The following is a 72,089-nucleotide window of genomic DNA, read 5'->3' on the forward strand; positions in this document are numbered from 1 at the left end:
CCTCCGGACAGCGGATGCAGTCCCCTGACCATCGGGATCTCCTTCCCCCGGCGGGGCGGTCTGTTACGTTTCGCCTACAACGCGCGGTATAGCCGGCGCGGATGCAACGGACGCCGGAGCTTCGTTCAAAGCGGCGGACATTTTGGCCCGTTCGGAGCTCCCGCAGTCTCCCCGCCAAGCGCGTCCAGGCGTGTTTCAGTGCCACGTGTCTTCGTGTGTGCGTGTGTGTGTGTGTGCCCACGCTTGTCAAAGCGCGGCAGCCGGGGAGCGGAGCTCCCCAAGTGAGGGTTGGCGATGCGTCACTACACTCGGTTCAGCAGGTCTCTCGGCTCGACCGTGCGCGCCGTCGTGGGCTCATGCTCCGCCGTCCCGTGACCTTCATCCCGTGACCTTCATCCCGTGACCTTCCCTTTTGGACCGCGACGCCGAGAGTATAAGAGCAGCTGCCCCCGGACGCCAGGAGAGAGGCTCCGATTTGTACTGTTGAGTTACGTCTCTCCACTTCGGTCGACCTGACCGGCCGCTCTTTTGCTATGTTAGAATAAACAAGTTGTTCTGTTACCAGTCTTCTCTTGCTTTGCCGGGACCTTCGGATGCTTCCAGTGCCCCAGGCCGCCAGGCCAACGCTACCCTTGGGGCTTGCGACCCATTGGCAATAACGGGCGTCAGCACCGAGACCCCAACAACTCGTGCCAGCGGTGCGATTCCAACACTCTTCTAACCGGATGATGTCCGTATCTTACGGGCCGTATCTTATGCTTGCCGGTGGTTGTCGAAACCATAAACCAATTACTCTACTACAGAAAAGGAATGCCTTGCCATGGGCTTCTGTGAAATCTTTGCCCTTACCTATACAACAGTCTCTTCAAAGTCGTAAACGACCATCATGCACTGTGTTGCCAGCAAATATAAATCACCGTTGAGGACGCCCAGCACGGCGCAGCCTCAGAGTGTAAGAATCATAGGTCGGCGTCATTTACAGGTCAGGGCGAAAAGTCTGCTATCGATTCCATGTCGGCCAGCCAAGCAATTTATTGAAAACCACTGCAAAAACCATTTTAAAGAATGATACATATACGTCTTGTGTGCGTGTTGCGTTCTTCCCAACAGACGAAAACGCTCTGCTTCGTTGCCTGATAGGCAACTCTACGTTGGAGCACTGGACCCAACGAGACAGGCGACACAGGCGGTTCCATAAGTGAAACCCAGAGAAGAAACAAGCATTGTGCTCCAGATTCGCCTTGGTGTCTCATTCACAAGGCGTTCAACACACCGCATAGATTGCGTTGATACTACTCTAAACTGTAAACGTAGTCAAGTGTCAGAAACACTCGCCCACATATTTTGCATGTGCTCTGAGTACACCCAAGAACGACAAGAACAAGACTTGCGCGTCGTACGCGTCGATCAGAGACGACTATCAGGCGAGGTTCTCTTGGGTCATTGGCCTGATGCAAACAGCGCAGCTTTTATTACAAGTGCAGCTATAGACTTCCTAAGACGCACGACATTAAAGGTGCTCGAAATTTGAGGAGTTGTATAAACGTAATTCTTTCTTTCACCAAATTCGTCATTCATCAATCCTTTTCCTCCCATCGTTTTCTCGAGCGTAGCGGGCCAGAGCAAGTTTTAGCTCAGGCCGAATTCTCACCCATTCTCTGAATAAAATCATGTCTCTCTCTGCCACTATTTGCTAGCACGCCGATAGATACGTAGTGGTGATAATTACTGTACGTAAAGGTCCACTTATCGAAATCCGAATACATGTGGTTTATCGATTTGATGGAGGCGGTGTTCTGGGCGGAAATACTGTAGAAAGACTTTGTACCTACGTATCGGTAGGTAGCGTGTGTGTGACACGGCTATTCAACTTCAGAGATTTAACTTAGGTCAGTTACTCACGCCCCTCACCTGTGTCATCTCCGAAGATTGCGCCAACATGAGAGAAGAATGATAATATCGACAGGCCCGCATTGAAGAGCATCAAAGGGAAATGTGACCTAAGAACGATGAGAAGGTATGGCCGGTTACCGAAAACAATTTGCAAAAACAATGAGTATGTATATATGTTTTAGGTAATACGTATCATAAATGAACATATGGCCTTTACTACATAACTTATATTTTGAGCGATGCCTGCAAACGGATAGCTTAAGTAAATGTCTACCCACGATTTCTTCTGCGGCCATTCTTTTTATATCACTCAAGTACGCGGAACCATCATCCGGCAAGATAGGTTCGTTACTAATCTCAGGCATATTGGTCTCCTGGCCTCAAATACTCGATGAATTGTTCAAGTCATGACGTTGACCTTGGGTCCTATAGCGTAACACTATTCGAAACAATCTTTAAACTACATAAGGACGAAATAGAGACACATACACACAGGACTCGCGCTGATGGTGAACGCTGATCTTGTTTTCATGCGTCTCTATTTCGTGCTTGTCTAGCTTGCGCTGCAAAGTTACGTTTACCACGAACCGACCACCTATTTCAAGATTCCTCAGCCCAATGGCATTTGTCAACATTGACAGGTTTTCTTCTTATTTGAGTGGCTGATAAGTGGAGCTTATCCAGCTTTCCTGGACGCGTACCAACTAGCGCCCAAAGCGGCTCCGGCACGAAGGTAGCGCGTTTTCAGTGGAACGAGCTGGTTTTCCGAAAATATCAAAAGGTGCAGGTCGATTTTTGAAAAAGGCAGGCGAAACACATGTTCCTGAAAACAATCCACACGAGCTAAATGTAGCGATCACACTATGGCAAGCTAGAATCTCTTTCCCAGAGCGGTAAAAGATTCATCAACGGAAGCCTATGGAAACGACGAAAATTTGTACTTGATTTTCGGGACGCAAACGACAGTTGTGAATAAACTACGACGTTTATCGTAATAGCCGCTGCAGCGTATATAGTCAGGACATTCAGTTTTCAGTTGATTGTAATTTCGACTCTCTACACTTGGCGTAACACTGTTCCCACAAGCAATTTATTTAAACACACTCGCGCAAGTTCACGTGGTATTTATAAAAACCCGAGCGTATTACTAGAGGGAACGTTGGAAGCTGTGGCCGAGCCGTTTAATCGCTCGCACCTATCGTTTCACGTCATGTTGGCAGCGGCTCGATACCATGCTGCGCGGCGCCTTTTTTTAACGCCACGTATGACTGAGTTCGTCACTGTCCCAGCAGATGGCCGAAACACAAAACCCAGGAGTTGGTTTCAGTTTTGGTTTGTTCAGGAGGGCTCTTCAAATATCTAGCAGTGGGTTGCTTATTTGTTAAGTCATCGCTTTCATTATCAAATTTTATTCCTTGGACAACATAACAAGCATACGCATGTCTTTGTGATACCTAAAAAAAATAGTGCATATAGCGTGCCTTGTAGCACGGACTTCCCGAAATTCTGGAAATTCCACCCTCATCACTCTAACTTCACGGCAATGCACATGCGCAACTGGATGGGCAAATTCTAAACAATTTTATTTCTATATAATGGCCGAGTATAAAAAAAGTTTCAACTGTCTGCGCGAAGAGCGAAGTCCCTTGTAACAACATATGCCTTTATGGCACTTAGTCGGATCATTGGTGGTGCGTTAAAGCAGTGTTTTTTTTTATTTATTTGTTTCTACAAGCAAGGAGGTACATGTTCGAGGCGAAAAAAAAGGGAAAAAGCTGCAGAGAAAGTAGCTTCACTGGCCCCAGGTTCCTTTTATAATGACAGCAGCAGGGCAGGTGTGAAATCTGTTAAGGAAAAAAAAAGAGTAGAAAAAAGAAAAAAGAGCAAAAACACCAAGAGCAATATTCACAAAGTATAACCGCACACTGTGGAGATCGTACAAACACTTCACGCAGATTTTTTGCGGAACAAGTGAGCACATCGATATTGCATCTGGTGAGATCATTGAGTAAACTGGGCAGCCAGTGGCATGTAACATTTGCTGGCCATAATTAGTACGAAGTTGAGGAACACACCAGTCTCAGGAGCTCGAGTTGTGTAAGGGGTTTCTCGTTTCGTGAGATTAGCGAGAGAGCTGAGGGCGCCAATATTTTTCTCATATCTTCTGTAAGTTGACAACAAGCGCAGGTTTATTAGGACAGGCAATTTAAGGGTTCTAAGCGCGCTGAACAGAGGAGCGGAATGAAAATCACGAGGCTTATTACAAATGACACGAAGAAATTTATTTTGGATAACAAACAGCTTCTGAATATTTGTGGCTGAAGTTGTCCCCCACACGAGGCAGCAGTAATTTAGGTGACTGAAAAAAAGTGATTTTTAAAACAGCAATTTAATGGATTGCGGCTGGTATCTAAAGGAATGGACAACACCCAACACCTGTGACAGTTTGCCGGTGAGGAAATCTACATGAGAGCGCCGTGTCATATCATGATCAAAGTGCACACCTAGGGGTGCTATGCAGGATGCGCCAAGTTTCTCGTTCACCCGAGGTTTACCCGAGTTTGCTCGACGGCAGTCAGTGAACGGAGATAGCGTGAAACGCGCAAAGGCTGCAGGGCAAAAAAATATGTAGACAAAAAGCCGCGTATGACAACATGAGCGCACCCTGCGCGGCACGCTGCTTCCACGTTTCAAGCGCAGACGGCTGCACAACGAAACGCGCCAGCGCCGCGTATTGTTATCAACGGATTATCGCAACTTAGCAATACCGTGACTGGCCCGCTGTCTGTCTGCAGACTTGCCGTGAGCCGCTTGCCACGCCTTTCCCGGGCGCTTCAAGGGCGTGCCTCCTCTTTCGGCAACTATCTTTATATCCTCGATCGAATGCGAACAGCATAGAGTTTCTCACTACATTACCTAGAGGGAAATCTGACGCTGCTGCGCTGTGGTATGCATGGGAATGCCGGTATATTGTGGATTCGGATTGGCATCGTTCTCGTAGAGACAGGACACCTTGAAGACGCGCCTGGCAAGTACCGTTCCGTCTGTCACAATGATTCATTTTCTAGTAGAACAACACGTGAAAAGCTGTTTCAGCTTTATTATTACGCGAAAACATGTTTTGTTTAACTATGAGAATTTGTTATTGTGTGCACGACTACATGTTACGTAAAAAGTATCAGCGGGCCGCTAAAGTTGGAGGACAGACAACAAGGTTCGCGCTCGCTTTGAAACAGTTGGTCGTCTGTTCTTGCTTTTCTTCGCTTGGTCATGCATCGCGGGTGAGTAAAGATGTAATATGCGTGAATGGAATCATTTTCTGAACATTTTACTTTGAGAACGCGTTATTTGCGTAGCCATATCCACGTTTTAGACGAAGCCTCTTACAACACCAGCCAACACGAGCCTCGAAGACACATATACCGTCATTCCCATGACGGCACGGTGCCCCCTTAAGAAACTCCCATAGACGGTGGCGCCAGATTACCCTCTAGGTGTTATAGTGAGAAACTCTATGGCGAACAGGCCATGCGGCGCATTCTTGCACCTAAGCTTTCGCTCAAACGAATACGTTAAAATTCCACAAACAAAATAACGAACATTTTTATTTCTTTAAGTGTCTGTTTTTCGTTTTGAATGTTAGAAATTTCTGATGACAAATGGAGATCGAGCAAATTATTAAATTTTGCACTTCTTGCCGCGAGTGGCGACAGTGAGGCGAAAGCTTAGAAGCGGATACAATGAAACCGGTCGCACGCACGAAGCAGTTCATAAGGTGAGAAGTCGCCTAGGGGCGCTACAGTGCTATTCTCAATAATGTCAGTGATCACCACTCCTTCTCTATTAGGGGAATAGAAACGCAGCGCCGTGATACGGCTGTTCATCGCAGGCGCCTTAAGGCCCCCGCTTTACCAACTAAAAACGAGACACTAGTCATAAATACGGGAGCAACGGCTGTCGCTGCAAAATGGTGGTCCGTAGTGCCCGTAGTGACGCAGTTTAGTGAAAATGTACCGGTTTATCTTTGTGCGCGAAGCCTCGGCGATGCATTGCGAAGAAGTGCGTGCTTCCCATCGACACAATTCATCGCATGTCATCGCTTGCCCAGTGAAAGTGCCTCTGAGCGCATGTACGCAGTATTTGAGTGTTTTGTGCGCACCAAGGTGCTTGCGGATTACTTATGCTGGAGCCAGCAGCGATCGCAGAAGGATATCGTAACGACACCGCAGCAATCGCATTTTGGCAGGTGAGGGCTCTTGTGTGCGGTTATGAAATGAGACTTCGACCTGAGGAAGGTGTTGGAACTGTTGAGTGCGCAGTGCTTGTGATGAAGAAATGCCATTGCACTGGGTCTAGAAGAATAAGCGATTCTCGGACGCTGATCGTGTTTATGACGTTGTGGCTCCGATACATCACCGATGACAGAGCAGCCATCTCAAACGACTGCTGCGATACGCACTCCTCAGCATCGTCGTCACCCTCGGCGCATCGACGCCTTGCAAGCAGCTACAGTGACGTGCCGATAATTATTTACTGTGCGCTACGTCGCCACAGTGCAGGCAATGAAACCATGCTGTGGGGCCATCTCAGCCCGAGAAGCCAGCGACAGTCAACGCTTTGTTTTTGATAGTAGTGCGCAGTACATCACCGATGACAGTGTGTTGTGCGTGTTTTATGTCGGTGGTGAATGTTGTTGATGCCTCTCAGCTCGGCACCGCGTCGCTGTTGCCGAAAGATAAGTTGGGCGTGGCCCAACCGTGGTGGGTGCGCGCACAAGAGTTACATGCCTCGCGCGGGGCGTGACCTCTGGCTTTGATTGACAGGCGAACTCGTGCTAAACTCGTACATCGCGAAACCCCCTCCGAGTTCAACTCGGGAACATGGCGGCGGCAGCAGAAGCCTGTGTTATTGCAGCCAGCGGCAGCAAGCGTCAGTATGACCGTCTGGACCCGTTCGCGTACATGACCGCCGTGGAGTTTCAGCGTCATTTTGGCCTGTCGAAGACATCAGTGCGCTGGCTGTGTGGCGAGCTAGGCGAAGACTCGTCTGTGGAGACAGCGTGGCGGGCTTCATTCGCTCACCGTTGAAGAGCAAGTCCTCTGCGCCCTCAGTTTCTACGGGTCTGGGAGTTTTCAGGGAAGCGTCGGCGCCGAGCGTTACATTGGACGTCATCAAACTATTGTGAGTCTGTGTCAGAGTGTTATTGATGCGGCAGTGCGGAAGGGGTGGCTGGCTTTCCCGAAGACTGCGGCTGAGCGGGCATTTATAAAAAAACGCTTCTTACTTCACGGAAACATTACGAACGTAGTCGGGTGTGTCGACGCAACGTACGTAGGAATTAAGGTGCCTTCAATGTCAGCGTTACAGTGATTAGCATTGAAGCAATGTCTAGACGCACCATATTGCCAAATGTGTCACTTCTCTGTAGCCGACTTAAATTTTGTGTTTCCGACGTCACACATGCGGCGTCCTATGATACTGACTTTTTCGCTGGTTGCTGACTTTTTACCGATTGTTCTACTTGTCTATCAGGGTGCCTTCCAAATGGCTGACTTTTTTGGGGAAAGAGGTTAATGAAGTATAAATAGATAAATGGATATCACAAATTGTGTGAAGTACCCTGTGAATGCTAATCTCATCAAGAACTTGGTTTTTTTATGAGATTACTTAGTACTTAGTACAAGTTACTTAGTATGCATAATGCTGAATTTTGGTCATGCGTCATCTATCGGCCACACTATGAACCAGCAAGGCATTGCACAATAGAGAGTTTTAGAATTGGGGGCGCAAGGCACTGGGCCCCGAAGCCGCGTTGCGCCGGTTGCTCTTGGGTTTAGATGAGCAGCAGAGTTTGAGGATTGGGTCGAACGCAGACAGTGTTGGGTTGAGCGCTCGGGACGCCGCAGTGTGGAAAATAGAAAGGTGCTTGAAAAAAAAATGAACCTCTTTTCATACAAGGGAAAACGAACAGAATGCATTTTTGAGCAAAAAGAGAGAACAATAAAATGTAAGAAACGTAATCACTGAGTTAGTACCGGTTAGTGTTACGACTTAGGTGTGAAATTATAAGCCAAGCAAAGCCAATTGAAGCCAAGTGCTTTTAGTTGGTGTTTTCTTGAGACGCATTGCGAAGCTGCGAGTTCACCCGCGTAAAATGGCAAAAATCAGTCGACGTACAGCAAGTTTGCTCTGCGACCATCTTCTGTACGCTGATTTGAGTTGGGCTGACATCGAAGACCTCTTTCTACCGTTGCCAGAAGCGACTTACCGACGACATGGCCGGCGGCAGTATACGTCTCGCAAAGGATGGCTCGACGTCGGAAGTATTGAAGATGACGTCTTTCGGAGAATGTTCCGTTTTGAGAAGGCAAACATTGATGAATTGTCATCTGCTCTCTTAATTCCCGATACGATTGAGAACATTCAGGGAGTACAAGCATCCGGTAAAGAAGCTCTCCTGATTGCCCTCCGGCGACTCGCATATCCTAATAGGTGGAGCGATTTAGAAGACGTTTTCGGACGACATACCTCCGTGATGTCCAGCATAGTTGCCTCTGTCTTCGGCCACATTGAGACGACCTTCGGTCACCTCCTGTCCTTGACAAATCATCGTTGGCTGAACCTCGCCAACATCGCTCTGTTTTCCCAGGTACGTACACGCTGTTGCATTAAGGTTAAAACACGTACGTTATTACGATTAGGTTAGCGACTGTAGCCGTCGTTGGATACTGTAAAAACAATGTTTCTAACCTTAGCTTTTTGGTAAATTCACTATGAAAGATTTTGACAGACTGCCGTTAAAATGGAAGTGTACAGACGGCTTTTTACCTCGTTTCCTCTGTCAAATATGTCATACGAGATAGGAAAGTCACCTATGGTGTATGTACTTTCTTATGCATTTTCCAGTACAAGCAATTGTGACGCGCCTGTTGCCCTAGTTGTTGAAATCTTTTTAGTAGAGCAATATTGCAATAAATACTGCTGCAACAATAATCTACATTCTGAATTGCAGGCTGTGCATGATCGAGGTGCGCCTTTGACTAATTGCTGGGGTTTCGTCGATGGAACTGCCCGACCGATCTGCCGACCAAGGTACAACCAGCGAATGTACTTCTCCGGGCACAAACGGGAGCACGTTGTCAAATATCAGGCCATTATGTGTGCCAACGGCATCGTCTGCGACCTTGCCGGCCCATATTTAGTCCACAGACATGATGCAGGTAAATCAAAGGCCCCTCATTTCTTCGTTCCCAGCTGCATTGTTGACACTTTTGCGATATGATCGCCCAGAAAAATAATTACACACGTGTATTGAGTGCAGTTTCTGCGAAGCACATTTTAAGCATAACTGTTTTTGACATGCGACTCCATAAATAATACTTCGACTTTCATATTAAGGCGGTGCCTCAGTAAGAACACATTACTAACAAATGCACTGCTCCTAAATCTATCCTTCGCTTTGAAACAGCAAGGTGCAACATTCTGTGGCTCATTATGTTAATTCCTAATTGGTTCTCTTTTGCAGGAATACTTCGGGAAAGCGGGCTGTATGAGAAGCTTCTCCAGTTGATGCAGGGCAATACATTCACTATATACGGTGATCCTGCGTACCCCCTCCGCCCTCTGCTCATGCGGCCATATGCTGGTGCACGTCTGAATGAACAGCAGCAAGAATTTAATATTGCCATGAGCACTGTAAGGCAGCCAGTAGAATGGGGATTCGGCAAGACGATCAGTCTGTTTGCCTTCTTGGACTACAAAAAAAGTCAAAAAGTCTTTCTCCAGAATGTGCTACAAATGTACAAAGTAGCAACGATTTTAACCAACTGCCACACTTGCCTTTATGGCAACCAAGTGGCAATGTTCTATCACCTTCGTCCTCCTCCTCTGAAAGAATACCTTGTGTTACGTAAGAGCTGAGAGAGGAAAGCTAGTATGAATATTGTTTATTTGTCCTATTGAAGCAATAAATGAACTTTGTCTCATGTGGACTACACAGTTTGAAGTTGTAGTGTAACCAAAATGGAATTAAGTTGCTGGAGCAGGAAGGTTTCCAAATGTACAATAATCACAAATAAACATCTTTTCTGTGAAGAACCAAAACATTTAATTTCCTCTATTACCCAGCACTTCTTTCAAAACATCAAGCAGAGCATTTTGTTGTGCCATAAGCATATTTCTTTCTGCTTCGCGTTGCCTTTGTAATGCAGCACGTTCTTCTTTTTGAATCCTCATTTCTTCAGCGCGGTCTTCTACTTCCGTTCTCCATTCAGCAATATGTTGCTGTAGTTTTGCCTGCTCGTGAAGCAGTTTCCTCTTTTCCAGCTCCAGGCGCCGCTCTTCTAATGTGGCATCTCTTGCTGTCGTTGATTGTTCATACCGCAGCCTTCGCTCAATAAACGCAAGATTGCCTTCGGAAGGAGGATTGGCAGCTGTAATTGAAAGCACACAATTGTTACATATCCCTCTTCGAACAGCTCATAACAAGTATAAGACGCCCTAAGTGTGTTAACGTAAGAATTCAACTTCCCTTTAACGTTCACCCTTTGACATTGAAAGTTTACCTGCACAATATCGTGGAGCGCAATATCCCGCATGGAGTCATAAAAATGGAACTGTTCTATAAGTGCACTCATGGACTACTTTTCAAGATATGTATGGGCCAATTATGAACACATGACGAAATGACTGTTTGCTGCAGCATCAAATTATTCTGAATAACATCATAAAGGTGACCTGTCAGGCATTAAATTATGAGGGAAAAGGCTAACACTGATTTGCATAAGGCAGCACAGATATTCACTGCAGAATGCTCCACACAGAGGAAAAAATTGAGTCGCCTGCCTCTTTTCCTTTGCTGGGTGCTGCTCCTGGCGTGCATATGATTGCTTGCCTGGGTGTTCAATGGTGGGACTGTAATCCTCATTCCTCCTCGTGTCAAACTGCCTGTGTCTGGATTGGACTGTGGCCCAGGCGATTCGGTGCCATTTGGGAGGCTGACAGCTGGAGGTTGCGGCTCGCTGTCCTGGGTTAGTGGAGAGGTGGCATCTCCTTGTGGGCTGCTTGGGTTAGTGTATATTACTACACTTGGAGTACTTGGAGGCGTCACATCTACATAATTGCCACTATATATGCTATTTAGAATTTGTGACGCCTCCGTGGGCTGAAAATCTTTCATGCCTGCAAGGAGAGCGAAAGCATGATTAGCATTTCACATTGGTTTATTATTCATGTAGTCATAACTCCATAACCTTTGAATCGTTTAAGGTAAATCGTACTGGATGCAGTAGCTAAACAAACATTATATACAAACTGATAATTTGCAGGATACATGCTGCTGCTTAACAAGATTGCACAAGATGCGATTAGGTACAAGCATATTACAGCATCACACTTCTCATTCCATCTTCATTATTTGATTGAAAAACATGCATTACCGTCCTCTTCTGCAACTTGGGTATAATTAGCTGCTGCTGCCGTATTCCTTGTTTGGGCTGCAGCCAATCGCTCAAAATTCGCAGCTCTGTGGTCAGTTGGAGTCCCAGGTGGTACGTTAGGTTGCGCTCGAGCAACTACCTTTTTCAAGGCGGTTCCTCTAATAACATATCCAAATTCCTTTGCGAGGGCTAAAATTTCTGTCAGAAGCTGCTCTTTTACGGCATATTGCTCCTTGGTTTCAGACCTGCAATAACAGATAGTTAGCTTCCTATGTTTTCTGTACGTCACATAGTTTCTTTAGACTTGTTTCACTATTGTGTTAACCCTTTGGGAGTCACTGACGTAATATACGGCGCTGCGAACAAGTCTCAAATGGTCGATGCCGTTATTTACGGCAGTATCTGGATGTTTCAAATACGTGCCAATCTTTCAACTCTTTTTCTAACCCTTGGTAGTACCCTGTAGGGACGCAATAAATATTTTTCTGACGCCGTCGGCCTTGTGTTTCATTTCCCGGCGCGTCGACTACCGCTCATGTATCCGGCGTACGCGGGCGCGCGGCGATTAGTGTCGAATTCGTCTCACGGGCGGTTTCCCTTTGTTGCGCTGGCAAAAGCTGATATCTTACTGGTTTCTAATCCGTTAGAAACCATAGTGCCGTGATTACAGCTGTTCAGAGGTGGGCGCCAGCATATACAAGTTCCCTCGCCGCGGGTAGCTACACGTGGCAGGGGAAGCGGATTCGCGTTTACTCGCGCAAGATTACGGAGGCAGCATATCGAAGGCAAATAAACATTACATAAGGGCAAGCAAAGCACACAGCTAACCTGCGCCTACTGCAAGCGGAAGAAGTTGTGCAGTAAAAATGTACTTACTTTTTCAGACTTGCAGTATCTTTGTGCAAGAACTGTGCCATAAGCAACTCGCAGCGGTTGCGTATCGACCGCAGCGAAAACGTCTTGCGTGTGGCCTCTACAAGATTTTTCGCAACCTGCGGCCACAGCCTGGCGTCTTGAAACGGATTGGTTCCCAGTACTTCTCGCAATATGCAGAGGTCATCGTCTGTAGTAAAGTGCGAGCGCGCGTACGACGTCCTCGGAGCAGTCATGCTTGGCGCCTGAGAGACAACTGCTTTGGATGGCTGCGGCTCGTTCGGCTCTTTTGGCTATCTCGCGATATCTCGTCACCCGCGAGCGTGGCCCAAGACGGCTTGGGGGCCCACGCTAGCTTTCGATTTTTGGGTCTTGGGTTAACGCGAACGCAAGAACCCAAGACTGGCTTGGGTTCTGCGCATGCGCACTGGAGGCCCGCAATTTTCTTGGGTCCCCAAGCCGCTTGGGCCCCCAATTCTAAAACTCTCTAATTTGTTGCAGTGCGAGATGCGGATGTCGCGCCAAGCCGGTTGTGCCTATGCATTTATGGCAAAATGAAAATGCATTGAGAATCTTAGTGTGCTGGCTTGCATGAAGAAAATACTTCAGAGTGTTTGCTGTGTTCACTGTTGGTGCATGTGCCAGTGGTTCAGTGTATTTCTTTTGGGGGGGGGGGCAGCGTTATTCTGTATGGACAAATCGTATATTTTCGTCTCATAATAGGGCTCTAATTCTTCAGCAGTAGAACAATGAAGATCCAATGCGCTGCAGAACTCGGTGTGCGTGAAGATGTCGTGAACGACCTAGGCAACATTACATATCGGGAGAAATGTGGTGCAGATGCCAATGAAAAGTGGGTCCTTAACCCGCCATGATAAAAATAAAGATTGCAGAGCGAATAGACCTTTTGTACAACTTTAGAGCAATGATTACACAAACTGTGACATGCTCAAACGTGTAAAAGCTTGCCGCAATGCCAAAGTAGGATGAGCGATATGCAGCATATTTTGGCATTGAACATGTCTTGTAAATGCTATTTTTATTGCAAGCCTCAAGCCTCGCTGTCAGGCCTTTCCCTCCGGCACTCCCTTTACTGAAACGCAGCACTGTCTTTCTGTTGGTGTCATGATGAAGATGGTAACGGCAGCAGTAAGGCTGGTTAATGCTTGCCCCTTTGATTCCTGCGAGTTTAGTGGTACAGAATATGGCACGTGCATACACCTGTGCAGCAAAATTTTATGCTTGCGGTGATTTGTTGGAGAGCTAATTTGTGTTGGGACATTTCAAAGATGTGCGCCATTGTGCCTTAATAACTAGATCATTTGTGAGGTTGAAGACTTGTTGTATCGGTATAGAAGCTTGAAGCTGAATTGCACCACAATTCGACGGGACACAAAGAAGAGAAATACACACAGCAGAACGCTCTGCTGTGTGTGTTACTCTTCTTTGTGTGCCGTCGAATTGTTGTGCGATCCAACTTCAAATAGAGCATTGGGCCTCTTTGGTGCAGGACTGAGGAAGAGAAATACACACAGCAGAACGCACTGTTGAGTGTGTTACTCTTCGTTGTGTGCCGTCGAATTGTTGTGCGATCCAACTTCAGATAGAGCATTGGGCCTCTTTGGTGCAGGACCGAGGAAGTGTGAGCTATTTGACACCATGCCAGTGCCTTGCCACACAATTATGGAAGTCTGAAGGTTTGCAAACAAAGCTTTGCTTTCAAATCTACCTGCTCATGTATTACAAGCACTGACTGAAAGAACCATCGCACAAAAATAATGGTAAAATGAATGGCCTTTGAAAATTTGTATGTTGACACTAATGACATAATAGGTGCCACAGCAAACTCGACAGTTGTACTGGACAGAGCACTTTGTTTCCTATGTGAAGCACAAACTTTCATTACATGCTGTGCAGATAACCAAGCTCAGTTTGTTTTAATGTCGTGCACAACATTCACTGTAATCTGTTTTTGATTCTAAAGTGCCAAACACCACCTCTTTTTCAAGGATGTCATGGGAATATTTGGTGAGAACTGTTTACAGCCCCTCATAATGGAAGTGTGGCCAGCCAGCTTTGCTTGGGTGCCTTTATAGATTTCTGTTCCTGATCATTGTGTGCTATCAAGTTGGTAAAATCTATGCAACCAGTGCAAGGCATTACGTGATTCTATAGTCGGATACAACTTTAGGAGGCCGCAGAATCTGCACTTCAACGGCAGGTGAACACAAGCCTGCACCAATGGGCACACACTCTACACTGACGTCGTGCCGCTGGACGCACTAATACCCGCTCATTGGAGAGGGACTATTTCTTTAGACGTGGAGGCAATCGGCTACTGCGCTTTGGTCATCTGGGCGGAGCCTCTCCTGTCTTGTGAAGTTGTATCCGACCAGAGGATGCTGCTTTTCGTACGACACAAAAGGACAAAGTGTACAATTATTTGGCCTATGAAATGGATACATCACAAGTGAGCTATGCATGCGCTTAAGCTGTGTGAAAATTAGTACATGCAAATATATGACATTGTTAAAGAATATGTGGCATCGAACATGCATGTAATGGCACGTTTAAATCGGGGAGTGTTGCATTCATGTGCACAGTCTGTAGGTGGTAGCATTATTAAGGTCATGCCGTTTCCTGTCTTTTCATTGTGAAATACACACACCGTTCATCTTGTAGCTAATCAGCACCCACTGTATTCTTGCACATAGAAAGAACAAACAGCACAATGACGTATATGCTCCATTAGTGTCTTTTTCATTTACACGGTCCAGGTTGTCTTATGGGTTTGCCCATTTTGAAGAGACATCAAGTGCATGTTACAAGTATCCCAATATGCACAGCACAATGTTTACTGCAATAATTTTATTCATGCTCTTGAATAATAAACAAAATAATAAACTGAAAGCTCCTTTATAAGGTCTGTTCTGGGGGCTCGACTGGAAAGCAGTGAGTGCACTGATCCTACTGTTGCAGAGCAGCCCTCTGGATCTTGCCACACTCTCAAGAGCATGTGCCTGGCGCTCGCCTACTGCCACCAGGCAGTTGAGTGCCTCCAGCAGCAGAATGTATCGCTGCAAAAAAAGTGGATTGTTGGAATGAATCAACCGCATATAAACCATTATTTACAAATAAAAATGCTCATTGCACTATTGGTACTAACTGCCCTTGACCGTGGAAGCCTTTAGTGTATGCATAATAAAACAATTCGTCGGGACAACATTGCTTTATTTTTCATAACGGGTTGTATTTTTCAGAACCAATTGCAATGTTTATTAGTGTGCCAACAGCTGACGTGTCCTCGAAACTTCACGAGTCTCTACTGTCAGCACCACAAACCTATTTTTGTTCACTGCAAAATCAATGGTGCTCCCTACAATCCCGTCTTATGCGAGCTGATTGCATCCTATGCCTACAAACATCATATTTTTGTCCCATTACGCAATTTTCTACCATCCTCTGCTGCAGTTCTCTCTCCTTGACATCCATTCTGTCACGCTTATGTAATCACCTGTTATAAATTCGCAAGAAGTGATTGAAGATGTGCATGGCCTGCCCACCGATTCCATTTTTTTTCCTTAATCTCAACTAGCATATCAGTTGCCACGGTTTACTACGCCACTGTCTTCCTGCCTTAATGCTATCTTCAACAATTTTTGTTACTTCGCTTTCTGCACAGTCCTCGATTTCTCAAGTTTCTTTGTTAACCTCCAGGTTTATGTCCCATATTGCATAACCGGTACAATGCAGCGATTCTAAACATTTTTCAAGGATATCGGTAACGTGGCGATCACGATTCGGTAATGCCTCCCATGTGCTGTTCAACGCATGAAATTTTTGTATAAGTTTCCTGCTTTATATCAGTACCTGCTATTGATATTTCACCTGCATAAAGATACTCTTCCATAGATTCTGCGGGCTGAATGTCACTGATGAACTTCTGTTATATCACTAAGTTAGTGAACGTTAACTTTATATTTTCCATATTATCGCGGGCCCACGTACATGTAAAAGCACGAACACTCATTGGCTCTCAATGCCTTTTTTAAACTGCAGGACATTCAGTTCGTTACTACGAAAGTGACTTAATGTGATGTGATACCTTTATTTGGAATCCGGCGATTGGGAGGCCCGGGCCTGGGGCCGCCTAGATGGCCACTGGGAGCTGCTGCTCCCGTGCGGCTTCCTTGGCTCGCTGGACGGCCCAAAGTTGGTCTTGGAGTTCTGAGCTGAGCAGCACGGCCGACCACCGCGCCCGTAGATTTTCTGGGGAGACTGCCATTTTATTTTGGTATATTTCGCAACCGCACAACATGTGTTGAAGGGTGGCTCTGACAGACTTGCAGAGCTTGCACATATCGCTCTCGTATATATCGGGGTAGAAAGTTTTTAGTTGCACGGGACTGTTACTGTTTGTAGTCGACTCCAAGTAACGGACTCAGCTCTGTTCAGTTTAGTGTGAGGCGGTGGTAATACTCGCCTCCGATTTTGATAGAATTTGGTAATATCGCTAAATCTTGTTATTATATCTTTTTCTCTCCAGATTTCCTCCTCCGCGTTCTCCTGACCGGTGGAAGTCACTCTTTGCTCAGCTCGGCGAGTGAGACCTCGAGCTTCGCGGTGTGCTACCTCGTTGAGGTTGGTTGCGGGAATGTCTGGAGTCGTATGCGCTGGGAACCAGAGCAATTGCCTGCCGTTCTTCTCTGCACTGGAGAACTTTGCTTCATTGACTCTGATGATGTGCCATGCCTCAGGAGAGATCCTACCTTTTGCATAATTTCTAATGGCCGCTTGAGAATCACTAATGATGTACTGAGCATTCGTGGAGACCAATGCTAGTGCAATGGCTACCTCCTCTGCGGTCTCCGTCACTGTGCTGGTTGCGAGATCCATCGTCGGCACTACCTCCTTGTCGCATCGTAGCTATATCGGCTGTCTTCCTTTTGCCCACACTATGCAATATTCGTGACGCTCGCAGTCACGCAGAGTGGAGGAACTCAGCGCACTCACAGAAGCAGCACCGGATAAGTTGTTTGTTCAGGATTGTGCCGTGAACAGTAAGTACGCGTTGCGATCTGTAAAAATCGCCTAAGCTATTCGCAGTTTTTCGGGGTGCACGGAAAGATTGCTCACGGAGGAACAGAACTATCCAAGAAATAGCGGTCATCGTCGAGCCTGATCACTACGTCGCGCACTGCAAGCTCGTTTTACGAGTTTGTTTACACTGGGCCTCTTCGATGTTTAGCCGCCGTGCTCGCCCGATGAATGCATGTGATGGTGATGAGGCCACCACAGCGTTCCCTCGTGGTATAATGCGAAGCGTACTAAATTACAAATTAGTTGAATACACATTCAGTGTACATCTTGAAAGCTTTAAAATGCTTTTAAACCACGTTAAACTAACTAATAATATTGTATTAAATGCATTTGTTTTATAACTCGCTTGTGCGTGTATTGCACTCGGTGGAACGACAAACAAGTGAAAGAAGGCGCGACCATGCACCAACGGTATGATCACGTGAGCCCCAGTTTGTCGACCGCCCAGAAGGCAACGCCCAAGGAATGATAGCCACCCAGAGTGAATCTAGATAAACCAATGAAACTGGAGGCTTCTCGAAAGATAAACTGTGTCTCGGTACCATTTGTGCTTTCATCTTGGGGTGTCGCCAGAGCTCGTGAAGATCCCGAGTTTCGCCAAACTCGGCGCATCCTGCATAGCACCCCAGATATTTGATTGATTGTACAACTTCAATAATACAGGAATTAAGCACAATATATCCAGGTAGCACGACATTCATATTTCTTGGATGAAAGAGCAAGGCTTTGGTTTTTGCGGAGTTGATTGTTAGACCGTTTTCGAGTGACCACTGGTGTACTTTTGACAGCACACTGTTAGCACGTAAGAACAGGTCATTCAGGAATTTGGATGAAAAAAGAAGTGTGGTGTCATTGGCATACATAATGTGCATTGTGCCAGAATTAATGTTAATAAAGTCGTTGACGAAAATATTGAACAAAAAGGAGGGCCCAAGATGCTTCCTTGTGGGACACCTACACGAACAGGAAGGACACTGGATGATAACACAATTACATGCACAAATTGCTTTCTGTGACTCAAGTAAGATTGAAGTAAGCTGAGGGCAATGGCTCGGGTGCCATAATAAGTTAGTTTACGAACCAAAAGTTTATGATCAATAGAATCGAAGGCTTTAGTTAAGTCGAGAAAAAAACACACAAGGTTAATAAACGTGGCTCAAAATGTTCAAGGATTAGTTCTTTCTGCTTAAAGAGTGCTAGTTCAGTCGACATGAATCTGCGGAAAGCGTGTTGATGTGGGGTTAGTAAGTTCTGTTTGTCAAGAAAACAAGCTAACCTACAAAATATTATCTTCTCTAGTCCTTTGGGAAAAAATCGGAAGTATGGAAATGGGTATGTAGTTCGAAATATGTGTTTTATCACCTTTTTTGAAAATGGGGAGCAACTTTGCCACCTGCATTATTTTTAAGAATTGGCCTTGGAAGAGACAGATATTATAGATATGAGCGAGAACAGGTGAAATAATATCAAGCACGTCATGTATCCCGGATGCGCAGTTATGTCACACGACAGGAGCAAATGGTTTTGCACCCCTTCAGCAGAGGGCGCATTGAGTTTAAGAAGTGCGAATTCTAAACCATAAAGCTATTCACTACAGGTTGAGTTTTGAATGTTTTTCTGAGGCAACAGGGAAGGGGAGGAAGGTTGTGCACACCTTGAGCGCGCGTGCGTGCGCACTTGTATTTGCGTGAGCGCGCGTGTTTATGTCTTTCTATTTGCATATGCGTGCGCACGAGTGCGTGTATGCGTGCGCGAGCACACGCGTCTTTGTGTGTGCGTGCAGTTCTGTGTGCGTACGTGCATGCGTGCATTTTTGTGCTTGTGTGCATGCGTGGGCGCGTGTAAATGTGCACGCGGCCGAGCATTTGTCGTGTCTTTTTGTGTTTGCGTTTGTGTCAGCGTGTGCGCGCGTGCGTGCGTGTGTGTGTGAGCGAGCGAGAGAGCTAGCGAGCATTACCAAGCTTACATCTACTTTGCGGATGAAGGGGACATAGAGTTTATTTAAATCCATATTGACATCTACGAGACAAGAACAAATGCCATTGCATTTATAGCAACATCTCTTTCTAAAAGAATATAATGCGTTTTTACGCGCCAAAACCAATTTCTGATTATGAGGCACGCTGTAGTGGTGGACTCCGGAACTTTGGACCACCTGGGGTTCTTTAACGTGCACCTAAATATAAGTCCGCAGGTGTTTTCACATTTCGCCCCCATGAAAATGCGGGCGCCGTGGCCGGGATTTGATCCCGCGACCTCGTGCTTAGCAGCCCAACGCCATAATCATTAAGCAACCATGGCGGGTATTTCTAAAAGCGAAATCAATGCAAAAAAGAAAAGAAAACGCAGTTCCCTTCCACTCTGTGATCAAGTGTGACCAGTGAAGGTGTGTATGCGGGCCACTTAATGGCGAACTGCAACTCCGCCGCGGGTCGGCGTGCTATTCCACTATCTTCGCGATTTTGTTCTGCACGCGGACATGACAGTGGGGAAAGCAGCCCTTAAGAGGAAGCTTTAGCTCGGGCCCCACTCTGATGCCACCTATTGAAATACATGTAAAACGCAAAAACGATTCTCTGAAATAATCCCTCGACCGATTTTAATGAAATGCGTTGCTTTTGAAAGAGAAAGATTAGATAGGAGCTCCCGAGCTAAATAGCCCGGGTGCTCCTATCTAAATACATGCAGAACGAGAATTCGTTTTTCTCAGCAAGGCACTGCACCAAATTTGAGGAGGTTTGTTGCATTTAAAAGAAAAACTTAACATTTAGTGACTTTCGGTTTCGCATTCTTGATTTAGGTCATCATTTGTTGATTAAAAATTTACAAACATCGTAAATTTTCAGAAAACAAAACATCAAGTTTACAACTTTGTCTTTCGGCAATGAAAAATGATATCATTTTGTGCATTGCATCTAACCGTGCATCTGAAGCGGACAATATTCAGATATTACAAATCAAAAATGATTTCAAATCATGATGAAATCAAATGATCATTACAATCCAAAAAATTTACTAATATGGAAGTACAGCTTTAGCAGAACCCTTGTACACAACGTAACGTACGCTTTGAATAATCCAGTGGATGCCGTTTACAGATGCGCTATATCTGTTCTTGATGCAAGCCTATTAATTTGTAAACTTCGTGCTTCTATTTTTTCTGAATATGTAAAAATTCTTTCAACAAATTCGGGCCGTGACTAGAAATTCCACTGCCAACAGTCACTAGAATTCGTCTTTCTCCTTCAAATGCAACAAATTTCATTGTAATCGGCCCAGGGCTTATTTCAGAAAAGTGTTTCGGCGTTTTACGTCTATTTTAATAGGCCGTGTCGGAGTTGGGTCCGAGTTAAATGTCCATCTTAACGACTTCGCTGTATAAAAAAAACGAATACCGCCGTCCCAGATTTCGTCATGATGGCCCCGTCACCATCCGCACGGCTCCGTGAGCAACGCCCAAGCTGTTCCCTCTCGTTATTTGACTTCCCTTGCCTTGAGGTCGTTGTCTTGATGTCTGTGTCGTTACTTCCCTTGTCTTTGGCTTGATGCCAGCGACGCGCTAAATTTGCAGCCTCATTGCGTCATGCATCCCTTCTGCGACCAAGCAACTTTCGGCGGCACATGTTCGCTGCTTTGTTGAGAGTAAAGCTTTAAATTGCTTGCCTTCGAAAAAACTGCGTGAATAAAAATCGAAAACGGACTGCCCACAAGGAACATGCTCACGGGCCCATACTATTGATGACATCATCACAAAAGGCTAGGTTCAGCCAGGTTGACTTTAAAAGTTTGCAAGGATTGACTGACGAACTAGTTATGTACTATGACAGAAAGGACAGCTCTTCAAGTTGTTAGCGCAATGTGTGTGTGGTTCTTTCTTTGTGTCCCGTCTTGAAGCGCTGTTATTTCTGTGACTACAGACGTTCTTTTTCTGCGTCAGTTACGCTTTCCAAGAACGTTTACTTGGAAATTTTTTGTTCTCATGGCTCTTACAGGAGCATGTTTAATCAGAATTTCTGCGCTCAGCTGGATAATCTCGAGGACGGGCTCCAAACTGCTCCTTTCCTTTAGCCTCCTAAGATGAATCATTGAAAATTGTTTTAACATAGCTTTCTTAATTACGCACAAAACTTATTAACTTGCTCTGCAACCAGAGCTTACAAATCTGAACACTCAAATGGTAAAATAACGTCATTAATACTTGTATTGGCTTAGTACTTTGGTGCAGTTAAATGCAGCCGGTATATTGATGGTACTGTGGGCTTCTTATCTAGCAAGCTGAAAGCTTGGATAGGTTAACTTGGCGCAAACCAACCTCATGAGCTTAACACATGTGCCCAATCATGTACTCTTGTATTTTATAAACGATTCTCCTACATTATACAAGAAGCACCTCAGCGCTATGGTTCATCACACAAGGTGTGCTAGAACATTTAGCACGCTCCCGATTAGATTTCAGAGCGTTGATGGCATCAGGCTCTATTTCCTGGCATCATCATGAATAAAAACAGGTGGCTGGTGGAAAGCATTGAATAGAGTTTCAATACTTTATAACGTATGAATCAGGGTGGATAGGTACGTTAGAACGAAAAATACTGAAATATTAAGATCAGGATTTTGCTGCGTATATTTTGGCTGTGTAATGTTAAGATCTAAAGAAAATATACCGTGATTTTGTGACAATTAATGCTGACATGACAAATTTGCTCCGACACAGTACCCTCGGTGGAACTGCCCATGGTCAGAAGGAACACTGCAACAAGCGATATCATCACACCCAAAATGGCGGTAAAGTCCGCAACCAAAGTAGAAAGCAGAAATGGAGAAGGCAAATAAGCGAGAACCAGCCGAAAGGCACCAAGCGCAAACGAGCAATCAAGGCAAGCTTATATTCTGGCAATGGAATTGTCGCGGGTTCCGCCACAAGAAACCGGTCCTGCAACAACACATCAGACACACTACATACAAGCTGGACATCATACTCATTCAAGAGACCAACACCGACACACCCACACTTCCGGCATATGAACCAATTGCCGTTCCACCCACAAAAGCCTGCAGCGGCGTAGCGACGTTTGCCAGTAACAGGCTGGCGTGGGCCCAAATTGACAGAAGTAATCCGGACAGCAAATGCGAGCACCTGTTCATCGATGTCTTTCCCAAAGGCAAAAAGGCCAAGAGCATACAAGCACTCAACACGTACAGCAGCCCGAACCACAGAACGCAAAGTTTCAGAAGACTGTTGAAGAAGGCCAGGGATAAAGCCGGGGACAACTCGCTGATTATTGCCGGAGATTTCAACGCCCCAAACGTAGAATGGGGCTACGGCGTCACCAGCGCCAAAGGCCGAAATCTTGCCACCGATGCGGAAGAGATGGGGCTCAATCTGATCATGTCCGCTCTCTACCCCACCAGGATGGGCAACTCGGTCTCGAGGGACACCACCTCACGTTCGTCCTCAACACCGAGGGGGCCACCTGGCATAATACCGGTGACGACCTCAGCAGCGACCATTACATTGTGGAAACATCAATAGCAATCGCCTTGAAACCGCTACGAAAATGGAGATACACGGATTGGGATGCGTTTAGACAGGTAAGAAAGGAACGTACCGACAAGCACGCTACACTAGAACAATGGACGCAAGAACTCATGGAGGTCGCCCGCAACGCGACCAAAGAAAACGAAACAGATTTCCAAACAATCGGGATGGACGCTAAGCTCGCTCACATGTTGGAAGCGAAAATATCCATATTGCAGAGATGGCGTACCCATAGACTCAATAAAATACTTAGGAAAAAGGTCGCACTACTGAACAAGGACATTGAGCGCCACTGTGTGGTACTCTCCAACCAACAATGGGACGAAGTATGCGCAAAGGCCGATGGCAGCATGACATCGGGAAATACCTGGAACTTGCTCAAATACCTTCTTAACAAAGGTCAAACAAGGAGCTCGCAGACCAAGGCAGCTGACAAGATAGCGAAACGCGAACCTAAAAACTCCAACGAGCAGGAATTTAAGGCACGACTTGCCGAGAGATACATGCCACTCTCGAGCAGCCACGAAAACGAGGCCGAGGCACCCGGTTCCCCATACACGGGCACGGACAACCCCGACCTCGACGAACCCTTCACTCTGGAAGAAACCAGGACCGTCCTTCCAAAGCTGAATGGCGCATCGGCCCCAGGTTCGAATGGTATTAGTAACAAGGGCCTTCGTAACTTGGACGAGCGGAACAAATCAATCAGGTCGGGGCTTCCGGTAGGGTCCCGCCGGAATAGAAGAACGCCACCACGGTTCTCATCCCAAAGCCCAACAAGCCCTCGGGCGTCGAGAACCTCGGACCCATATCACTCACGTCGTGAGTGGGTAAGGCTGTGGATCACGCCGTTCAGAACAGTCTCCAGATTCCTCGAAAACAAGAGACTGTTACCACACACCCTCATCTGATTTAGACCTTGTCTATCAACTCCATGATTTTTATCAAGCACCAAATAATTGATGACCCCATTAGAAACGCCAAGGTCATCCTCGGATTGGATCTTGAGAAAGCGTTCGATAACCTCTCTCACCAATACATTGTGGACACCATTTCCGACCTCAACCTAGGAGCTAGATTCCACGCGTAGGTCAAGTCATTCTTGAATAACAGGACGGCTATGCTCCGATTTGCCGACCTCTCCACGGAGACACTCTCGCTGGGGAGCAGGGGCACCTCCCTAGGCTCGGTCATCTCCCCTATGTTTTTCAACCTTACCATGGCGGGACTTGCTGAGAAACTCGGACAGATCCACGGGCTCGAGCACACCATATACACAGATGACATCACCATGAGGGCCTCCAAAGGAACCCCGGGCATGGTGCAGGACATCTTTCAAGAAGCAGTGAATACCGTAAAAGAATTTATAGTTCTCACAGGACTCAGATGCTCGCCTACCAAATCGGAGCTGCTCGTACGTAGACCCACGCAGAAGGGCCGCAGGCCATACTCGTCAGACTTCGATTATAATCAAGAAATTACCGTACGAACCAATTCGGGACACGCCATACCGTGCGTCGACAAAATCAGAGTCCTGGGTATGATCGTAGAGACTAAAGACGTCAATGCCTGTACGGTTCAGAAGCTCATCACCAAGACCAACAACGCTATCGGGCTCATCAGAAGAATTGCAAGTAGACACAGGGGCCTCAACGAACATAATCTCATCAAGCTCATACACGCTTTCGTCACCTGTTCCTACGCATACGTTGCGGCAATGCTCAATTGGCCATGATCCGAAAGAGACAGACTTAATGCCCAAATCAAAAAGGTCAACAAGCAAGCCCTCGGCATTCCGACGAGCACCAGCAACGAGAAGCTGGAGCGCCTGGGCATGCACAACACCCTGGAAATAATTGCCGAAGCCCAGCAGCGCGCCCAGCTTGCTAGGCTTTCGACGACGCCTCCGGGGCGCACGATCCTAGGGAAGCTAGGCTTTGCTCAAGGAAACATAGAAAAAGACTTTGCGGACCTCCCACGGGACATCCGTGCCAAGATCACGGTCCAACCTGTACCCAGAAACGTACACCCCGAAAACAACAAGGGCAGACGACAAGCGAGAGGACAATTCCACCTTAAGCAAGCCTTGGCGAACCGCGAACGCTCAGTTTTTGTGGACGCGGCTGCATACGCGGGAAACAAAGCTTTCGCAGTGGCGGTTGTGGACGGCCGCGTATCCACAAGAGATGCAGCCACGGTAATTGCAAGGAAGCCTGAACAGGCCGAACAGGTTGCGATCGCTGTTGCGCTCACCGACGACAATCTTTGCCATATCTACAACGACTCCATAGCCACTATCAGAGCTTTCCAAAAGGGCACGGTCTGCGCACTTGCTCTCAGAATTGTTAAAAAGAAAGAGATTAAGAAACACGTCATATACTGGTTCCCGGCACACTTAGGACCAAAGATCGGCGACATCCCCAACCTTAACGAGGCGGCACAGGAGGCTGCGCGCGCGCTTACAGACCGCGCGGCTTCACCCGACCGCTCGGAGAACAAGGACGCCCCCACTACATACAATGAAATCACTAAACACTACTACCTACAACGTAGAGAGTATAGCACGCCACACCGCACGCTCACTCGAGCTCGAGCCGTTACACTCAGAATGCTACAAACAGACACATACCCCACGCAAAATAGACTACACCAATAAATGCCTGAGCTCTACGACAAGCCTTATTGCACCAATTCCAATACATCTCTTAACGTCTATCATTTACTCTGGCCGTGCTTTGAAGCTCACATAAACTGCGAACAGGAAAAGCGCAAGTTTGAAGAAGCGATCCGGAGCGAAGAACTCGCTCCCCAACTCTGGGCCGTCCAGCCGGTCCACGACAACGCCAGGAAACACAACCTCCCGGTTCCGTCGTGGGAGACGCCCACTCCATGAGAGCCCAAAGCTCTCGTGGCCTGCAGGACCTCCAATAAAGTTGATTTCCTTCCTTCCTTGAGTTTCCGTGCACAAGTTCACCCACAATAAACCAGTTGGATTAGTATGCTTCATTGAAGAGTGCTACATTTCTGGTAGAGGCGCGGGGTACGATTTTGAGTCCCCAGTTCGTAAGAGAGCGGAGCACTGACCCTCCGCAATTGGAATCCAGAGAACTAACTCCAGTACACCCGCGCACAAGCGGCTGCCTGCGAGGAGACCCGCCCGAGTTCGCACTGCCTGTTGCTGCAGCAGTGCAGGCAATAGTTACGAGCGACGGTGAAAGCATGACCAGCCAGGTGGCATCGTCTCAGCTCATCGTGTACCCACCACGCACGCCCGAGTCCTTCCACGGCAATACGTTCGAAGATGTGGAAGGCTGGTGAGAAAACGTCGAGCGAGTCGCGGATTTCAACGGCTGGGACGAGGCAAGGAAGCTTCGCAACGTGTACTTCGTGTTAGAAGAGTCAGCGAGGACATGGTACGTGAATCATGAAGCGCCGCTATCTTTATGGGAAGAATTTCTGAGACAGTTGCTTGCCGTGTATGCCAGCACCGATCGGCGAGAGAAGGCAGAGCATGCTCTCCAGATCTCCAAGCCTAAAACCAGCGCACTAACGAGAGTGCTCGTAACTGGCATGTGGAAAGCTCTCTGCGGCTTTACAAGGTAATATTACATGAACTCTAAGCAGCAAGTGCTATGTATTTTTACCCATCAACTTACTTATTGGACCGACACCCCTAAATGCTTAAAAGGTTCCTCCGTTTGACGTACGCTTGGAAAACTTGTCGCACAAGGACCAAGAACAGCGGATGCCCTGTTGCACGAAGTGCACGAACAGCGCACAAATCGTAAAAACCGCGCGAGCGCTTCCGAAACTCCGTGCATACACATCACACGCGCCACAACTCGGCGTCGGCCGAGTTCTAGGCCGTGCAGGGTGGAGACCGGCACCAGCCAGTGCCTGAATGAGCACCAGACGTGAGCACCCCCGTGAGCACCAGACGGGCAAGCATCTAGGGGTGACCCTTTGAGAGATCAGAATCCAGAGAGACATCAGGTTTTGGGAGCGCAACGAACAGGTGCCGTCCGTGAGACAAAACCGAAACTGACCGCCGCGCTCCCTCACACGAACGGATGCACGAGTGGTCGTTGAAGCGTGTCGCGTTTTGTCCCGTTTTCACCCGTGGAAAGAAAACTAAGAGACTATGGAGCAAATAAAAAAAAATACTTGTATTCACACAGGGTGGAAGCACTTGCTCGACAGCAAGCAGTTGAAAAAGTGACGGGTTTTTGAAATATATAAGGGCGCCGTAAATATACGGCTTCGACCATTTGGGACTTGTTTCGCGGCGTCGCATAATATTATATTATAGATATTTAAAATAATAGCTTCAAGACTATTACAAAATGGTCCATGTGGAACGTCCCATATGCCCGTATGATCGAATCGTTTTATGTGGGAGCATACCGGGTTATTATTCAGTATTCCGTAAGATACTTTGGTCCCTTTCCTACTCTGATACACTTCCGCAGTCAGCCACTACTTTCTGAACTTATGCATGCAGTTCAATTTTACACAACTGGTCTCGAGAGCTACAAGTATCGTTCCTTTACATCTAACCTGTTAGATTTAATTCTTACCACAGCTCCTAACCTTTTACATGGTATTACTTGCATGCCCGGGTTGTGCGACCACTGCCTTATTCACTTCGAAAGAATAGTCCATACTACGAAGTTAACAGTGTCAAGACAATTAGAGACTATGTGAGAGGCGACTCCGCATCAATTAACACAGAACTTGCACTTTTCATTGAAAGCTGAATGGCTATCTTCTTTGAGAGAACAGTTGATCAAAATTGTGCATTATTTAGGAATACAATCGTGTCCCTAGTTGATAAATACGTCCTATTACGCCTTATTACGACAAATTCCCGATCACCGTGGTTCACCGTCGCCCTGAAACGACTTTTGAATCGGAATAAACGCTTTTTTCTCTTTGTAAAACGTGTTAACGCTTTGGAACATTGGTTCGCATTCAGCGATGTTCTCCGAACTCATCGATTAGCTATCAAAGAAGCCTATCATGTCTTTCTGTATGACACACTGCCTTCTTTCCTTTCCATTAAGCTATCTAAATTCTGGAGCATTATAAGACCTAAACATCGACATGTCATTCAGATTTCTGATATTGCTGGCAATACTATGACAAGTCATGAACGTTGTGTTGCCTTAAACGTCGCCTTTGCCAACTCGTTTTCTGATTGTTCTTGTGATGTGGTGCCAGAAGTGCTTAAGCGGGATTTTTTCCCCATGGACTCCATTGTGATTGATTTTACGAGTATTGTGACGTTGATCCAGGGCCTGAAGTTTTCGTCCAGTAGAGGTTTTGACAACATTAACTCAATTTTTTTTAAATATACGCCTGCTTATACCAGCGTATACTTAGCGCACCTTTTTACCCAATCTGCTGAACATTCCACAATGCCGGCTGAGTGAAAGGTAGCGAGGATGGCTCCACTCTCCAAACAAGGTAATCCGAATTCTCCTTTAAATTACTAAGAGCGGTTCGGCAGCCGTGTCAACAGCACGACATGGTAAACCACCGTTTTTTTCGCCTCTGTAGGTGGGCCAGCGGCCAATTTTTTACTGTTTCTAGTTAGAATATTGCGGCTGCTGAACTGCTCTCTGTTGCCGTGTTACACCCATGTTTGATGTGCGCATTTCGTTGATGTACAGTTGATATTTTGCTTTGCATCATGGAAAGTGGAAAAGGTGACGCTCTCGAACAATACACTAAGTCTATTGGAGACAAACCACCTAGATCTATAAAGGAGGTTGCTAAGACTATGGTGGAAATGACCGCGAAATTGGTGGAAGTTTTGTCAGAAGTAAAAGCAGAAATAAAAAATATCGATCAATCAAACAATAGCATAAAAGCAGAGCTCAAATCAGTTGCAGCTTCAATGGGCTTTATCAATAGTAACTTTGAAGAGTTCAAGCAAGAAATTGTAAACCTTCGACAAGAACTTTCTCCGGTGCAGAAGAAAAGCCTGATTTGTCAAACAGAAAACAAGCGGCTGAACAAAGAACTTAAAGAAACACGACGGCAACTGACTGAATTGAAACAGTGCAGTCGTAGAAATAATCTTGAATTGAAAGGCATCCCCTGCACTGAAAATGACGTTCTTCACGAAACTATGCAAAAAATGGCAACATTTTTGAATGTTGATCTTTTTGATGGAAACATTGATGCCATTCAAAGTGTGCGCACAAAGGGCGATGGACCAGCCAATGTTGTTGTCAGGTTTAATTCGCGCCGAAAGCGTGAGATGATCCTACAAGCCACAAGAAAAAAAAGACCAACAACAGCAATGCATGGTGCGGAAAAAGCTCAACCGCTCTAAGTGAACGAACATCTATGCCCCGAAATAAGGCACTACTCGCCAAGGCCTTTCAAATGAAGCAAGAGCAAAAGTGGAAATTCACCTGGGTATCGGATGGCAAATTACTTATGCAGAAGACAGATGATTCTAGGCAGGCACGTACGCAGGATTTTTTTTTTCAGGGGCAGACCCAACCCAAGGTAACTTTTCTATACAAATGAGGGGGAGGGTAGTTTTACTAGTACAAATGTGAATAATGCCCACCATTTGCCATAAAGACGCGTAAAGCCTAAGAAGAGAATTGAAATAACGCGTATGTCACAGGTACGCCTGTGCGATACACCTCTTCTTTACTTGGCAAGCAAAGAACCACATCAAATGGACGCGCGCATGAAATATGCGCAGGAAGAACCTTGCCAAGAACCGGTTAACAAGCGAAAGTGCAAAATAGGGATTTCTAGTAGCGGTTTTTGCGGAACTATCACATTTCTTTTGAATCCCTAGTTTACTGCTCTACGAAGTACCAATATCGACTCCTGTTGTTATTTGGGAAGTTGCGTAACGATGCGTGGACACCAGTCCCGTGCAACCGCGCAGAGTGCAGGACGCTGCGGTTCTAGACTTACTGCGCCCACCTGGAAGTTTTGAAAGACACCCCCATTAGCATAGCAGGGAAGTGGCTACGTCAGGCGGCTCGATTAATAACTTTAGAAGCATCATTCAAAACACACGGAATTATTCTCCACTTCCGGCAGCGTTTTCTCTACTTCCTTTTTAAATAAAAAGATGTTGATCCACGAAAATTTTCATAAACAATTTTCGCTTTTCCTCCCTGTTTGGCTGTTGCCTTGGCTTTCTCCCTTAGCAGATCCCTTAATTTCTCATCTCCTTGCGACTCTTTTTTCCAGCTGCCAATTTTGCACGACAAGTGCTGTACAGTTTAGGGAAGAACCAGACGAGGTAACGGGTGACAGTCATATTGCTTATGGTTTGAACGGTTATTGCAGGGTTTGATTATGGACGCTCTTTCGCAATATTCTGTTTTCAACCTTATCTAACCTATATCGCAGGTATATGGTTCCAGGGATCTGCCAGCGTCGTGGCGAGCCGTCACTCGAGGAAATAATGAAGCAAAAGGAAAAGTTAAACGCAACTGGCGTTTTCTCCGCCCACAACTCGTTCCACGAGCATACCGACCAGCTGACTATGAACCGAGTCCCATTCCTGGCCCCTGGATCAGTCTAAACAAAGAAGGTTCAATTACCGAAGCAACAACCACGCGCGTGATCGTTGAATAGATAGTACCATAAAGATTGTGTTGGGCCTTCTAAATAAAATAAAATATTATAACTAAAATAATGAACTACACCCTGCCTGCTGTAATAGATGGTGACAGAAAGTGAGAGTGGCATAAAGGAGAGATGCCTCGACGTGCACCAGATATGGTGACAACTTAATTCATCTTGAGTTAATCGCACGGGCACGAAATCGATGATAAAACTGACTTCCACACTCCAAGAGATACCGATAACTACCGCCATCCAAAAGTAGTGAAAAAATTGACAACAGTTCCACTCTCTCAAGATGGAAAGGCAGCGAAAGCTGACGATAGTCAAAGCTCTCAAACGAAAAGTGAAGTGTTTCACCTCCGCTGCCCGTCGGCCTGAAGATAGCGCAATATCGGGCCGACCCACGGTGGAGGTGAAGCAAGCGTTAACCGCTCGCCATACGTGGATCCATCCCGAAGGTATTGCAAAGCCGGGCCGAGCCGCGGTGAAGGTGAAGCAGGCATTAAGAACTCCCCATACGTAGGCCGATCCCGAAGTTATTGCAATACCGGACACACTTGCGGCGGAGGTGAAGCAGACGTTAAGCGCTCGCCATACCTGGGTCCACCCCAAAGGTAGTGCAATGCCGGGCGGAAACGCGGTAACGATGAAGCAGGCATTAAGAACTCCCCATACGTAGGCTGATGCCGAAGATATTGCAATACTGGGCCCACTGGCGGTGGAGGTGAAGCAGGCGTTAAGCGCTCCCCATACGCGGACCCATCCCAAAGGTTCCAAAGGGCACGTTATAGGTTCCCGAGTCCACATGAGGTACGTGCCATTGATCTTTGACCCTTTCTGTACTATCACCAGGATCGGCTCACATGATTATTTTTTCCCTTAACGGACGCCGAAAACAACTACGGAGGTTAGTCATACACTGCTTTCGCTGTAAAAGGCAGCAAAATGTTGACATCCGAGTAGACCGATTTGTCGACGCTTTAGGAATGTGCGTGAGGAGCGGTGCCTTGGGGGTGGATGGGGGGGAGGGGGGGTCTGTCGCTTAATTTCGGGGGGGGGGGGGGCTCTGTGCCCCCCCTTGGGAACGTGCCTGAGTCTAGGGTCATCAGCCTTACAAGTGAAGAAGCTTTAGCCCAAATAGTGTGATTCCATATATTTGGGCTGCCTAAAAGTTGCAATCTTTAAATCAAAATGGCTTACACATCCAATCAAATTCATTACCTTTGTTTGAACAAAAATGTGACCATTTTTCATCGTAACATACGCAGTTTAAGAAAAAACGTAAACCTGTTGACCTCATTTTTGTCGGTGCATAATTTCCTGTATGACGCCATTGCAACAAGTGAAACTTGGCTTCTTGAACGATGAAATCGTAGATGTTCCATGGTACAGATTAACATCCCGCCCTCGTGTGTCACGTTATCGAGGGGTGGTGTCACCCTGTTAGTGAGAAATAATCTCGATTTTACAGTACTGCCTTCGAATACATTCCCTTCCTGCGATATTGAAGCACTGTTTGTGAAAATAGAAACCGGTTATATTGTAGGGGTGGTCTATCGACCTATCACCGCGAGCCTTGGCAGTTCTCTCGATAACATGGAATCAATTTTATGTTGCTTACAAACTGCCAAGCTACGCAGCTTGTAAACGTTGGTGACGTGAATATAGATGTACTTAATCCAATACGCAATGATTATTCTTATCTCCTTAAATCGATTAATTTCCAAAATTTGATATGTCAACCAACGCGTGTAACAAGCACTACGGCTACTCTAATAGATCATTCACTGACGAACATCGAGTGTGGGATCGATAGTGCGATCTACAGTCGGCCTCTTTCAGAGCATTTGCCTATCCTCACGGCATTTAACAGCCAAAGTCTAAAGAACAAAGAAGACAGGAGGCTTATAACCAGGTTAGATTAGAAGAAGTTTAGAGATAAAATCCTTGAGGTCGACCTTGAGAAAGTGTACAATGATAATGCACACATATAGTTTTCCGAATTAATTACCTTAATTAGCCATTTGATAAATGAGTGTAGCAGTACATATACTCGAAGTTCTTATAATCAGCCTATCTGTCCATGAATGACGACACAAATTTTGGAAATACTTAGAAGAAAACATACTGTTATAACAAATAGAGGCATAATGGGAGTAATGCCTAATATTTAGGTAGTAAGGGACATTTCGGAACAAAGCGGTGTCCATAATGAGGGTCCGAAAGATATATTTTAATTCAGAACGTATCAGTCAAGCTGCCGGTAATTCCAAACTGTGGCGAATAGTAAATGAGGTTATTGGTAAAAAAGCAAAAAAAACTGTGTTTATCCTCCCACTGTCGATGCAGACAGTGTCGAAGACTTCAACACATATTTTACTACTGTAGGTCCAGCAATAGCCGCTCAACTACCACAGCCAAATAGTGAAGCTCCTCCCGCTCCTAAATCCAGTAGTAAATTCGTTTATTCTAGGAGAGAGAGAGACCTCAGTGACATCATTTCAAACATTTTAAATACACTAAACAATAAAGCGTCAGGCCCCGGTGGCATTTCTGTAAAGGTGTTAAAGGAAAATATTGATATATTAGGCTCAGTTTTGTGTCGAATGTTGAATCACTCTATTACTCAAGCAATATATCCAAATTCTCTAAAAATTGCCAAGGTCATTGCAATACACAAAGAAGGTGATCCGTCTGACCCTTCAGATTATAGGCCGATCTCTATTTTAAGCATAATGAATACTGCTTTTGAAAAAAAAAATGATCGAATCGGATAAAATTATTCCTTGATAAGTACTGTCACATATAAGAGGGAAGATAAAATAAAATGGTAGACGAAGAAACGTTTCAAGACGACGACGAGGATGGCGTTAAGAATGACGTGGATTAACTGAAGACGAAAGAAGATAAAGAAGTTCTCAGTGAGGTGGCAAGAGATGATTGGTTGAGAAGTATCCGGTGAAATGGAAAGCGATGATTGGTGGAGAAGAGAAGAAGACGAAGAGAAGGATTACGTGGACTAGCAAGAAGGCTATAAAAGGCCGAGGAAGGGCGATACACGGGGGGAAGAAGAAAGCAGCGGAGACTCGGCGGGTCAGGGACGGTTCGACCGGAAGAGAGCGACACCGGCTACTGCTCCGGCGTGCTCGTGTTCTACCGCTTTGCACCGCAGACTTCCTGCCGTTCCTGAGCCCGTTCCGGGGAGTCCACGGAGGACGCCACCACCTGCTACGGCCAGGGGTGTCTCTACCGCTGTTGCCACCCTTCCGGGTGGTGCCCCAACGCTAACATCATCGGCCACACCTCCACGGGCGCTTGGACCGGGAGCGAGTACGACGCAACCAACGACGCCTCCAGCGACGCCAGCCCTCGAACGTCGAACGCCACTCCGACGCCGGCTACGGGACCCGCACCACGCCACATTCGCACCCAACCAGATGTGAGCATGAACGCCAACCACTCTCAATAGAACGCTAGTGGCAGTGTTACCGGTTCGTGTGTACTGATAGTTTTTATATCATGTCTGTTAATTTTGTTAGGTTTGTGTGCTGCTGTTCGTGTCGCGTGGGTTGTATTAAATGTGCATCTGTGTGGGTACACCTGTCGCCCCGTCCATTCTTTCGGCCAGAGTGTTCTCCGGAGGGGATCCGTGACAAGTACAATGTGCTCTGCCATCCGCAACATGGCTTCAGACCTCGTTTCTCAACAGCTACTGCAGTCATCACGTTAACGCAAAAGATAAATATGGCTTTACAACTAAATAAACTAGTCGCTGTCGTCTTTTTCGATTTAAAGAAAGCATTCGACACAGTGGATCATTGCATCTTAGTGGACAAACTTAAACATTGTGGGTTTCGAGGCAAATTATTTGACTTTTTATCAAGTTATATGCACGATCGATCTCAGGGCGTGAAAGTCATTAAGATAACTTCTTCAAAACAAAATATTGTAACTGGAGTCCCTCAGGGCTCCGCAATGACCTGCAACAAATTATAGACTCTGCAGAAGTATTGATGTATGCAGATGACACATGTATTATAAGTAAGGGCGGATAATATTGCAGAACTTAGTCATAAGGTAAATCTAGAGTTAAACAGAATTTCCGACTGGTGCTTGGCTAACAAATTAACAATTAACACAAAGAAAACAAATTATATTGTTTTTCAGTCGCGCTTCAAAATAGTAGATACTACACCTTTAAACATACATATAAATTACTTCCCACTGGATCAGACAAGCTCTTACAAATACCTTGGGGTAATTTTTGATACGCATCTGCCATGGGAAGATCATATAACGAGCGTCTGCTCTAGATTGACATCTGGTTGTAACGGCTTAATTCTAGCCCCCGAGCACTTTGACACCTAAGTATTACGGGTTATGTATTTTGATATTATTGAAAGTCGCTTAAGGTATTTAATCGACTTGTAGGGATGGGCGTATAAAACTATACTAAATCCGATTATTAGGCTCCAAAAACGCGCAATTAGAATTATGTCTCATTCTAAGAATTACGAACACACGGCTCCATTATTCCACCAATATGGCATGTTACCATTTCACTATTCAGTAGAGCATTTCATTGTGTGTTTATAGGGTTGTTAGATTCAACCCCCCATTCGGCTTATCCATATTTTACTCGTACAAGAATTGTAACTGCAGGTGATTTTAATCTCGCACCATGTAGTAATATATACGGAGAGCGTACGCTACAGTTCACAGGCATTAAAACCTGGAACGGAGTCCCAGCGGGTGTCATTAACTCCCCGAACTTCCCTAGTGCCCTGAAACAATATTTTCTTTCTTTGTTAAAGACAGAGTTGATAGATCTGTGCAAAGCGAGGAGAATTATATTTTTAGACTATTTTCTGCTTATTCTGTGTATTTAGTAGGAAGCGATTGTGTTGTTTTGTTATGGATTGAAATGTCATATTGCTCTAGTTCTTGCTCATTATGTACGTATTGAATTTCATAAATTGTATGCTTTATCAAGCAGTTCAGTACTAGTCCATATTGTTTGCAATTATTTGTGGAAAACGTGAAAGAAATTGACTTAATAGTACACATCCTTACATTGGGATATGTATCCTCCTTTATTTTAACTGTGCCCCTTACACTGTTCTTTGGTGCTCTGATGTATTCACTTACTTTTAGTTGACTTGAGAAATAACAATCAAGAACATTTTATACGCAATTACTGCTGCTCTTTTTTTATTCCTGCTGTACTAGGATTTCCTTTATATTTATTATCGGACCTTCAACTAGCCTTCGGCAACAGGTCCGACAAGTGATTGTTACTTGTGTATAATAATCTGAAAAAACAACAACATCTAAACATCTTTCTACAGGCCTATTTCATTAGCACGGATTCCCTGTAAGCTTTTAGAGCCCATTATATATACTAATCTCGTTTCTTTTCTTGAAAGCAACTCGTTCTTCACTTTTTGTCAGCACAGTTTTAGCAAGAATTTTTCTTGCGCGACTCAACTCTTGTCAGTTTTCGTTAAAACGTGCTAAAGACGAAGACGAAGGAACGCATACGACAGGACTGGCGGGACAGGAGTGCGCCATTCCTGTCGTATGTGTTCCGTCGTCTTCGTCTTTACCGCTTTTTCATGAAAACTGTCAAGACGGGCCAAGTCGCCCAGATGAAGGTATTGTTTCAACTCTTGTATTTTCCTAATTTCTTAGCATCGTCTTTAGATGGAGGCTTACTAACGGACTTTGTCTTTCTAAACTTTGCTAAGGAACATCGTTTACTCATTTTAAAAATAAGTTCCCTGAAAATTGAGCCAAATGTTTTAAAACGGATTAAATGTTTCTTGACTAACGGCTCCCAGCTTGTACCAGCTGACGACTCGTTATCATCATCGTGTTCCGTAACATCTGGTGTTCTTCAAGCTTCCGTTTTGGGCCCTTCACTCTTTTAAGTTGATATTAAGTCTTTTCCGCAGCATTTTCCTTCATAACCAGACACTGAAAGAGTAATTTTTTCTTAAATCCCATCATACATATGATCGCTTGTTGATGATCCGGGTCATGTTGCCATGCGTAGCTACAAAACGAATGTGTTTTCTAATTCTTCCGTACCTAAGGTTAGCGCAGAGTGGAACCATCATCCGCCCCTTATTGCCTGCACGGAAAACACGCAGTCCTTCAAGACAGCGATCACACAGCATGTCATCGGACAAGCATCTACATAATGATTATTGCTTTTGGTTGTACATTTTTAGTGTGCATAACCATTTGTTTTTCCATCCACACTCTTTCTAACGCCCCTGTAGGCACTGAGGGTATTGTAATAAATAGGTAAATAAATAAATAAATAAATAAATAAATTCTACAACATATTGTTACCTGTTACGTGGATACCGAAGATATGAGCTTTGTGGGATTTTTCGATAGGGAAGAAGCGGAATATATGCGAGTGCACGAGGTTCTTTAACGCAATAAGGACAACATTTGGAAAAATTCGAGCGCTACAAGTTATTCCCATGCTGTCTGAATAGGCTCAGTAGTGGAGCACGCAGGCACTATAGTGCGACCTCTCCCTCTAATACCGTTAGTATGGGTCTTCTGGCTTGGAGGGAGTCACGGCATTTACTATCCGTTAAAGTTGTCTGGAACCATAGTTCCGCCCCTGTCGAATTGCGCTCAACACTTTGTGTGAAGATTCCGAAACTATGCTTGCACTTCGGCCGGGTTGGGGCTTTCTTTATCTGTGGCCGTGCTCGAGTCCGTTTCATTCACTTCCTCGTTCGGGCGTTTCTCAAAAGGCGTTTGCCGACAGTTTAAGAACTGTGACGAAACAGCCTCGTCTGCGCAGGCTGCCAGCGTGAAAAATAATCCGACGCGGCGTGGATGTACGTCGCTGCTGCGAAGAGTCAAGAATCAAGATACGCTATCATGGCAGGGCCCCTCAGACATAAAAACTCGCTGCTGGTGTGGAGGGCTTTCGCACTCCGTTTCCTTGGCAGGACCGGAGTGCAACGGTCTCCTCCAGTGTGTGACTGAATTAGTACAAACCTGCGCAACATGTCTTCCTCGGTGTCTTTTGTCTTGGTATTATTGCTACCAGTGTCCATGAGCGGTAAGTTCAGTTAATAGCACTTGCGTTTTTCCTTTCACTGTTTATACTTTAATTATCGGCACTTCATTATCCAAACTGACAGCTGCACGGACGGATTGTCGATTTATTCAGGACATGTGAATTATGTCAAAGGTTATGTCAGGTTACGTCCGCTTTGCTGGTACTTTTTTCCTTTTCCTCTATCCATTCCTCTCATTCACTATATCTCGTGACATAAGTAATGCTATCGCAACTGAACCTTAGTCTATTTGAGCTCCTTATTTTCTCTGCATTGAGCCCCTCAATTTGGCCAACTTTTACTTTGCGCTTCTAGGTGTTAATCTGGATTTTAAAGAGACAAACTTAATTTTGTGCACCTCAAGAAGAAACGGACAGGAACAGCAAAGAAAAATATGCGGAGTAAAAATTTTAACATGCTATCAAAACTTTATGTGGCTCATTCAGCAGATTAAAGAAAGTCTAAAGTATTTCGAATTTCTAAATTTGCAGTGACAAGAATGTGAAAAGTGTGCCGTAATTTACTCGAAGACAATTTACATATAAGTTACACGCTGTGGCTGGCAGTTTCCTACGATGTGGCAAAGGCACCCAATTTTAACACACCGCAACCTATAGACATCTAACAAAAATTCATGGACAGTCAATGACATGCAGCCCCAAGCGTACATAGTGTTATGTAATTAGAGTTGGCACAATGATTTCTCACGCTGGCTCTGGCTTCCGTTCATCTACGTGCCCAACATACCTTGCGAAGCATTATGATGCCTACATATGTAATTGGTTCAAAAAGGGTCACAAGTTTCTCGAATGTGGCCCCTAACATGACCCTGCTGTTAACCACCCGCTTGTCTCCCGCTTCTCATAACACACGACCCAAATTTCTGCGAAGTGACATGTCGATAAGGTTTTCAAAAGCGCCTCGTATCTTCTCGCCGGCGCGCTGGAGCCAAAGTACGCCAGCGAAAATACCATCGGAGAACGAACATACAGATGAATGTGCACCCATCTTTGCAGGTGCACTCTTCGCGGAAAGCTCCAAGATCCTCTTGGCGATATAACAACATGAACTGCTAGCCAGTAATCTGAGAAACTTCTGTCATTTTAATGACCTTGTGTTGGCTCAGAACGCTGACTGTATTGGATATTTTCCCCCTCAAAGTCCGGAAGACGTCATTCGCTTGTTTGGGCAGTGCACTACACCTCGCTGCTTGCCTAGTCCCTGCAGCAGCGAACTTGTTGCTATCAAAAGCACGATTTCTCAGTTGCCACTGCAACTTCCTCGATCCCCCTCACGTACCAGGCAGGGAGCCTATGCCCGATAACCAGCGGTGTTTGCCCGCAAGGATATCTCTAAAACCAGTACATACACTCTATCAGTAGACCTACAAGCGCACCAGAGTGATGACAGTTTTACACTACTGAAAACACCGCAAACGGAGCTGTTGTGTCTCGCTTTACTTCACGGCAACGTCTTTACGCGGCCATGTTTGTTCACCTTCAAATTTTCGACTGAAGCAACGTAATGACTATTCGACAGAAAGTAGCGGATGATAGAGCGCTGACTGCTAATTCGTTTTTACTTGGGAGCGCCAAGGTTTAAAGGGACACTGACGAGTAACAATGTATAAGTTTACACTGACGAAATCATTAACAGCGGTAGCGTAAGGAATGTCGCTGAAGCCAACGTTTCCACAAGGATATCTGCCTTCGTAATGAGAGCCGCTGTCAAGGCAGAAAAAAGTAGTTGCTGCCCTGTCGAAGAAAAGTTTCATTGTCGAAAAGTTGGCGTCAGCGACATTCCTTGTTTTACTGTACTGTTAACCACTTCAAGCCTCCATCTTCCTGCGAATATCTTTCTTGTTTTATAGACTGATGGAGTATCTTAGGAATTAATAAGCAGTACGACAGACGCGGTCAAGCAAGTGGAAACTGCAGCTGTCGCTCTGCTTAAAAACAGTCCTATGTATTTCTCACCAACAAGGCCGAACCTCAAAGCTCGTGATGAAGCAGTCTTTCAAAACTCCATTTCGGTTAGTCTTGCGGTAATACTTACTCTATTTATTCGTGATACAACCGATCCCTTACAGGACCAAGACAGTAGCGGGATGCAGATCGTACATATGTGCTCACCGGTTATAAGAAAACTGTGTGTCGAAACAAGCACTAGAACGATCAGTACATAAATATGAAGTTGTGACAAACTTACCGAAATTCCGAAGACACAAGGGCGAACTCCTTTAGGCTAACTGCAGAAGCAACGCAGTCTGTAAGTTGGTTACATTCCCTTGCTGCTCGCGCAAAAAAAAAAATGAATTTCAAGGAGTCTTTATGAGATCTTGATTCAGTTGAATGTATACGTGTATTCTGTTGTATCCTAAATCTCATTTTCTTTGCATAATAATTTTTGTTAGCTAAGGCTGTGTTCGTAACATTGTTAAAAAAGTTTAGCCTCTACTGCTTTCATCGAAGTTGTAGTAACAATAAGATGGCTTTTTCATAAAGGAGCAAAACAGAACCTACGTTCCTATAACGAGAATGAATGAAACGCAGTGATGCAGGCTGCACACTTTCTAATTTGAGTTATTGTTTATTTGTATGTAGATTCCAAACCTTTGCCTGCATATTCCAGTATAACGCGCACTAAGATCTTGGAAGCGATTAACTTCGTTTCGGCAGAAGCAAGCTGGAAAGTTCGGCAGATGAATCCTAAGCTTTTATTCACTTTGCTAACAATATTGATAATGTGTCGATTGTATTTTAAGACTGAAAGTTTGGTAACGTCGCTTTTCTGAAAGGATTGCCCGGCAGTGTGTATTTGACGTCTAGGGGCCAGTGCATGTGACTTATGGTGACGCGCATACAGTTTTTTTGTGCCCATTGAGTGCCCCTAATTCAACCTCAGCGATCTCAGACCCGTTTACACTCATACTGACATATTGCCGGTCACTAGGTAGAAGCATTGAACAACGTTAACGTTTCATAGAGTTGTATTTAATTTAAAAATTAGTTTGCTGTGACTCACTTTAACAAACGCTTCCTTGAAGTCCAAGTATATCATGCTAAGTTGCACTCTTCCATCAACCAGTTAGGCAATATAATGAATTTTCTCTACTAGATATGTCACTCTCGTGCACGGTCTCCTGAATCCCACGCTGACATTCGTTGGAAAATAAATACATACCTTGAAAAGAAAAGAAATTCCTGATGTGCTTAGCAACTACGCGCTATAATACCTTGCTCGACGTGGACTTTAAGGCAATCGACCAGTAAATTAACACAATAGGTTGATTACCAGACGAAAAAATCATTTTTTTTAAGATTTGCGGCGGAATCTCAGCGCCGGTACGCATCACTGTGACGTCGCAAATTTCAAAGTATTTTCCTCCTGTTTGTAATGATAAATGGTAAATGTTCTCAATACTTGCTAAGTTCAGTCTCTGGCTCCTCTGCAATACCGTGTCGTCCATCTAGCTTAAGAATGGTAACCGGGTGTGGGCACGCACCGTCACAATTAACGTCGCGGCGAGATGGTGCGGAAACTTCAAGGTGACGTTGCCACCTGTATTTCGCTTTGGCGTGTTTTCTACCTCACCAAGCTCCCTTTCCCAGTAAAAGCGGCTTTTTTTTTGTATTGCAGGAGGGTCACTTACTGCTAAAGCTTGACTAATATTTCTCTTTAGTTCCCGTTTAAAAGTTTATAAGGCTGGCGTTTCAGAATAAAGTTATGTTGGTAGTCGGCGCTTATATTGTTCTCTGCCTTATTTTCCCGCTTATTTCTTTGACGACGCCTTAGTTGGAAATTTTCAAGGTTACTTTCTCATCGTTTCTTGAAAGACAAATTGCTGGATGCTTTTTTTTTTCCTTTGCAGAGATCTGCTATCGAGACGAGTCCGTTTTCGACAGAGGTCTGAGAAAGCTGCTCGGCTCAGATCGATTTTCCGAAATAGATTTGCCGGACTTTATGCACAACGTGGATGAATTTTTGGACCTGAGAGCGGGCTTCTCGGATGGCGTGCTGCGCGGCCTCGGCAGCGCTCGGAGGAGCGGCGAAGCCGTGTTCCGCGTTGACGACTCCGGCAGCCAACTGACTTTCCATATAGTGGGAGGGCCCCTGGAGGCTTACTATGCCGCAGGACTCCGGACTGGTTTCCTACGAGCAACTGTAGACCTACGCGCACGCATTCCACATTTCCAGGCTTCGTTCACCGTCCAAGAGTAAGCGACCGGGGTATCGTGACCACCGTATGTTGCCTTGGCGCATAGTGCGTAGAGTCATCATCATCATCACCATCACCATCATCAACAGCAGCAGCATAGCAGCAGCAGCAGCAGCAGCAGCAGGGGGCTATTTGAAGTTCACTGCACAGAGCCTTTCCTGCGTCAGCTATCTCTGTCAGTCTTCCCCGTAGATTACAATATCGCAACACACCGGTTAGTCCCCTACAGTTATCTACTGCGCTTCTGTACCCGCGGCTCCCTGTTCTGTTACTGTAACTGAGCTTCAAAAACATCTCGAGTTAGACAAGTCGCTATACGCATTGATGAATGAAAAAAGAAACAGCACGAATAACATGGATAAATAGGTCAATAGAGAGATAGAAACTTTATTTTTAACGACTCTTTGCCCAAGTCCTCACCCAAATGGGCAGAAGAAGTGGGACAGAGGAAATTTTCTGAAGGTACACAGAACGAATACATGTTGTTTCAGCGAAAACTTTCAAAAAAATTTGAACATTGCCTGTTGCAGATAGCACACTAATAGTCCGTGAGGTGATCCACTCAATGAAGTGATATTGCACAAAAAAATTAAAATGCATAATCAACCGATCAATAAGCATTCACTAATAAAGTTTTAAACTAATTACCTTATGACACATATTGCTATCTTCCAGTTCTAGCGGGTGAGACTGCAAGGTGTATTCACTCGAGAAAAGAATCGTGTGGATGACACCATTCACAAGATATGCGCTGTCAAACTTGCGGCAGAAATGCACTGTGGTTCTTTTACTTTCTTAACAAAACGTCGTCTTATGCATTGAAACACAAAAGTAACATGAGTGCCAATGCATTTTCTCCGAGAAGTTCGAGAATTAACATATCGAAGTAGTGTCGTCCTGAGAATTCGTTCCAAGTGGATCCGCCTTGCAACCTCCCCGGCTAGGATTTGTAAATTGCAATATGGTTGACAGCCGATTTAACGAAGTGATGATCACGCTCGAATTATTTAGTTAAATCTGGAAGTTCGTAAAATAGAGTAAAATATTTTTCGGTCCTTCAAAATCTAAAATTGTAGCGTAGCCTCACACAAATTTACCGCGGCATTATATTTGCCGCTAACCCACGCTTGCGCGTGTAAAAAATCCGCGAGAGCGGCGCAACCACCGCCGGCCCTAGCGCCATCTGGTAGGTAAAAACGCTACGAACTGCTGAGTCCGTTGTTCACTGCATGAGCGTAGCGTGCAGCCTCGTCAAAATAAAACTAGGGCCGTGACTGAAAAAAAAAAAACTTAATTATGTGGTTTCATGTGCCAAAACGACTTTCTGATTATGAGGAACGCCGTAGTGGGGGACTCCAGAAATTTCAACCACCTGGGGTTCTTTCACGTGCACCTAAATCTAAGTACACGTGTGTTTTCGCATTTTGCCCCCATTGAAATGCGGCCGCCGTGGCCGGGATTCGATCCCGTGACCTCGTGCTCCATAGCCACTAAGCAACCACGGCGGGTAGGGCCGTGACCAGGGCGCCTAGATGTTTTAACGCGATAGCGTTCGAACGCAAGCTTGAAGAAAAACCCGTTTGGGTCAAACTTGGAAAGAAATCAGAGCTTTTCTTACTCATTTATTTCTAGAAAAGTTTCTTTAGGTCGGCTTTAACGCGAGCTAGTTTCGTTAATTTGGGTTGATGACGACATTGAACCTGATTGGTACCGGCTGGGGAATGGAAATTTCTTCATTAGGTCGGGAACTCCGTCAAATCGGGTTTCGTTTGATCGAGTTTCTACCGTATGTGCCATAAGGTAATTAGTTGAAAAATTAATTTGTGAATTTTTGTTAACTGGTCGATTATCCATTTGAATCTTTTGTGCAAGTAATGGCCGCCTCTTTGAGTAGACCAGCTCATGAGCTAGAATTGTGCTATCTTACACAGGCAATGTTTTTTTTTTTTATTTCAAACGGTTCGCTGAATTACCCGGTGTACAGAAAGGGCAGCGTCATACCGCCGTCGTCGTGTGCCCTTCCCCCATCTTCAGTCGGGTTAGTCAACTCAGGCACGTTTTACAAGGCTATAGATGACGACGAGCATCATTTTGTGGCCCGTAGGTGTTGAGCCAATCGATTAAACCCCTCCTCCTTTCCTGCAGAAATGCTCCGCGGAACAGCTCACCCATTGTCCCTTAGGTACTTGCCGATGAGCACGTACGACGACGGTAAAAAGTTATAGAGCAAATGTCGGTATATGCCATGATATTTTATGAATACGTGCCCCCTCACCCATGTGACCTTTACTCCAGCCGCGTCTAACATGACATAGTGAAAGCGAACTTAGTCTGTAAAAAATATATATATATATACATATATCGCAATTTTTTTTAGAGTGGGTTCAGACATGACAATACAGTTTCTCCGTGTTTTTGAGGAGTATGCCTTTAAAAACAAACAAACAAGGCAAATAGACGAATATTTATGTGAGCACCTCGTTAATTAACCTGCTGCGCGTATTGATGCAATCTAACCAGCCGAGGCAGCTTATTGAACGGGGCATCCTGCTGAAAGGAACAATGTACTGTTGGGCACGGGTTCTAATCATGTCCTGCGATGGAGCACAAATTTGTCGAAGCCGAAACGGTAAATTCCCGTTACACTTAGATTTGAACGTAAAATTTAAAAATTTGGGACAGCAATGTTAATCGAGAAGCCTGCGCCTTGACGTCGCGCATTCCCGGGATACAGGTAATAGAACTTCAAGCATTGTGAACCAACTTCATTATTGCAGTCTCCCAGGCACAGGATGATTGATTTCGCTCCCCTATTCTCGTAATTACAACCATGTCTTTAAGTTGCTTTCACCGTATAGCTTTGTTTAGGCCACACTTGTAAGTTCTCAAACGCATTTCCGGTAACTGTACGGGCTCTAGTTAGCAACAGGTTCCTTTTTCCCTTTTAGTGCTGACTGTATGCGTGCATATGCAATTCCAAGCAACACATGCACCGCGCAAGCTTTCCGTTATCGAAGAGGAGAAAAATTTGAATTTACCGGATATAAATTTTCATAGCATGTCACCGAACAAAGCTGTTCACACCTCACTGTCGATTTCTCCTAGATAATTACTTCTGCAAGCAAGCGTCGAGAGGGTCAGTATCTGTGCGAGTGAAGCAGCATCTGTCTTTCTTTCTTTCTTTTTTTTTGATAATTCAAGGTCATCGCCGAACGAACTTCGTGTTGAGGTGCATGGAGTGAGGATGTCTAGGATTCGTCTGTTATTCGACGAGGAAGACGACGTCATTTTGTACGGAGCTGTCTACGACATCGTATTCGACCAATTGAGGCCTTTCATTCAGAAGAAGGTCGGCGAAGCCCTGGTTCAGGAGCTCCGAAAATTGGCAGCGGACGCACTCGGGGCAGTGAAGCTATACGCAGTGGCTAGCACGGAGCGCACCGTTCGTGCAGAAGGTGAGTAAAGCTAGTGGCACACGTACCAGGCCGAAACGGTATTCACGCGTTAAGGGCAAGTGGGGAATGGGACAAGAATGGTTGTACAATTAGGGTTCCGTGCTTTCGCGGAAAGCTGAAGCACAGGAAAGCATGTGCGCCGAGCTTATGTTCAGATGGTGGGTTCCAATGGAAAGTGTCGGTGTTCTAGGTAAATAACAACACGAAAAAGAGTGCATATGGCCAATTCAGTTCATTTCTTATACCATTCTGGAATTTCACCGCACAGAAGCACCTTATATTTAGCGTATAATGAGTAGAAAGCATTAAAGGATGAATCATAAAAGAAGTGCAGTAGTTTTAGTCGAAAAATAGTGACGTTCAGAAGAAATCTTCCGCTAATTTAATGTTCTTTATCTTCTATATGTAACTAAATAAATAAATAAATAAATAGGTTAACCAATTGGCAATTAAATAATGTTCTTCCCGCACCTTCGTTTTGCAGACTCGCCAATTATCCGTGAGTGGAAAAATGGATTGAATGCTGCCTCGCGGTATTTGGCCCTCACACAGGGCAGACGTTCTAATCGACGTGACAGCAACGCATATTCGGGATCAAGCGGAGACGTAGGCAGGCTCACGGAACAGCGGCTGGAGCCTTATAGGGCTCGCAGGCGGCGCCCGCTGGGTGTCTTCGACGGCTGCCTGAAAACGCTTGTGGTCTCGACGGGATTCGAGCCCGCAGCTCTTCCCGACGATCTCGAACCGTTTGCTTTCTCCGTAGGCCAGGTGCAGGTGACGGCGGGCAACGTGACCGGCCTCTCGAACGTCTCCGTCAACGGCCACAGCTGGACGTCGGTCGGCGAGTGCGGTCTCCGGGCTCGGTTCGACCTGGCTTTCAAAGATGTCAGAGTGCGCGCGGCAGCATCGGTCGGCGCCTTCTTTGTGAGCACGAGCGCAACCTTCGACCTGCGGATCCCGGCATTGGAGGCCGTCCTAGAGATCCAAGAGTGAGTGAGTTTGAGTGGTGCTGTCCCTAGCGAAAAATTCCTATGCACGAACTGATAGGCCATTCGGCCCTTCGTACTAATACAGCCTATTAGGTCTATCGGTGTATTGATCTAACGGGTCTGTTAGTCTATTTATCTAATAGACATATTAGTGCATTAGTCTAATAGGTATATTAGTTTGTTAGTCCAACAGGTCTATTAGTGCAGTGTCCGATTACTCTATTGGTGTGTCGGTGTGAAAGCCAATTTGCATTTCACACATTGATCCTCAGACCAATACACCAGTAGACCTATGTGCACTCTAACTACTATATGCACTTGAACCTCGGGAAAGTGTTGGGCTTTTTGCGTCGGAATGCCAAAACGTTTCCTGTACCTACTAAAGAATTACTGTACAAAACCAATGTTAGACCACTTCTTGAATATGCCTGCATAGTCTGGGACCCTCCAGCAAAGCGAGACATTGATCAATTGGAAAGGATTCAAAATTTGGCTGCCCGGTTTGTGTCAGGCAATTACCGCAGTACTATTGGGGCGGAAAGTATAAAAGAAACGCTGAATTGGGAGCATTTAGATAATCGTCGACGTAAGTTGGAATTGAAATTTTTTCATGCTGTTTGCCATGGTCGTGTCGGCATTGAAAATACAAAATATTTGCTTGCACCCTACTGTGTCTCAGATCGAGTTGATCATATGTTCAAGGTACGGGAAATCACATGCAAGGCTGATTTACTTCGATTGTCTTTCTTTCCTAAAACAATCCGCGAATGGAACGAATTGCCGTCAAACATTGACTCTTTTATGTCTAATGATGTTTTCTTTTCTATGTTAGCATAAGCACGTTTAAGTTTGTGCCAATCACATGTGTATTTTGTGACTGATTGTGATTAGTGGTTATTTTTATGAGTTGTGTGACTGACACTGTGTGTATTTGTTTATATTTTTTGCGTATACCCTCCCCCACTGTAATGCCTGTTAAGGCGTTGTGGGTAATAAAGTAAGTAAATAAATACCGAAATTGAATGGGCAGCCGAAATTATTTCGGTATATGCGTAACTTCGTTATATCAATTATTACCGTCTATAACAATATATATCCTATGGGGTGCAAAATTGTAAATATGGAAATAAGAAGACGGTTTTGAAACCTGCGGAACCGCTGCATGGTCACGCAAGCGATGAAATTTCAATAGAAGAACCAAGGAATCTTCGGCGTGAGCAAAGCGCGACTTAGCATCCGACGCGACTGCTCTTCGATAGGTGGCTGCTGTTTGAATGCGATGGTCTTTTGCACCCGTTTTCCACTTGTCTCTTCGCGGTCGAAGAGCACGTGGCCCAAAACACAGCGCTGCATTGTGTGATCGAGGAGGCAAGCGAACTTCGCCACGCCATGCTTGGCTCCGCCGGCTCGTGACCTCCGAGATTGCCCCGATGTCAGTGATGAGACGTTCATTAGAGGGATCGCTCGACGTTTCTGCGCAGGCGCGAGTAAGAGCGTGTGCGAGAGAGAAAATCTGGGTGCTTTTGCTTCTGGAATATATGATTCTGCCTAGGCACTACGAAGAGGTTTGTTAGCGAGTGTTGTATGCGCTTGTCCCTAGGCGTGTCGGCATTGCGGAGTGGGGTCGAGTTTGTTTACGCTCGGACGGCCCCATTTGACGACCGCTGTGTCGGACGGACTGTCTCGCACTTGCGGCGCGCGTGCCAAGTCAGTCGTGCCGGACCATAGCTTCCCTTCGCGTTACGGCGATGTACCTTGGAAATAACATCACAGATGTTTCCGTGGGAGCAGTAGGGACCGTAGTAGAGGCCGGGCCGCATCTATTGAAAATCTAGAAGTCAGAGCGCCTTAGCAACCGCGTTTGAACGCGAGTGGCTGAAAGGCCGCCGGTGAAGCTTGACGCCCCTGCAACCGCTATGAGAATACGTCGCGCTATCCTAACGCCTCTAACACTAACGCTAACCTAACCTAACGTTACCTTAAGCAAACGTGGCCGAGACAAAAAGTATATAATCCTCACGGCGTAACCGCTGTTAGAATACGCCGCGCCACCCTAACGCCTCTTACACTAACCTAACCTGACCAAAACTAACGTTAATCTAACCTAACGTGGCCGAAACGCAAAGACAAAATTGTGCACGGCATAACCGCTGTGAGAATACGCCGCGCCACCCTACCGCCTTTTACGTTAACGTAACCTAACCGAAGCTCACACAAACCTAACCTAAACCTACGCTAACCTAACCTAACGTGAGCGAGACGTAAAGCCAATAATCTTCAGGGCATGATATCACGCAGTGGCGTTCAACTGCGTTTGCTAAGGCGCTGTGCATTTATTTCACTCCAAGGGCACCACTCAAAAATGCTTCGGAAAAGTCGCGGACATCAGCATACGAAAAGCCTGCCAAGAGCGAAGATACCGCACCGGGAAAGCAGGCCGGGCCTCTACTACGGCCCGTACTGCTCCCCCGGAAATATCAGTTATGTTTTTTTTTAAATGTACACCGCCGTAAGGGGCAAGAAATGTCTAATCCGGCATGACTGACTGAGCACCAGCGCCACAGGTGCGTGAAAATCTGTCCCACATACCTTCAGACAGAACGATCACCAAACGGGGCGTCCGTGCCCACTGCCTCACCACAGCGGGCAGCCAGCGTCGGAGCGTAAACAAACCCGACCCCACTCCGCAATGCCGGCACGCCTAGAGACAAACGCATACAACGCGCGCTTCTTTAAGAAAACTAGCATGTTTGCATTTGTCCAGCTGTCTCGCGTTCGATTTTGCCATGGAGGAAGGAAACTGACGAGAGGCCCTACCCCCTCCACGCGCTAGGAGAAAAGTGTGGAGGAAATGACGTAGTAGGGTATCCTCTTTTTTGCTGATTTTTTATTTCTTTGCCGTGGCGGCCACGCCTTTCGGGCCACAATGGCGGCTTTGCTTCGGTTCTGCGCACTCACACGCGTTGCTCAGTAGGTTTCGTACCGTGGCAAAGGCGCCGTGCGGGCAGGTTTGCGTTGGTCTCCGTGAACGTCTCGTGGGCTGCGTTAGCTGGACCGTGCTCTCCCGGATTTTGCTGTGCCCAAGTGAGACACGAGGAACTAAAGTTCGTGAAATGAACGCGCATGCAACGCTGCACGCAATGTACCGCGCTACGGCAATGGCAACGGCCGAAGGAATATCCGCGGGAAATATTGCCCTCTTTGGCGGAATCATGCTAACGTGCCATCGCAGGCCAAAACCGATGCGTTTCAGAATCTGTGCAATGAACGCCTTGCAGGTCAGTGATTCCTGCTTTTGACAGCGCATATGGTGCATTGGCGGCACGTAGACATAGGTTATGAATGCATAGTTCGTGTTCGGTAGCAACTTGCTTTTGTGCATATTAAAACACATGTTGCTTAACTGTTGCTTGTTCCTCGCATTACTTGCGTTAGCGCGAAGTCTTTTAAGCAGAGCGCGTTCGAGGTTCATGCACACCTGGACAGCTGTGTACCTCAATACACGTGCTGATAGGGCGTTAGGCAGAATATGTGCATTTTGCTGCCCTCGGCAACGTGCCCTCGGCGGCACGTAGACATAGGTTATGAATGCATAGTTCGTGTTCGGTAGCAACTTGCTTTTGTGCATATTAAAACACATGTTGCTTAACTGTTGCTTGTTCCTCGCATTACTTGCGACAGCACGAACTCTTTTAAGCAGAGCGCGTTCGAGGTTGATGCACACCTGCACAGCTGTGTACCTCAATACAGGTGCTGATGGGGCGTTACGCAGAATATGTGCATTTTGCTGCCATCGGCAACGTGCGCCTGCCAGCCGACGCTTCATCCTGGAAGATGGGAAAGAAACGGCTGCTTTGACTTAAGGAACGAATCCTACCTACGTCAGGCGTATCTTATCTGTGCACGCGAGAAGCGCAGGGAAGTGAAGATTAGCGGATGCGCTGCAAGAGTGAGCAAGGCTCCACAGAACGTACGCCTGCGAACACATCAAACGGCTGTTCCATGGTCGCACGTAGACCGTTTCTACGCGCGTACTGTTCGGCACCGTGCGCCGGCTATCGCAGAACTTTAGTTACGTGATGCTCCACTTACCGTGGTAAGAAGGCACCTCAGGCCGCAGTCTATGAATCTAAACGCGGAGTCAGAAATGACATTCTGCCTCCTCGCCGGCGCGCTGTCGTAGTGATGCGCGGCCACCCGAACTTTGTTCAATAAAGCACGACGATTCCTCAAACGAGAATGTGTTTGTGCTCATAAACTCCAAATGGATCACAAATGGGTCGGTGCGTCCTACGTGTCTCCAGTGCGTTCTTGCAGTGCAGTGATAATGCGTACACTTTTGTCGTATGGCCAGACGTCTAGCTCGCAAGACCGTCTGAGAGCCCCAGGAAGTCCAAGCAGAGAAAAACATGTATAAGGCCGCGATAAAGGAGACCTTTTTTAAAATTGCGCGAGAACTGAGCAGCGGCAGGTACCCGCGGTTGATGAGAATAGCTCATTTGGTTGGCCTGATAAAGCATGTTTATTTTCATAAAAGCCAGTAAAAGCAGCCGATTCGACCCACGGCCCAATTTGCGAAGTTTATTGTGAACTCCTTTCAACATGATTTCGGCAAAGGTAATGCAGTGAGACATCGCGATTACATGATTTTGTTTAGTATTGCTGCGGAGCGCGCGCATCCGAGCAGCCCGGTTGCGCGTAGCGCGGCGTGGTTTCGCGAGAAATGTAAACAAGAGAGGAGAGCTGACCCGAAAGGCGGAGCAACGCCACGAGAAACGCCAACTTCCGGCTTCACTTTAGCTTCACAAAGAGTGACGTCAGGGCCTCTCCTGAGTTTCCTTCCTTCGTGGATTTTGCAAACTTCGAGCAGGTTCGGGTTTTCTTGGGATCCCAGCACACGTGACTTCCTTTCAGGACCGGAACTAGCTGGATGCCAGCGGGATGACAGAACTCCGAACATCGAAGAATAGTGTCTGAGCCTTATATTCAAGGAGTAAAAGCTCCCAGATTTTCTCTCTCGCGCCCGCTCTTACTCGCGCCTAAGCACACACGGTTGGCGATCCCCCAAAAGAACGTCTCGTGGGCGTCACAGTCCGAGATTGCGCTCGGAGGTCTGGGAGGCCAAGTCCAGCTGCGGCTGCATGCGCGGCGCGCAGTAGGGAAACAGAGAATTGACAGCACTAATTTTTCGCACCGCTGCGTGTGCAGACCCCCGAGAGTGGGCTGGTGAGATCTTGGAGGTCACGCCCCGCTGCGACTGCCTGGGCGGCGCGCATCTTCCGCACCACGGCGTGTAGCCGCACAGCGTGGCGCGGCTCGCGCAGTCAGGCACGCGCAAGAGAGAGGTCAGTGGAGCAGCTACGCGCGGCGGTGAAAAAGATCAGTGTTGCTCGACGACGCATTCGGCGCGGAGGTCTTGAACTGCCGCGGCGAAGGAGCGTCGAAGCCCGCGGAAAGCGATGTAATCGGCGCGCAACGGTCGGGTAGTGTTTGGTTTTGGAGACGAATCTAGTTGATCATGTCCATTGGCAGGACAATTTCGCTTCGTTAAGACGAGGTTTTAGATGCGTAGATCTCTTTCGCGATCTCAAGTGAAACTTTATTTACTTTGTTATATCTGTTATTTCGTGATCTCCCGTTTCGTTATAAGGAGGTTCGAGTGCACGAATAAGAAAGAATAAGAAAACCTTAAGAGCTTCAACTCTGACGCTTTTCTTTCGAGGAATCCGTATGGGTTTTCTTTGTAGCAATTGCTACGAACTGGTGGATGTCCGATTTTCCCTTTATTAATTACTTCTCTCCCCCTTGCGGGTTTCCGCAGAACTACTACGTCGGAAACCTCATTTGTGTGACACTGAGAAGCAGTGAGCATGTTAGTCTATGGGTGCCGCCGCCGCTCAGCTTCAGTCGAGGGGGAGCGCTGAGTGGAGAAGCGGTCTCACAGTACAGCCGCCTTGCCTTGTTTTCACGTCTGCGAGACTTCCACGTCTCACGACTGCACATCTTTCCACGCATGGGCGCAGGCCTGCGCCCTTTGCACTCAGCGACAGCGTCCTCGCGCACGTCTTTCCTGTCCCTGAACGCTGTAACAACGCAGCTCACGACAACAGCGGAATCCCGAATCGCTTTCATTGGACGGGAAAGTGTCGGTTCTAACATCGTGTGTCACTTCTGATGACATTTCTTCAAAGCGCCTTCAAGTGCTTTCACCGTTTCACCTTTCAGGCGCTGCATTTTGTCAGATCTCACTATACTATACGAGGCTGCATTAACATATAGTGTGTTTTGTGCTCTGTGCAAGCCAAAATTACCGAATCAGTTGGGATCTCGAAAATGACAGCTGGTGCTACTACTATTCGTAATCAGAGATCACCGTATACCGTCCCGAAATTAGCTTTCCCAGTGACCTATAAGTAACATTCAGAAGAAACTTAGCAAAATGATGCCACTAGAAAAAAAGGTTTGCGGCTTTCTATATGAAGTGTCAAAAAATGTTCTACTCTTCTTGCAGAACGGAAGATTCACTTCGAGTTATCACCTACAACTTGACCTTTACGTCTAACGTCACGGTGACGACGTCAACTACGGGGGCTGTTGGCACCGTTTTCGACTTCTTCGGCGGACTGCCCGAGAAGACGCTAGAAGACGAAGATCTTCAGCTACTGAGCTCACCTTCGCTCAAATACGTTCAAAGAGTCGTCGACGCGGTTCGGAGCTTCATCGCCGATCCTCCGCCTGTACCGGTGCCGCAGAGTCAAGGGCGACCATCTGTGACTTTCCGTTGAGTGTTCCCACGCCAAGGAAAATATTTACACGAATTCTGCAAGGTCGTACCGTGAGCAGGCATGCGCAACATGTGAGAACATTCTTTACAAGAAGATGCCTACCACTACTAGTCGAAACGTATTGTTGAACTAGTTGGTTCATTATGGCAGCAAACGACATTAGAGAACACAAAGGACAAGCAGCGAGAACGAGACGCCTTCCGATCGTCTCGATCTATTTTCCTGTGTTTTGTGTTCTTTGGCGCAGTTTGCTACCTTACCTCGAAGAAACTGTAGATTCTTGTTAATAATGGTTTATTTCCTGTCGCGATTGGCGCTTATTCGATTGGTTCTTTTACATGAACGGTTCAAGCTAAAACTCCGAAAACTTGTATTTTTGCCTGGTTTCCTCTTTAATGTCTCTCGACAATGAACATACCGAAATAAATAAATAAGAAGGAACAAATATCGCAGCTTTCCTTTGCCAACAATACTAGTGTTTTCCGGGGGAAATATTGTATTTTTACCTCCACTTCTCACTACCTGACGTTCTTGCATTTAGCCATTATATATGTACTATGCAGCGGAAAACCTTTCTTCATTTTTGTAAACACGTTTCGTGGCAGTATATCCGAAGCCCCCGTGCCATACGCTTCGAGTACCACTATCGCTACTGAAAAATCTAGGATTCAGCGTGAACGTGCCAACCCACCACATGATGTTGCATAGTCATCTCTTTATTTAGAAAAAGAAAATTGTTTTTACTATAACAAATAAAGAGATGAGGAAATGTATACTCCCTTCACGGGGACATGGAGATGCTACACTTTTACCATGCAACTGTCGCCCATTACGAAATATTTTTCATGTTATCATCATCTTCGTCGTCGTCGTCGTCATCATCATCATCATCATCAGCAGCAGCAGAAGCAGCAGCACCAGCACCAGCTACAGCACCAGCACCAGCAGCATTAGGACGAGCACCAGCAGCTGCCGGCTATTTTTTATGTCCGCTGAAAGACGAAGGCCTATCCCGGCGATCTTCAATTACCCCTGTCTTGAGGTAGCTGACTCAAAATTCCTCCTGAAAACTAATTAGTTTCATCACCCCACCTAATTTTCTGCCGTCCTTGACTGCGCTTCCCTTCTTTTGGTACTCATTCCGTAAGTCTGATGGTCTATCGGGCATCTGCCCTACGCATTACATGGAGTGCTCAGCTCAATTTTTTTTCCTAATGTTAACTAGAATATCAGCTGCCCCCGTTTGCTCCCTGATTCACACCACTCTCTTCCTGTCTATTAACGTTATGCCTAACATTTTTCGTTCCATCGCTCTTTGCGCATTCCTTGGCTTGTTCTAGAGCTTCTTTGTTAACCTACAAGTTTCTGCCCCATATGTTAGCACCTGTAGAATGCAATGCTTGTACATTTTTCTTTTCAACAAAACTGGTAAGCCCCAATTCATGATTTGGTAGTACCTGTCATGTGCACTCCAACTCATTTTTATTCTTTTATACAGTTCCTTCTCATGATCACGGTCCCATGACAGGCGCCTTGTTTTGCCTGTCACATTTTTTTTTGTCCCGTCTATGCGCTGAACATGGCAGTTCTTGTATTGGGGCCCAGTCACTTTGTGCTCACTATGTGGTAATTAGCGTAGATAAAAATACCCCTGCGCAGACCTTGCAGGCTGACCAGTCATAATGAACTCTTGTTTCCTTACCACACTATTGAAAATTACCTTTGTTTTCTCCATATTAAGATTCAAGCCTACTCACAGACTTTCTCAGTTAAGGTCTTCGATTATATGTTGCACTTCGTCTCCAGTGGTGCTGCACAGAAGAATGTCATCTGTACAAACCGAAGGTTGTTGAGACATTCGCCGTTGATCGTCACTCCTAAGCGCTCCCAGTCTAATAGCTTGAATGCATCCTCTAAGCATGCAGAGAATAGCATTGCATAGATTGCGTCTCCTTGCCCGACATTATTCTCCATGGGTAACTTTCTACTTTCCTTACGGAGAGCCAAAGTAGCTGGGAAATCTTTGTAGAAATTTCCCAAGGTAGTCACGTATGCCTCCTGCACTCCATGATTACACAATACCTCCATGACTGCTATATCCGTCTTCTAGGATATCGGAAGGAGATATTGTCGGTCGAGTTGGTTCGACATAATACTATTTACGGCGCCTTGTTTTGCCTGTCACATTTTTTTTGTCCCGTCTATGCGCTGAACATGGTAGTTCTTGCATTGGGGCCCAGTCACTATGTGGCCATTTCAGGGGGATATCTGTAGATGTAACAGTATAGGCCAGCTTCGCCGCGGCTCGACCAGCCGCAAAATTCAGAGAAACAAAAGAACAAAGCATTTCAGTGAATTAAAAGGCAGCGATTTTCCTTCAACAAGAATACAACGCAACTCTTCTAACGCAACTGTCACTTCTTATGAAGCACGGCAATGACATCTTTATGGAAAATCAGCGCATGGTGAGCGGCGTTGCGGCAATAAAAGTGTGCAACATACACGGCATCCGAGATCGGGTGGCGCATGGTGTTTCTAACGGGCGCATGGCCCGAATTCGGAGGCAATGATGCTACTAAAGTATGCTTGTAGGAAACCCACAAACTAGCGATAACAAGAGGTGTTGTAATAGTGAATTTTCCTTATCATGTTTCAAGGCGTATTTGAGGGCAGCGTTGAAGGACACTCAGCATATTGAAGGGCACTGGTGTAGCTGCGCACAAGTGCCTAATCACATGATAGTTTTTCAGATTTCGCGCGCTCTTTTTGAGCTCTGGGAAAACAAAACCACATCTCCATAAAAAGAAATCAGTTGTGTGCTTCTCAAGACGCCATCCAACTTCTTCATTGAAGAGTTTTCATTTGAATCAATACTTTAAAAGAACATTAGTTATATTTTTAAGATGAGTACCTAGATTCACAGTAAAAAAATAGCAGTCGCAGGTAAAATGTTGCAGGTCTTCAGGGGCGTTGCACACGGAGCACATTGGCGAGTCCGTCAGCTGAATCCTGCACGTGAAGTAGCTCGTGTGGGCCACGGCGAGTCTGATGTGGTGAATGCATGTTTTGTCTTGCCTATTGAGGCCTCGGCGGCTTGTAAAAGTCACAAGATGGATCGGTATTAAACAGGGGTCCGTACTTTTGTTTTGCATCTCTCCAGAGGGACCGCGGTAACCGCCAAGCGTGTGCGGTGCCATGCAGTGTCGCCGCGTCTTTTCCTGAAGCAGGTATCTGGTGCATTTCTAAGTGTCGTGTGCAGATTTGGCAGGATTGTGTACTGCAGTGGGCTCGTAACCACCGCAACAAAACCTTGTGATGTCGTTCGGAGGCTTTGATACAGAGACGCCTGATCTCCATGACGGACGGTTCCTGCGTGTGTGGCGACTTCGGGGCAGTTGACGGCTAATTATCTTTCTAACTCACCTGATTCTTGGCTAATCTCCCATAGTGGGCAGGAGCCATACATTGAGCCAAGCAAACCAATCGACTATCCAACAAGACGAGTTCAGCTAAAAGAATGTCTGAGCCGCCCATAGGGTTTCTCACTATACTAGATAGTGGGAAATCTGGTGTTGCTGCGCTGTTGTATGCATGGGAATGCCGGTATTTGGTGACTTCGGAGTGGCATCGTTCTCGGAGAGCCAGGACACCCTAATGACGTGCGTGGCTAATACCGTTCCGTCTGTCACAATGATTCACTGCCTACTAAAAAAGCACGTAAAGAGCTGATTTAGATTCATTATTACAGAAAAGCATGTTTAGTTTGATTATAAGGACTGCTCATTGGATGAACAATTATGTGAAACGTATAAATTCAGTGCCCTTCCACTCTGACAAGGATTACCAGCGAAACCGTGAATGTGGGCTTCTTAATGGCGAACTGCACCTCCGCCGCGGGTCGGCCCGGCATTACACGCTCTTCGGGATCGGCCCTAGTATGGGGAGTTGGGGAGTACTTAACGCCTGTTTCATCTCCGCTGCGGGTCGGCTCCAGCATTGCACTGTCTTCAGTATCAGCCCAGGTATGGCGAGTGCTTAAAGTGAAACTCCGGCGATTTTTTGACCATGTCAAGGTAATGGAAGGTAATTACCGTGACCATGTCAAGGTAATGGTTTTCGAGACCCCCCTGTCACGCGTCTGATGGCAGGATTGTTTTGTAAATTCGCAAATAATTTCAAATAAGCAAGAAGGCGCAAAAACGAAACTTGATTAAGCAGCCCAGCGAACCTCTTCATGTGACGTCATGAGTGTCTCCACCGGGTAAGGTGCGCAAGGCATGCCGGTCTTACCCGCTGGCAGCGAAGAGCAGACGCTCGGCTGAATCGCGACCGCGCCGGATCTTCGGGTGACAATAGAGACTTTTAGCGTGCCCGGTATTCCGGCAAGTGCGGGCGGTTTGCCGGTTTAGCGGGGGCGTAAACGTGAGCGGCCAGATTGGTGGCGCCAGCTGGTGGTGCAAAGCTCAACTACGCAAACACAGAGCTAATTACTATATTCTGCTTAGCTGCTGGTGTAAATATTCGACAATGGCGTAATCGTGTTCACAATTACGCCGCTGACAAAAATTTGCATCACTAGCGAAGCAGGATATAGTGGGTTACTGCAGTTTTAGCTCTGTGTTTGGTTGAACTCTACGCTACCAGGCGGCTGCAGCGATCTGGCTACGCCCCCGCAAATCCGGCAATCCGCCCAAACCGCTCCCGTTTACCGGAATAGCGGACAGGCTAAAAGTCTCTAATGTCGGCTGCATCAGCTCTTCCCACGGACGGTGGCTCCAGATATTCCTCTGGATAATATAGCGAGAAACTCTATGGAGCCCCAATCCAGAATTTCATTATTGAATGCATGCGGTTACCCTGGCAAATTTGTATACATACCATTGTTTATTTGAGTCCTTACAGTTATTGTAAATCGATTCATTACCTTGTATTTGTAGCACGAAATTCATCATTTCTCACAAGTTTGCAAGATATATTTTGCTTTTATGGTAATGCTGCTATTCGCACCTGATTCCTGGCCAATATCTATAGTGGGTATCAGCCATGAGATGAGAGAAAAACAAACGGGCATACCGACAACAAACAAACTGATCCCTCATCACTCCTATCCGTGCGAGCCTACCGACCAGTCAGCTTAACAAACTCAGAATATAAGATATACACTAAAGTTTTGGGCAGAAGGCTACAGAGTATAATAACACGATTGATAGGGCCACATCAAACATGTGGCATTAAGGGGAGGTCAATAACTACAAACGTACACGTAGCAAGAACAGTACTTGAGCATTGTGACGACTTTTCCGGTAGGGTGGCCATGTTACAATTAGACCTAGAAAAAGCGTTCGATAGAGTGACACACACAATTCTTTTCAATGTTTTGGAGCACGTCAATGTGGGATCAACCTTAACAGAAGGGATCAGAATGTGCTATGCAGGCGTTTCCACAAAGGTAATCGTTGGTAGAACACTCTCTCCCAGCATTGCCGTCAGGTCTTCCGTAAGACAGGGGTGTGGTTTATCGCCTCTACTGTTTGCCCTATATCTCGAGCCACTGTGTCTAAAGATAATAAAAGAGAGCCATGTCCGGGGTTTTAGGGTCGGTTACAGTGAGGTAAAATTGTTAGCATACGCGGATGACGTCGCTGTTTTTTGTGATGACAAGCAAAGTGTAAGCAATACCGTTAATGTTGTGACAAAGTATTGTAAAATGACGGGGAGTGCGATTAATTGGGGCAAGTCGATTGGGACATGGTATGGACAATGGGAAGACACGCCTTCACTTTTTGAAAAAATGCAGTGGACGAATATGCCTACCAAGTACCTTGGGGTACCTCTGCAACACCACCAGGACACCAAAGATTATTGGCAAGGAGAGGTCGCAGAAATTAGGCGAAAGCGGCAAGGATGGGTGGGAGGGAACTATCAATATTCACAAAAGCAACAGTGTGTAATGTGTTTTTAGTGGCCAAAATTTGGTATGTTTTACAAGCATTGTGCGCATCAAGAGTCAGCATACAAAGAATACACCGGCAGTTTGCCATCTTCATTTGGGGTTCCGTTTGGGAGCGCTCTAGTCGCACTAATTTGTTCAGAACAGTGAAAAGTGGAGGCCTAGGGTTGGTTCATCTCTTTTTAAGACAAGTCGTGTCGAGATTTTTGTTCCTACGTGATCAGGAAGATACATTCTTGTGCACAGTCCTTCAAAGACGTTTGAGCAACGCGTTGCCTCAATTCGTTGTGTCCTCCGATTACAGCACAGGACCTAGGCTCAGAGGCTTCCTGCGAGAAGTCGTATTGGCCTTTGACTTCCTACATACGCGCTTTTCGTTGAATTACCTTGCATCTGTTAAACGCAAAAGACTGTACAAAGATTTACTTGATGTATCATTGCCTGTGCCTGTCTATCGTTCTATGTACCGCGTTGAATCCAGAGGAAGAAACGTGCTCAAGCGAGTGAAGCCGATGCCGATACGGTCATCCGCAAAAACCTTTTTCTTCCATTTACACAGTGGAACGCTCCCAGTGAAGCCATGGCTAAGAGAAAGGGGAATCTTTGTGCCGTGGTCTGTAAACTGCTCAAGATGCAGGCAACCAGAGACGATTGAGCATATCTTTCTTGATTGTTCAGATGCAATGTTCTTGTGGGACATCCTACAAAGAACGTTGAAAAAGGAATTACCGATAACACCGTACGGCATCCGCTTCTTGCCAACTGAGAACGCAGATATGCCATGTGACATGTTCATGGCAATATGTTTACATAGCCTGTGGAAAACAAGAATGGATGAGCGTCATGAGAGGCTTGTTATTCATCCTGCGAGAGAGCATTTCATTGAAAGCGTGCTATATCTGCGTGAAGCTTATAAAACGAGAACAGAACCACCCGAATGGATGCATATATTGGATGAACTAGCGGTAATCAAGTGTTTTTAACGATTCGCAAAGGCCCAAGACGGTCATTGCTTTTACCATTATGAAGTGTATCTGTTTATGCCGTATGTGTACGTCGAAGACCGGCAATAAAGAAAAAAAAAAAAAGACTCGTGGCTCAGTGGTAGCGTCTCCGTCTCACACTCCGGAGACCCTGGTTCGATTCCCACCCAGCCCATCTTGCAAGAGTTGAGCATATCCTGGCATATTCTCGGGCAAAGATGTGGAAGACGTCGATGACTCGATCAGCCTGTACGAACACGTCAGCCGCAGTAACTGGTGGGACCCTACTATCATGCTCGCCAACGTAGTCTTTCACCTCGGTAGCACACCTCGAGTTTGGTTTCGGACGCACGAAGATGAGCTCACCAGTTGGGATTCACTTAAGCAAAAGCTTCGAGACTTGTTCGGCAACCCCTACGGTCACCAACTTGCGGCGCAGAAGGCGCCTTCCGGCTGTGAGCAGACGTCAATGGAACGCTATGTCACGTACATTCAGGACGTCTTGGCTCTGTGCCACAAAGTTGACGCACACATGACTGAGTCAGACAAGGTTTCCCACATCCTCAGAGGCATCCCCGATGACGCCTTCAACTTGCTAGTTTGCAACAACGTGGCGACGGTGGATGCAGGTATAGAAGAGTGCCGCCGCCTGGAACTCGCTAAAAGCCGATGTATTGACCAGCAGTTTGCCCTTCTGCCCAACACCCCAGCGACATCTCCGTATGCCGACGCTCCTCGTCCCAACAACACTGCCGATGTTACTAGGATCGTCCGGCGTGAGATTAAGGCCGCCTATCCGGCTGCCTTCGACTCCAGCACCACCAACGCATCTGCAGTCACGGTTTCCCTGATCCAAGCAGTTGTCCGCCAGGAGTTCGAAAACATGGGTCTTCACACCATCTGGTCGGCCCATCGCCCTGATACCCGCCCGGCGTCTTCGATTCCGCCCCGTCCCAAATCTTCTTACCGACCATGTTTCCGCAACCCATCTGAATGGCGCACTGCTGACGACAAGCCCATTTGTTTTCACTGCCATCAATTCGGGCACATTTCTCGCCACTGTCGCACTCGCTGGAGTTCCCCGAACCGGTCTACTTATACTGCCTACTCTCGCCCCCAAGTGGCCCTTCTCGTCCCTATGCTACCTGCTTCGATAATGCCGCCACAGATTCTCCTGCGTCGAACCGCCCCTATTCTCGGTCACCGCCCCAACGGCGACAATCTCGCTCCCCCCAGCCTCGTCGCTCCTATTCGCCGACTCCCTTCGGACACCGCTCCCAGCCGGAAAACTAGACGATGCAGTGCCTCGAGGTGACGCTGCATTGCTCTCTACGCCGCCAAATCCTCTACTGACGTTGCCCACTCATCTGAACCTTCTTGACATGCAAGTCGATGGTGTTTCTGTATCTGCTCCAATAGACACTGCGGTGCATTTGTCGGTAATGAGCGCTGACCCTCGTAACCGGCTGAGGAAAATAATGACGCCCGCCATGACGCCTGTTGTCCGTGTCGCCGATGGCGGAACAGCCCCTGTAATTGGTATGTCTGCCGCCCTCGTCTGCTTCGCCGATCGCTCTACTATGTGCTATTCACATTCATCGCCCACTGTCCGCACGACATCATCCTCGGCTTAGACTTCCTCTCCGCACATTCTGCTCTCATCGATTGTTCCGCCAGTACTCTCCGCCTTGACCTGCCTGTTCTGGATCCCGCTGAACCACACCCGAGTCGCCTTAGTTCCGTTGACTTCGTTCGCTTGCCCCCTTCGGCACTGACTTACGTTGACTTAGTGTCATCCCCACCAGTCCCCGACGGTCACTACATCGCGGCTCCTATGCAGGACGTCCTCCTTACACAAGGGATCGCAGCACCTCATACAGCTTTATCTATTACGGCGAATTGCGTCTACATGCTAGTGGTCAATTTTGGCTTGATGACACAAGTGCTGCCACGCAGGATGTCTCTGGCTCAGCTTTGCTCCTTCTAGGATCACTGAGTAGCATCTATTGCGGTAGACGACAATTCATCCGATCCTCCTCTACCATCGCAGTCGGCAACTTGTACCATCGCCGACTTACAGAAAATGATTGCGTCCGACTTGCCGTCCGAGCATGCTCGTGAGCTCTACCGCGTTCTGTTTTCCTACCACGATATTTTGACTTTAACGATCGTCCATTGAAGCAAAGTACAGCTGTTAAACATCGCAATAATACCAGCGATGCCCCTCCTATTCAACGCCGCCCGTATCGAGTGTCACTGGCTGAGCGTCAAGTTATTCACGCAGAAGTTCGCAAAATGCTTGCCAAGAACATTATTGAACCGTCATGTAGTCCATGGGCGTCACCTGTTGTGCTGGTCAAAAAGAAGGATGGCTCATGGCGCTTTTGCGTGGATTATCGGCACCTTAACAGGGTTACCAAAAGGACGTGTAACCCCTACTTCGGATTGATGACGCACTTGGCTGCCTCCACGGTGCTCGCTATTTCTCCTCTATTGACCTTCGCTCCGGCTACTGGCAGATTGCCGTGGATGATCTCGACAGCGAGAAGGCTGCTTTTGTAACACCCGACGGTCTTTATCAATTCAAAGTGATGCCATTCGGTCTATGTAACGGCCCGGCCACTTTTGAACGCATGATGGACTCCCTTCTTCACGGTTTCAAATGGTCCACGTGTCTGTGGTACTTGGACAACGTTATAGTATTCTCCCCAACGTTCGCTACGCACCTCGAGTACCTCTCAGCAGTCCTGCACATTTTTCGTCGAGCTGGTCTGCAACTCAACGCATCGAAGTGCCAATTCGGCCGTCGCCAGATTACCGTCCTTGGACATCTCGTTGACGCGAACTGAGTGCAACCGGACCCAGGCAAGCTCCATGCTGTTACGCACTTCCCTGTCCCGAAATGTGTCAAGGATGTGCGCAGCTTCATCGGCCTTTGTCCGTTCTTCCGCCGTATCGTGAAAAATTTCGCCGCCGTAGCTTGACCACTAACCGAGCTTTTGAGAAGACATTTTCCAGTGGGTCGATAACGAGGCCTTTGCATTCTCACATATAATAGACCTTCTCACAACGCCTCCCGTTCTGGCCCATTTCGATCCTTCTGCATCCACCGAAGTCCGTACTGATGCCAGCGGTCACGGAATTGGTGCAGTACTGGCACAACACCAGCGCGGCCACGACCGTGTTATCGCTTACGCCAGCAGGCTCCTCTCACCCGTGGAGCGCAACTATTCCATGACTGAGCGTGAGTGTCTGGCCCTAGTTTGGGCGGTTGCGAAATTCCACCCATACTTATATGGCCGACCCTTTTCCGTTGTCACAGACCATCACGCCCTTTGCTGGTTATGCTCACTGAAAGATCCTTCAGGAAGACTTGGTCGCTGGGCTTTACGCCTCGAAGAATATTCGTACACTGTCACCTATAATTCTAGCCGACTACACAACGACACTGACTGCCTGTCTCGCTACCCGGTAGACGAGCTTGACGACGCTGACTGTAGTAGCGCCAACGGCATTTTCTCTGTATCTGCCTTCGCTAACATCGCCGATGAGCAGTACCGAGAGCTATCGCTGCGAGCACTCATCGAACGTCTGCGCTCTACACCTAGCGACGCATCCGTTCGCCGATATGTCCTCCAGGGCGGCATTCTGTATCGAAGGAACTTCCTCCCTGACAACTCTGATCTTCTTGTCGTGCCAAAACATCTACGACAGACTGTGCTCTTTGAGATGAATGAAGCACCCACTGCAGGACATCTTGGGGTAACCCGCACGTACGACCGCGTCCGCCGCCGCTTTTATTGGCCTGGTCTCGCTCGCTCCGTCCGAGGCTATGTTACTGCCTGTGATCCCTGCCAGCGTCGGAAAACACCTCAGGTGCTACCTGCCGGTGATCTCCAGCCGATCACCGTCCCGGTAGAACCGTTCTTTCGGGTTGGATTTGACCTCCTCGGTCCCTTTCCCACGTCATCCTCTGGAAACAAATGGGTAGCCGTCGCAACTGATTACGCCACCCGATACGCTATCACGCGGGCTTCCCTACTAGTTGCGCCACTGACGTCGCGGACTTTCTCTTGCGTGACATCATCTTGCTTCATGGCGCCCCGCAACAGCTGCTTACTGACCGTGGTCGAAACTTCGTCTCGAAAGTTATCGCCGACATTGTGCGTTCCTGCTCCATTCAACACAAGCTGACTACCTCATACCATCCTCAAAGCAATGACCTGATAGAGCAGTTAAACCGTACTCTTACCGATATGCTGTCCAAGTACGTTTCCAAGGACCACCACGACTGGGACATTGCTTTTCCTTACGTCACATTTGTGTACAATTCTTCCCGGCACGACACTGCCGGATTTTCTCCATTTTATCTACTGCACGGTCGCGTACCTACCTTGCCGCTAGACACGGCACTTCCTCCTGCTGTGATCTCAACAAACCAGTATGCGCGCGGCGCCATCGCCCTCACCGACCATGCACGCCAGCTTGATCGTGTTCGACTGACGGCCTCACAAACCACTCACTCAGCAGTGTCAGTGCAACGCCCGCCATCGTGACGTACAGTTTTCGCCTGGTGCGTTCGTGCTCCTGTGGTCGCCCTCTCGTCACGTCGGACTTTCAGAGAAGCTCCTTTCGCGATACACAGGGACCTACCGCGTGCTGCGCCAGGTGACGCCTGTGACGTACGAAATTGCTCCTGTGGGTTCAACCTCGTGCTCACCTCTGGCATCCAGTGATGTCGTGCGTGTCAGTAGGCTCAAGGCCTACTGACATGCACGACATCACTGCACTGCTTCCGAGTCCGGCCTTTAGTCGCTCCGGGACGGCGCTTTTGCCGCCGGGGGTAGTGCTACGGAACAGTACTTGCGATCACAAAGAGGCGAGCAGTGTGAAGACGACGACGACGATTAGAGGCTAGCGCGGGCTGTGGCCTCTTGGCCAAGTGCGGCGTATTTTCTTGTAGATATACTTGTATATAGCTTTTCGTCTACGTCTTCCTACGTAACAATATCACGCCATCCGTGAATCCCTAACCTTACATATCCAGCTTTTCTGGACACGTACGAACTAGCGCGCCAAGCGGCCGCGGCATGAAGCTAGCGCGTTTTCAATGGAACGAGCGGATATTTCGCGAATAAGAGAAGCTCCAGGTCGATAACTGAAAAAGGCAGGTGACAGACATGTTCTGGATAACAATCCACATGAGCCAACTGCATTGATCACGATGTGGCAAGCGAGAATTCTGTTCCCCGAGCGGTTAAAGATTCAGCAATGGAAGCCTATGAAAACGACAAAAATTTGTACTCGATTTTCGAGAGATAAACGGTAGCTGTGATAAAACTACGGCGTCTATCGTAAGAGTCACGGCAGCGTATGTAGTCCGGAGACTCAGCTTTCGATTGATGCCAATCTTGAGTCTCTACACATGGCGTAACACTGTTCCCAAAAGCGATTTTTGGCACACAGTCGCGCAAGTTCACTTGGTATCTATAGAAACTCGAGCGTATCACTTGCGCGAACGTCCCAAGCCGGGGTCGGGTCATTTAACCGCTAGCACCTATCGTTCCGCGTCATGCTGGCAGCGGTTCGATGCCGTCATAACAATTATTTTAACGCCGTTAGGACTTAGTTCGGCAGTCTTCCACCAGATGGCCGAAACACAAAACTCACTATTTGGTTTCAGTTTTGGTTTCTTTATGAGGGCTCTTTAAAAACTTATATTTTCGATTTTTACTTCCTAAAACGTAGGAATGGGTTGCCTATTTGTTAAGTCATTGCTTTTATGATCATATTTTATCCCATGGACAACATAACAAGCATGCGCATGTCCTTGTGTTAAGTTAAAAAAAAATATGCTATCGGGCCTTGTAGCATGGACATACTCAGGAATTCTGGACATTGCACCTTGACCATCTTGTATGATTCAGAAGCGTAACTGAATGGGCAAAATTTTAAACAGTGTTATTATAATAGCCGAGTATCAACAAGTTTCAACTGTCTCCGTCAAGAGGAAAGTGTTTTGTAACAACATATGTATTTATGACACCTAGAACACTGGGGGTGCGTTAAAGCAGTGTTTTGGTCGGGGATGGGCAGTTATGTCACACAACAGGAGCAAATGATTTTGTACCCAATAGGCAGAGGGCACATTGACTTGAAGAAGCGCCAAATTTAAACCGTAAAGCCATTTGTTACAGCTGCAGTTCAAACGGTGGTTGCAGAACGAGTGCCATTCAGTCTGTTTGCACGCGCATGTATCTGCGAGGCAGCAGGGAAGGAGAGGGGAGTGTATATGCGCGTACACGCGTTGAGCGAGCGTTCGTGTGTACTTTGCGTGTGCGCAAAGTTCTCAGTTTTAGAAGATTTAGCATAAAAGGCATGCGCTGTCGATCTAGCAAGGCATGGTATAGACATACGCCGAAATATGTACAAAAATTTTTGCTCACTGAGAACGCCGTCGATGCCGATACGAGATTTTCTGAGAGACGGGGCCCTTAACGCTTTCGCGATAAAACAGGTGCATGGGGAAAGCATTGGATACTGTAGTGTTACCCAGAAAGAAAGACAAAACACTACGCTTCTGTGTAGATTACAGAAAGTTGAACCATGTCACGAATATATTCTTCAGTACTTTGCAATTGATGGAGCAGCACGGACACGATGGACACGCGCAGACAGCGTGGACAAAGGTACTAATGTATTTGCATGGGTGTTTGCGGTATATATTTTGGCTGTTTAATGTTAACACCTAAAAAAGTAAATACTGTAATTTTGGGACGCTTATTGCTGACATATGTAAAGTCACGTGAAATATGAGCTCCGACACAGTACCCATGATTGAACTGACCCCTGGACTACAGGAAAACATTGACACGCGAAGTACAGGTTTAATAACTACCAGTAATCGGAAAGTGTTTAGATCTAGAACTTTTGGTATGTCTGCGCCGCTGTGCAGTCTTGTGGTCTCCTCTTACCACGCGCAATATATTTCAGCTAATATTCGAAGCAATAGTGCATTATTATTATTTTTTTACGAGTGAGCTTCCTTTAGCGTGTCACCACTGTTTCAAAGTTACCGCTTAGCTCAAGACCCGCCTGCATGTATTTAAGGTATTCAGAGTGTCGTCACGGGTTCAATAGCCAAAGAGAGTTACCTAATCAGATTGCGCGCGTGAAGCGAATACTGGTGTATACATTCTCGATCACATTTCAACGCCCGCGATTGCGCTGCAATGTAGGACCATTCCAATCTGATGAACCGATGCCTTGATTCGTAGATCATATTCAGATGAAGCACTATTTTGCGCGCAGCCACAATTGCGCTTTCATTATTTTCTTTTCCAGCACAAGCTGGCCTTATAACGAGTTATATTCGGGACTCACTGTGTTGGAGCTGCCTTGTGTTTCACATCACTACAACTTGACAGTATAGACGTGCTACATCTTCATTGAGTGAATACTGAGAAATGGACTAGGATTTTTGTTGTACAAATAAATTATTATTCACAACTGACTTTTTATTCTAAGAAGTTGTAAATGACAGCAACCTGGACACTAACAGAAGGTCTCAAGAATAAAGGAAATTTAAACGCTTATTAGTCTGCTTTCGCCTTATGGCAAGGAAGGAAATTTCAAGTAAAAATGTCCTTAGGATAATTTAAAGCCTATCCACTTGAAAACATTTCATCTGAGTTCCCCGTTTGTAAGCTGATAAGCACTTGAAGGTGTTTCGTATTGCGGGTCCGTGACGTACGTCCAACTTTAACACAAAGGGTCATTCCGAATTTTTCGTTTCGGGACTCCGGTTCACAACCACGAAAAATATGAAAGTTCTGCTTGAGTAGCGTCGTTAGTCCAAACCCACGAACTGTCGTAACTGACCTCGCCTGTATCGCTGTCATTTAGGCTTGGACAGGAGATGTATGCTTTAAATCGGCGCGTCAGGAATCCTAAAGAACTGCCCTCGATTAGCGCAGCCAGGTTTCTTTCATTTTATACTTCGTCCTGTGACAGAAAAGGCAGGCCACCGACAAAAAAATTGCAGCATACTAAAGAAAAGGACAGATAATGGAAGTGCGGAAGGCAAGGAGTTTAACCATGGACGTACCCGATTGGCTGCCCTGCACATGGGGGAAAATTTTAGTGGTAATTTAGCGGTAAATGCGAGAGAAATGCAGTAAGCATTACGTCGAACCTCCGTGAGGTCCCGGTTCCATGATTTATGCCACGTTTCCTAAATTTCCGTGTTGTTCAGTTCCTCACTCGACACACGTCCTGTTTCGTCTCGGGTCGGGAGCATACCACCATGCATACATATATATATATATATATATATATATATATATATATATATATATATATAGAGAGAGAGAGAGAGAGAGAAACTTTGCTAATTTGTGCCATCTCCTCTCTACCTCTCCCACGTGACTAGCGTGACGCTTTCACTTTTTTTCCACTTTAACAATCCTAATGCTACGTATTGAAACATAAAGAGGGCGATAACGAAAAAGAATCAAGAGGTAGCGTGAGTGAACCCTGCAGTACACACAGTGCAGCCACTTTCAAGAAGCACAGTTGGTCTTCTGTGGCCTTGTGAATCGAATGATGCTTAGACCAAGTTCCCAGGATAGTTTGCTCCGTAAGTTTTCTCCGATATTTTTCGCCTTCGAACGGGGTAATCGTTGCTCACGGAGCAGAGTGTTAAGTGTTGAAGTAGCAGAGAAGGGGCTCTATACTGTCTCATCACCCACCGAAAATTGTATGCGCGCAGCTTGACATTCCTAGAAAACTATATATGCGACGCCCAGCTTTATGCAACATAGCACCATTGTTTTGCGATGGCAGATTCCAGGTGAGAGAGATAATGGTTATGGAGGTGAGACGCTATCTTCTGCAGCAATTTAGGATTAAATGAATGAATTCTGCAGTAGTGGCGTAGAGGCAGAGCATACGCCTAGCGCACAAGAGGACCGTGGTTGGAATCCCGATGCCGCGCATTTTTCCACCGGATTAAAAAGAAATTCGTATGTTGATAAAGTTGCATAAACAGGCCTGGAGTGCTGCCTGATCCCGATGACCAGAACCGGTAACGCACTCCCTCACCAGAGCAGGGTTGACCACACTGGTGCAGTACTTGGCCACAACCTCCTATATGAATACAACAATCAAACCCCGGCCCTCAGTCCCCAGCAGCTGCGAAGCAACCGACCACGGCGGCGGTCAGACCTGCGACGCAGGAGAGGGTAATAAGAATCCCTGGTTCCAGACAGGCCGCCATTGGAATCTGAATCTGGCAACGTTTAACCCAAGTCATCTAGTGAGGTGAGTCTAACAGTAATATTGGAGGAATTAGAGGGCACTAAATGGGATATAATAAGGCTCAGTGAAGTTAGGAGGACAAAAGAAGCATACCCAGTGCTAAAAAGCGGGCATGTCCTGTGCTACGGGGGCTTAGCGGAGAGACCAGAACTAGGAGTCGGATTCCTGATAATTAAGGATATAGCTGGTAACATACAGGAATTCGATATCATTACCGAGAGGGTGGCAGGTCTCTTTGTGAAACCTAATAAGAGGTACAAATTGAAGGTCATACAGGTCTACGCCCCCCCATCCAGTCATGATGACCAGGAAGTCGAAAGCTTCTATGAAGACGCGCAATCGGCGATGGGCAAAGTCAAAACAAAATACACTATGCCAATGGCCGACTTCAATGCCAGGGTTGCCACGAAGCAGGCTGGAGACAAGTAAGTGGGGGAATATGGCATAGGCTCCAGGAATAGCAGGGGAGAATAATTAGTAGAGCTTGCAGGACACAATAATATGCGGATAACAAATACCTTCTTCCGCAAGCGGGTTAGCCGAAAGTGGACGTGGAGGAGCCCGAACGGCGAGACTAGAAAACAAACAGACTTTATACTCTGCGCTAACCCTGGCATCACACAAGATATGGACGTGCTCGGCAAGGTGCGCTTCAGTGATCATAGGATGGCAATAACTCGAATTAGCCTATACTTGAGGAGGGAGCGGAAGAAACTGGTACATATGCCAGTCAATGAATTAGCGGTAAGAGGGAAATTAGAGGAACTCCAGATAAAGCTACAGAACAGTTTTCGGCTTTGACTCAGGAAGAGGAACTTAGTGTGGAAGCAATAAACGACAATCTTGTGGGCATCATTAAAGAGTGTGCAATAGAAGTCGGTGGTAACTCCGTTAGACAGGATACCAGTAAGCTATCGCAGGAGACGAAAGATCTGATCATGAAACGCCAATGTATGAAAGCCTCTAACCATACAGCTAGAATAGAACTGGCAGAACTTTCAAAGTTAATCAACAAGTGCAAGACAGCTGACCTAAGCAAGTATAATATGGATAGAATTGAACATGCTCTCAGGAACGGAGGAAGCCTAAAAGCAATGAAGAAACTAGGAATAAGCAAGAATCAGATGTATGCGCTAAGAGACAAAGTCGGCAATATCATTACTAATATCGATGAGATAGTTCAAGTGGCTGAGGAGTTGTGTACAGATTTACACAGTACCAGTGGCACCCACGACGATAATGGAAGAGAGAATAGTCTAAAGAATTTGAATTCCCACAGGTAACGCCGGAAGAAGTAAAGAAAGCCTTGGGAGCTATGCAAAGGGGCAAGGCAGGTGGGGAGGATCAGGTAACAGTAGATTTGTTGAAGGATGGTGGGCAGATTCTTCTAAAAAAACTCGCCACCCTGTATATGCAATGCCTTATGACCTCGAGCGTACCGGAATCTTGGAAGAACGCTAACATAGTCCTAATCGATAAGAAAGGGGACGTCAAACATTTGAAAAATTATAGACCGCTCAGCTTACCGTCCGTTGCCTACAAAGTATTTACTCAGGTAATTGCAAATAGAATCAGGAACACCTTAGACTTCCGTCAACCAAAGGACCAGGCAGGATTCCGTAAAGGCTACTCAACAATAGACCATATTCACACTATCAATCAGGTGATAGAAAAATGTGCGGAATATAACCAACCTTTATGTATAGCTGTCATTGATCACGAGAAAGCGTTTGATTCAGTCGAAACATCGGCAGTCATGGAGGCATTGCGGAATCAGGGTGTAGACGAGCCGTATTTAAAAATACTGAGAGATATGTATAGCGGCTCCACAGCCACCGTAGTCCTCCATAAGGAAAGCAACAAAATTCCGATAAGGAAAGGCGTCAGGCAGGGAGATACGATCTCTCTAGTGCTAATCACCACGGGTTTACAGGATATATTCAAAGACCTGGATTGGCAAGAATTGGCGATAAGAGTTAGTGGAGAATACCTTAGCAACTTGCGATTCGCTGATGATATTGCCTTGCTTAGTAACTCAGGGGACAGATTGCAATGCATGCTCAGTGACCTGGAGAGGCAAAGCAGAAGGGTGGGTCTAAAAATTAATCTACAGAAAACTAAAGTAATGTATAGCAGTCTCGGGAGAGCACAGCAGTTTACGATTGGTAGCGAGGCAATGGAATTGGTAAGGGAATACAATAACCTAGGCCAGGTAGTGACCGCCCATCCGGATCCGGATCACGAAGGACCGAAAAATATTTTACTCTATTTTACGAACTTCCAGATTTAACAAAATAATTCGAGCGTGATCATCACTTCGTTAAATCGGGTCTCAACCGTTTTGCAATTTACAAATCCTAGCCGGGGTGGTTGCAAGGCGGATCCACTTGGAACGCATTCACAGGATGACACTACTTTCTTTATGTTAATTCTCGAACTTTGCGATGAAGTGCATTGGCGTCGCGGTTACTTTTGTGGTTCAATGCATAAGACAACGTTTTGTTAAGAAAGTAAGAAGAGCCACGGTGCATTTCTGTCACAAGTTTGACAGCGCATATCTTGTGAATAGTTTCATCCTCACGATTCTTTTCGAGTGGATATGCCTTGCAGTCTGACCCCCGAGAATTTGCAGATAGCAATATGTGTCATAAGGTAATTAGTTTAAAACGTTATTAGTGATTGTTTATTTATTGGTTGATAATGCACTTAAAATTTTGTGCAAGTAATATCCGCTTCATCGAGTGGATCACCTCACGGACTATGATTGTGCTATCTGCAACAGGCAATTTCCAAAAATTTTTTAATGTTTTCGCTGAAACAACACGTATTTATTCTGTGTACCTTCAATAAAT

General features: G+C 46.4%; 2 protein-coding genes across 6 annotated transcripts; both read left to right on the forward strand.

Annotated features, from left to right (window-relative positions):
• The first annotated feature begins 8,129 nt into the window (after positions 1 to 8,129).
• Positions 8,130 to 30,125, forward strand: LOC140213351 (uncharacterized). The gene is made up of 6 exons (XM_072284600.1): positions 8,130 to 8,542; positions 8,906 to 9,113; positions 9,419 to 9,802; positions 22,355 to 22,750; positions 23,242 to 23,490; positions 30,070 to 30,125. Exons 1-6 carry the CDS (start codon positions 8,243 to 8,245, stop codon positions 30,123 to 30,125), a joined length of 1,593 nt encoding a protein of 530 aa, XP_072140701.1. The 5' UTR covers positions 8,130 to 8,242.
• A 3,119-nt stretch (positions 30,126 to 33,244) lies between these two features.
• Positions 33,245 to 53,759, forward strand: LOC126529635 (uncharacterized). Of its 5 annotated transcripts, none has more exons than XM_055069911.2 (5): positions 33,245 to 33,889; positions 41,410 to 41,755; positions 44,959 to 45,212; positions 45,697 to 46,201; positions 52,713 to 53,759. In XM_055069911.2, the coding sequence occupies exons 2-5, from the start codon at positions 41,502 to 41,504 to the stop codon at positions 52,984 to 52,986; spliced, it is 1,287 nt and encodes a 428-aa protein (XP_054925886.1). In that variant the 5' UTR covers positions 33,245 to 33,889; positions 41,410 to 41,501; the 3' UTR covers positions 52,987 to 53,759. The 5 variants fall into 5 exon arrangements, with proteins under 5 accessions (XP_054925886.1, XP_072140383.1, XP_072140382.1 ...); XM_072284282.1 differs by lacking the exon at positions 33,245 to 33,889 and adding an exon at positions 37,428 to 37,540 and having other exon boundaries at positions 45,697 to 46,205; positions 52,713 to 52,798; XM_072284281.1 differs by lacking the exons at positions 33,245 to 33,889; positions 52,713 to 53,759 and adding exons at positions 37,428 to 37,540; positions 51,410 to 51,521.
• The last annotated feature ends 18,330 nt before the right edge of the window (positions 53,760 to 72,089 follow it).

This window comes from Dermacentor andersoni, chromosome 9 (genome assembly GCF_023375885.2).
Source record: "Dermacentor andersoni chromosome 9, qqDerAnde1_hic_scaffold, whole genome shotgun sequence".
Lineage (NCBI taxonomy): Eukaryota > Metazoa > Arthropoda > Arachnida > Ixodida > Ixodidae > Dermacentor > Dermacentor andersoni.

Excerpts from the sequence above, each read along its gene's own strand:
- LOC140213351 (XM_072284600.1), top strand. The coding sequence starts at position 8,243 with ATGTTCCGTTTTGAGAAGGCAAACATTGATGAATTGTCATCTGCTCTC. Across the intron at positions 9,114-9,418 it reads AGTCCACAGACATGATGCAG|GAATACTTCGGGAAAGCGGG; the intron begins GTAAATCAAAGG and ends TCTCTTTTGCAG. Across the intron at positions 23,491-30,069 it reads GAATGGCGCATCGGCCCCAG|CTGCCAATTTTGCACGACAA; the intron begins GTTCGAATGGTA and ends TCTTTTTTCCAG.
- LOC126529635 (XM_050177149.3), top strand. The coding sequence starts at position 37,486 with ATGTCTTCCTCGGTGTCTTTTGTCTTGGTATTATTGCTACCAGTGTCC. Across the intron at positions 37,541-41,409 it reads GCTACCAGTGTCCATGAGCG|AGATCTGCTATCGAGACGAG; the intron begins GTAAGTTCAGTT and ends TTTCCTTTGCAG. Across the intron at positions 41,756-44,958 it reads GCTTCGTTCACCGTCCAAGA|GTCATCGCCGAACGAACTTC; the intron begins GTAAGCGACCGG and ends TGATAATTCAAG.